The sequence below is a fragment of the Rattus rattus genome, chromosome 4 (genome assembly GCF_011064425.1).
Source record: "Rattus rattus isolate New Zealand chromosome 4, Rrattus_CSIRO_v1, whole genome shotgun sequence".
In the NCBI taxonomy this organism is placed as follows: Eukaryota; Metazoa; Chordata; class Mammalia; order Rodentia; family Muridae; genus Rattus; species Rattus rattus.
Genome location: NC_046157.1, coordinates 134,821,367 through 134,893,455, shown reverse-complemented (window position 1 = coordinate 134,893,455; position 72,089 = coordinate 134,821,367). Strand labels below are relative to the sequence as shown.

Here is a 72,089-nt window from a genome sequence, read left to right as displayed (position 1 = left end):
TTGCTCTGGTAAGGAGGAAGAGGAATTTAATAGAGGAAGGATCAATGCTACAAGTTAAAGTCTATTTCTTACATTAGGACAGGTACATACTGGTATACATGGAATTAATTTAGTTTGAGCCATGTATACACATACAAATTATGGATACATTATTTGTGGTAATTCATTGTATATTACACATTTATAAGAAAAAACACTTTGAGAGTAAATATAATAAAGGCTCTGACCCTTCAACTTCCTTCTGGAATACTTTTTTTTTCTTTTTTTCGGAGCTGAGGACCGAACCCAGGGCCTTGCGCTTGCTAGGCAAGCGCTCTAACACTGAGCTAAATTCCCAACCCCTGGAATACTTTTTATGTAGATATTATTCCTAGAAATTAAACATACTGCTGAGAATTATGGGGATGCTTGATTAAAGATAGAAAGACAAAGAGGCCTGGGTAGTCAGCCTAGGTGTCTGTTGTAATTTATTACTAAAATTGAACTATTTTACTCTTTGCTAAATAACATTTTAAGAGAATTGAGTATCAGTGAAGCTCTGGGGATTCCAGCTACTAGACTTCTGTTTGAAACATCTGAGCATGTTCATGGCAATAAGCTACTTGTCCATGTCCCCTCCTTGTATTAGATGATGATAGGAGACCACCCCAAAGCACATGAGAGTGTCTCTAATGTTAGGAGTCTGGTTTAAACAATACTTTCAAATTCAACCACATGCTTCATCTATTGTCCAACTCATTGCACCCGTATATATTGCCACCTGTATCTATGCACAGCCCCTAGATTTGTGCTTCCTGTATTTATGGTATTTTTGAAGATGCAGGAAACACTGAGGTCCTTTGGAGAAATACAGAATAGAATGGAGCCTGAAAATGTCTCTTACGAAATACTGCTATTTAAAAAGATATATCATGAAAAAAAATCTAAGATTGTCTTACTTGATGCAGGAAATAAGTATCATCACTTCTGGGTACACTGTGACCTAAACCTTTCCTCACTATTATTCATAAATCTCTTCCTTTTTACGGTTGTTTCTTTATTCACAGTACAAAAACATCTCTACTTGGGCTAAAATTATGTTTCTTGAGTTACCAAGATCTTTTAATCTAAATCAATCATGCTTCCTCTCTTTCTCTCTATCTCTCTCAGACTGTCTCTCTTATCTCTGTCTCTGTGCCTCTCTCTCTCTCTCTCTCTCTCTCTCTCTCTCTCTTCACCTTCCCCATGTTAAAAAAAAAGCCCTTTATTTTGGTGAAATGTTTAATTTGTATGCAAGACCACTCTATTTAAAGCTTCTGATCTTAACTATTTAGAAATCCTTGTCCTGTTTCTTTTGCCTGTGATGGAGTTAGCAGCCACAGGCCTGGAGCACTCTGCCTTTCTTCATCCCAAAGAAAAACGTGGTTTGTTTTTGTTTGGGGGGTTTTTGTTATTGTTTTTGCTGAACGATTAACATCAAGATAAAGATGGAATCATTATGGAATCCAAGTTAGTAAGCAAAATAAGCTATATTTTTCCAGGCTCAACTGCAGATACTGAAATTAGTCTCTGTTGTCTGAGCGCTGACCTTCCATAGTGCTCTAGCTTCCCATTTTAAGTCTAAAGAAAGCATAGTTCTCTGTACTAGACTCAGATGTAGAAAGAACAGGCAGCTTCTTTATCACACCCAAGTCCTTCCTTCTATCTTCCCCCTCCAAGCAGCATATGCATATCCACTCAAGCACAAAGAACTATACAGATCCTCTTCTGAGAGCATGCTTAACACAGGCTTTCCATTAGGAAGCAGAAGAGTAGGATTCGAATCTCTCTCCTCTGTGTTGTCATAACAACCATTTGAACTCTGCACCTCAGCAACCACATCTGTGAACTGGGACAAACATCTGCCTTTGAGCCCTGTCATGAAGATAGACTGAGAAAGCCCTTGTAATGGCATTTCATGACTAAAATGGTCCGCACAGTTTAAAGTTATTATTATTATTTGATCCATAGCTTCAGTTTGGACACAAGTGTTAGCAGCTGTGAGTAGAATGTTAATGGTGGAGCCAAGAGAGTTAGGACTAGCATTTCAAACTGTGTCATAGGACATCATCAGTTCCCTGAGTTCTTAATAAATGTTACCTAAAATTAAAAATCTGGGGGAACGTATTTTAGTTACTTTTCTGTTGCTGTGATAAAACACTCTATCCAAAAGCAACATGGGGGCTATTTATTTTAGCCTATATTTCCACGTCATAATCCATCATGGGGAAAGTTTGGGAAAGAACATTTAAGCAAGAACACAAAGCTAACCTTATAAATGCTGCTTGATGGCTTACTCTCTAGTTCATCGCCTACAGATACACATGTAGCTAGTACTGGGTCTTCAACAGGTCTTATGTGGGAGCTTTATTCAGAGATGGGGCCTGGGGTACAAAGGCTGCCTCTAGTAGAGGTAGAGGAGAAAGAGGATGGGGAGGAGGAATGGGACTTTTTATCAGAGGATGTTGTAATATTCACAGGAGGATATGGGATATAGCCTCTCTGCAGCTAGTAATGATGTATGCTGCTGTTGCTGGGAGCCCTTGGGCTGGCCATGATGCTGCCTGATTGCTAACAGCTAACTTTCTTAGAAAGTCCTAGACTATTTGCCTGGGGATAGTGGTACCCACAGTGATCTGGCTCTTCCTGCATCAATTACTAATCAAGACAAATCTGCCAGAAATGCCCGAAGCCAGGTTAAGCTAGGAAGTTCTTCAATTGAGCCTTCTCCACTCCAACAACTCTAGGCTACCTCAAGTTGACATTTATGAACAAGGATAGAGAGTATCATAGCAAATTGCTGAACACTGGGAGAACATTGGTCTCACAGAGTTAAATTATCTTTTTATTACCAGATTTCTTAGAAATATCAATATGTTAATGTGACAATATGACAGGAATGTTGCTGTCTTAGTTTGGGTTTTATTGCTGTGAAGAGACACAATAACCGAGAGAGCGGACTACCCAGGAGTGCAGACATCCCGAGGCCGCAGGACAGACTGCCACCTCTGCACACCTCGGCCCACATCCCTGGTCCAAGGGGAAACTGCACAGTGCCTCCAGACAGAGGGATATAGGAACAGACAGCCACCAGTACCCGTGGTTCTGGTCTGCACCTATGATGGAACTGATCCAGCAAAACAGCTCCCTGTACCCAAATCCTGTGGAGGAGAGAGCTGGAACCTCAGAAGTGTGGCTACTCCTGAGAAGTCAGATTAGAATACCCTCTGCCCACAGTCCAGGCCCAAGAGGGAATTGCATAGTGCCAACTGTGCCCGCTGGGTGCAAGGACCTACACTAGCAATCAGGGGCAGGACCCTTTGATTCCTGTCTGTGCCTAGAGCTGGAAGACAGTCTCCAGGAGTGCCGCCACAACTGAGAGCAGAGCACCTGTTCTCAGGAAAGGCTGGAAGAAAACAGGAAAACAGTTCTACAGGAGTGCTGACACAGAGGCCTACAGCAGGGCCAAGTCATTTCCAGAAACAGCAAGACAAGCAAGCACCAGAGACAACCCAATGGCTAGAGGCAAGTGCAGGAACCTAATCAACAGAAACCAAGACTACATGGCATCATCAGAGCCTAGTTCTCCCACCAAAGAAAATACTGGATATCCAAACACGCCGGAAAAGCAAGATTTAGATTGAAATCACATTTTTTGATAATGATGGAGTACTTTAAGAAAGACATAAAGAACTCCCTTAGAGAAATGCAGGAAAGCATAAGTAAACAAGTAGAAGCCCTTAGAGAGGAAACACAAAAATCACTGAAAGAATTACAGGAAAACACAACCAAACAGGTGGATGAATTGAAAATGGAAATGGAAACAATAAAGAAAGCACAAAGGGAGGCAACCCTGGATATAGAAAACCAAAGGAAAGGACAAGGAGCCATAGACACAAGCATCACCAACAGAATACAAGAGATAGAAGAGAGAATCTCAGGGGCAGAAGATACCACAGAAAACATCGACACAACTATCAAAGATAATGTAAAACGGAAAACGCTACTGGCCCAAAACATACAGGAAATCCAGGACACAATGAGAAGATCAAACCTAAGGATAATAGGTACAGAAGAAAGTGAAGACTCCCAACTTAGGGGCCAGTAAATATATTCAACAAAATTATAGAAACAAACTTCCCTAACCTAAAGAGAGGGATGCCCATAAACATACAAGAAGCCTATAGAACTTCAAATAGATTGGACCCGAAGGGAAATTCCTCCCGTCACATAATAATGCACAAAGCAAAGAAAGAATATTAAAAACAGTAGAGAAAAATGTCAAGTGACATATAAAGGCAGACCAATAAGAATTACACCAGACTTCTCACCAGAGACTATGAAAGCCAGGAGATCCTGGACAGATGTCATACAGACCCTAAGAGAACACAAATGCCAGCCCAAGTTATTGTATCCAGCGAAACTTTCAATTAACATAGATGGAGAAACCAAGATATTCCATGACAAAACCAAATTTACACACTATCTTTCTACAAATCCAGCCCTACAAAGGATAATAGTTGGAAAACTCCAATACAAGGAGAGAAATTGCACTGTACAGAAAGCAAGAGTATAATTTCCTTGCAATGAAACCAAAAGAGAGACAAAGAAACATAATTCCACCTCTAACAATGAAGATAACAGGAAGTTACAATCACTATTCCTTAATATCTCTCAATATCAACGGACTCAATTCCCCAATAAAAAGACATAGACTAAGAGACTGAATACATAAAGAGGACCCAGCATTTTGCTGCATGCAGGAAACACACCTCAGAGACAAAGACAGACACTACCTCAGAGAAAATGGCTGGAAAACAATTTTCCAAGCAAATGGCCTGAAGAAACAAGCTGGAGTTACCATTCTAATATCAAATAAAATTGACTTTCAAACAAGAGTCATTAAAAAAGATAAGGAAGGACACTTCATACTCATCAAAGGAAAAATCCACAAAGATGAACTCTCAATCCTAAATATCTATGCTCCAAATGCAAGGGCACCTACATTCACAAAAGAAACCTTACTAAAACTCAAAGCACACGTTGCACCTCATACGATAATAGTAGGAGATTTCAACACCCCACTCTCATCACTGGACAGATCATGGAAACAGAAATTAAACAGAGATGTAGAGAAACTAACAGAAGTTATGAACCAATTGGATTTAACAGATATTTACAGAACATTCCATCCTAAAACAAAAGGATATACCTTCTTCTCAGCACCTCATGGAACCTTCTCCAAAATTGACCATATAATCAGTCACAAAACAGGCCTCAACAGATACAGGAAGATAGAAATAATTCCATGCATCCTATCAGATCACCACGCACTAAGACTGGTCTTCAATAACAACAATAATGACAGAAAGACCACATATACATGGAAGTTGAACAATGCTCTACTCAATGACAACTTGGTCAAGGAAGAAATAAAGAAAGTAATTAAAGACTTCTTAGAATTTAATGAAAATGAAGAAACAATATTTCCAAACTTATGGGACACAATGAAAGTGGTACTAAGAGAAAAATTAATAGCTCTGAGTGCCTGCGAAAAGAAACAGGAGAGAGCATATGTCAGCAGCTTGACAGCACACCTTAAAGCTCTAGAACAAAAGGAAATAAATAAATCCAGGAGGAGTAGAAGGCAGGAAATAATAAAACTCAGAGCTGAAATCAACCAAGTAGAAACGAAAAGTACTATACAAAGAATCAACAAAAGCAGGAGCTGGTTCTTTGTGAAAATCAACAAGATAGATAAACCCTTAGCCAGACTAACCAGAGGTCACAGAGAGAGTATCCAAATTAAGAAAATCAGAAATGAAAAGGGAGACATAATAACAGAATCTGAAGAAATTAAAAAAATCATCAGATCCTACTACAAAAGCCTATATTCAACAAAACTGGAAAATCTGGAGGAAATGGACAATTTTCTAGACAGACACCAGGTACCAAAGTTAAATCAGGAACAAATAAATCATCTAAACAACCCCACAACTCCTAAAGAAATAGAAGCAGTTATTAAAAGACTCCCAACCAAAAAGAGCCCAGGTCCAGATGGGTTCAGTACAGAAGTCTATCAGACCTTCATAGAAGACCTCATACCAATACTGTCCAAACTATTCCACAAAATTGAAACAGAGCACTACCAAATTCCTTCTATGAAGCCACAATTACTCTTATACCTAAACCACACAAAGACCCAACAAAGAAAGAGAACTTCAGACCAATTTCCCTTATGAATATTGATGCAAAAATACTCAATAAACTTCTTGCAAACCGAATCCAAGAACACATCAAAACGATCATCCATCATGATCAAGTAGGCTTCATCCCAGGTATGCAGGGATGGTTTAATATATGAAAATCCATCAATGTAATCCACTATATAAACAAATTCAAAGATAAGTACCACATGGTCATTTCATTAGATGTTGAGAAAGTATTTGACAAAATTCAGCACCCCTTCATGATAAAAGTCCTGGAAAGATCAGGAATTCAAAGCCCATATCTAAACATAGTAAAAGCAATATACAGCAAACCAGTAGCTAACATCAAACTAAATGGAGAGAAACTTGAAGCAATCCCACTAAAATCAGGGACTAGACAAGGCTGCCCACTCTCTCCCTACTTATTCAATATAGTACTCGAAGTCCTAGCCAGAGCAATCAGACATCAAAAAGAGGACAAAGGGATACAAATTAGAAGGGAAGAAATCAAAATATCACTATTTGCAGATGATATGATAGTGTACTTAAGCAACCCCAAAAGTTCCACCAGAGAACTACTTAACCTGATAAACAACTTCAGCAAAGTGTCAGGGTATAAAATTAACTCAAACAAATCAGTAGCCTTCCTCTACTCAAAGGCTGAAAAAGAAATTAAGGAAATGACACCATTCACAATAGTCCCAAATAACATAAAATATCTTGGTGTGACTTTAACTGAGCAAGTGAAAGATCTGTATGACAAGAACTTCAAATCTCTGAAGAAAGAAATTGAGGAAGATCTCAGAAGATGGAAAGGTCTTCCATGCTCATGGATTGGCAGGATTAATAGAGTAAAAATGGCCATTTTGCCAAAAGCAACTTACAGGTTCAATGCAATCCCCATCAAAATTCCTACTCAATTCTTTATAGAGATAGAAAGAGCAATTTGCAAATTCATTTGGAATAATGAAAAACCCAGGAGAGCGAAAACTATACTCAACAAAAAAAGAACTTCTGGGGGAATCATCATCCCTGACTTCAAGCAGTACTACCGAGCAATAGTCATGAAAACTGTATGATATTGGTACAGAGACAGGCAGGTAGATCAGTGGAACAGACTTGAAGACCCAGAAATGAACCCACACACCTATAGTCACTTGATCTTTGACAAAGGAGCTAAAACCATCCAATGGAAGAAAGATAGCATTTTCAACAAATGGTGCTGTTTCAACTGGAGGTCCGTATGTAGAAGAATGCAAATCAATCCATTCTTATCTCCATGTACAAAGCTTAAGCCAAGTGGATCAAGGACCTCCACATCAAACCAGATATACTCAAACTAATAGAAGAAAAAGTGGGGAAGAGTCTCGAACACATGGGCACTGGGGAAAATTTCCTGAACAAAACATCAATGGCTTATGCTCTAAGATCAAGAATGGACAAATGGGACCTCATAAAATTTCAAAGCTTTTGTAAAGCAAAAGACATTTTTAGGACAAAATGGCAACCAACAGATTGGGAAAAGATCTTTACCAATCCTACAACTGGTAGAGGGCTTATATCCAAAATATACAGAGAACTCAAGAAGTTAGACTCCGGAGAGCCAAATCACCCTATTAAAAAATGGGGTACAGAACTAAACAAAACATTCTCAGCTGAGGATTATCGAATGGAAAAAAAGCACCTAAAGAAATGTTCAATATCCTTAGTCATCAGGGAAATGCAAATCAAAACAACCCTGAGATTCCACCTCACACCAGTCAGAATGGCTAAGATCAAAAACTCAAGTGACAGCAGATGCTGGTGAGGATGTGAAGAAAGAGGAACACTCCTCCATTGTTGGTGGGATTGCAAACTGGTATAACCACTCTGGAAATCAGTCTGGAGGTTCCTCAGAAAATTGGACATTACACTACCTGAGGACCCAGCTATACCCCTCTTGGGCATACATCCCAAAGATGCTTCAACATACAACAAAGACACATTCTCCACTATGTTCATAGCAGCCTTATTTATAATAGCCAGAAGCTAGAAAGAACCCAGATGCCCTTCAACAGAGGAATGGATTCAAAAAATGTGGTATATCTATACAATGGAATACTACTCAGCTATCAAAAACAATGACTTCATGAAATTCATAGGCAAATGGAATGAACTAGAAAATATCATCCTGTGTGAGGTAACCCAATCACAGAAAAACATACATGGTATGCACTCATTGATAAGTGAATATTAGCCAAAAAGCTAAAATTACCCAAGATGCAATCTACAGACCACAGGAAGCTCAAGAAGAAGGATGATCAAAATGCAGATGCTCCCGCTCCTTCTTAAAAGGGGGAAAATATTCATAGGATGGGATATGGAAGCAAAGTTTAGAGCAGTGACTCAAGAACATTCAGAGCCTGACATACATGTGGCCCATATATATATACAGCCACCAAACTAGATAAGATTGATGAAGCTAAAAAAATGCATGTGGAAAGGGACTGGATATAGCTCTCTCCTGAGAGACATATCCAGAGCACGTCCAATACAGAGGTCAATACTAGCAGCAAATCTCTGAACTGAGAATAGGACCCCCTTAGGGGGAATTAGAGGAAGTATTAAAAGAGTTGAAGAAGCTTGCAATCCCATAAAAACAACAATGCCAACCAACCAGAGCTTCTAGGAACTAAACCACTACCGAAAGACTATACATGGACCAACCCAGAGCTCCAACTGCATATGTAGCAAAGAGTAGCCTTGTTGGGGCACCAGTGGAAGGGAAAGCCCTTGGTCTTGCCAATTTTGGACTCCCAGTGCAGGGAATATGGGGGAGGACCATAAGGGAGATGTATAAGGGGATTACCCATATCGGGGAGGGGGAGGGGAGGGAATGGGGTCTTATGGACAGAAAACCAGGAAGGGGAATAACCTTTAAAATGTAAGTAAAAATATATAATAAAAAAAAGAGAGAGAGAGAGAGAGAGAGAGAGAGAGAGAGAGAGAGAGAATAACAACTCTTACAAAGGCAAACATTTAGTTGGGGCTGGCTTACAGTTTCAGAGGTTCAGTCCATTATCATCATGATAGAAAACATGGCATCATGCATATAGATCTGGTGCTGGAGGAGCCAAGAGTTGTACATCTTGATCTGAAGGCAGCCAGGAGGAGGATCTCATTTCACCTTGGGAAGAGGCTAAGCAAAGGAGACCTTAAAGCCTATCCCACAGTGATACATTTCTCCCACAAGACCACACCTACTCCAAACTGGCTACTCCTCCTATTAATGCCACTTCCTTTTTTTTTTTTTTTTGGTTCTTTTTTTCAGAGCTGGGGACCGAACCCAGGGCCTTGCGCTTCCTAGGTAAGCGCTCTACCACTGAGCTAAAACCCCAGCCACTTCCTGTGGCCAAGCCTCCCAACACATGAATCTATGGAAGCCAAACCTATTCAACTTCAAAAGTCCCCATAATCTATCACAGTCTCAAAAATGTTTAAAAGTCCAAAGTTCAAAGTCTCTTATGAGATTCATGTAATCTCTTAACTGTAATTCCATATAAAATCAAAATCAAAAAGCAGATCACATGCTTCCAACATCACAGGATATACATTACCATTCCAAAATGTCTTAGTGAGGAAATTCTGGACCAAAAGAAGACCAAAATCAGCTGGGCAAACTCCAGACTTTACATCTCCAGGTCCTTTCATCTTTGTTGACTGCAACACAGTTCTTTCTCTTGGTCTGGTTCTACTCCCCGTTAGCAGCCTTTCTCAGCAACTATCCCACAGCTCTGGCATCTCTAACATCTTAGGGTATCAAGGTAACTTCAACTTCACGGTATCTTGTTCTGACGTCTTGGATTCACATGATCTTCTGGGCTCCTCCAAAGGGCTTGGGTCACTCCTCCAGCTCTGCCTTCTGTACACACTCTAGCTCTGGTTAACTCCTCTCCACTGCTGCTGCTGTTCTCAGTAGTGCCCAAAGGTAGTTTTCTTAAGTCTAACCAATTTTTCTAATTTTCTACTCCTCCCCACCCCTTAAAAAATATATTCAGTGCCCCAATTCAGCAGAAAGAAGCTCTCTATGGAGAGTCACCATCCCAATTTCTTGGGTTTGGTGTCTGCTTATGGTTATTTTATAAATTATAGATAGCTTGTATCTTAAGGGATAATTTGGAAGTTGTCATAATTTTGAATAGGGAGGAAAGTAAATAGAGAGTTTAGACTCAGGGAATTCTATCTTATTTTTTCCTCTTCTCTATCCTTTCTTTCTTGCGTAAAAGGAAAGGAGTTGAAAGGGAAAAAGGAGGATAAAATAATGTTATAAGAAATTATATATATGGGAATGGATTACTGCATTTACTTCTAAACAAAGCATTTTATAGCCATAATCTTACATTGGTAGAAATCTTTACATTTTGATGCAGAGTTGAAGTTTTCTTTTCTTTTTTGTTTTTGAAGTTTTATTTTTTACATAAATTATATGTACAGAATTTATATGTTGATACAGGTTTGAGGTTTTCATTGATATAAATCTTTGTACATTGATACAAAATTTAAAATTAATATTCTTACTCTTAGATAGACATTGTGCCTAGGTAACTCATTTAAGACTACAAGGCTTAGACCCAGTCCTTCTAATAGCTGCTATTTAAACAGGATAATTAAATAATGTAAGTTAAAGGTCAGATAACAAATTCATGGTAATATTAGATTCTGATTTAATTACAATAAAATGTTTTCAATATTATTCAAATAGTAAATAGCTAAGAATAGTCAGCGTTTAACAGTTCAGATATACTATATATAGATAGTCTTCAAAAACATCAGAGATCCATAAAATATGACATTTAAATCATTTCGTTATTAATAGATCTTTTGACTAGGAGAAATGTCTGCTCCTGACAATACCCCCAATCTGCTTCAAGGAAGATATTGAACATTATTACCTCCGATTGGAGTTGCTTCAATTGTGGCAAGCTAGCCACTGGGTAAGAAATATCCTAATTTCATTCTACAGACAATTATTTTCTAAAAAGGACACCTGGATGTCGGGTACCCAATTACTAAGCTCTGCCAAGACAGGGTAGGCTAGTTCTTTATAATTCTTCCGTAAGACAACTTAAGGTCTGTCAGATGTTCCTGAGCCAAAAGGCTGAAGACAGATGCTGCAAAATTATGAGGTATACTCGGGACTGTCCAAGCAGTCAACTGTCTCTACAAATGATATAAGTTTTGAAAACTATGTTTTTATGTTTCTGACATATTCAGGTAATACTTAATTCCTTTTCAGATCTCTGACAGTTGAATATTCATTATAGTCTCTTAATTGAACTTAAATTATTTAACATTAAAGAAGATATTCTAGATTTTAAAAGATGGTTTTCAGATGATATTACAAATTAAAATCAAGCATAATTTAAATAGAGAGTTGTAAACTCTCTAAGTTAGGATAGATGATAAAATACTTCATCTAAATTAACAGATAAAATGGACTAGACATTATAAATGTTTATCTTTCCTTATAATTTACATAATTGTTATAATTGTGCTTAACTTATATCTGAGAGAAAAGAACCTTTTTAATTTGACTGGGTTCAGGGCAGTCAAGATCAAACATAGAGTTTAGTAAGTAATAATTTGGGATTATTGGTAGGAGGTAGTTTAACTGTGTAGAGGTTGGGCAGTGGCCTAGCTACTGAGCTGTTTAAGACATACCAAAATATAAAGGCTGTATGTGTCTTTCATTTAGAAACATAAACCATTGGGGCAGGTAGTGAACTCACCATTGAGTTTTATTAATTTATTAATTAACAATACTACACCACTCCCTATGGTCAAGCACTCAATCACATGAATCTATGGGAGCCATACCTATTCAAACAACCACAGTCACTGATAATGTTTCTTTAATTTTTTTTTACCCCATCTTCTTTTATGCTTCTTTTCTTCCATAATACCATCTTAAATACACCTTATCTCTTGCCCCTTCCCTCTTGGTTTCTATATTACTAAATCATGATACTTATGTGTATTCTGTAATTTTGGCTACATTGAATTTCTGTTAACAAACAGAATAATGAATGCTCCAAAAATGTTTTATTGAAGCAAAGGTCCACAATTGATCCAGCCGAATATAATAGAATATAGAATATGGAAACTGGGAAAGAAACGTGAAGGGCTCTAGCAGGTCAAAAGATGGCAAACGCAAGCCTGAGCACAGCAAACATGGCACTGACAGGTTTTAGCTTTTACCTCTATTTTCCTTGCTTAAAACCATTAGACTACATTCTTAAAGCTAGACACCAATGTTTATTCCCTTATTCGGTCATTTTCTTCTCCTGAGGCTGACCATCGAGGTCCAACTATCAAAGTATTGGAGTCCAGCAACCAAAAGCCCTCTTTTGGCTCACCTGATTAGCAAGACTAATCAAACAAAGCAGCTCATCCTAACACGGGGTTTCCCTTTTCCTTTTATAAACTGCATTTGCCTAGTGTCCATGTCTGTCCCCCCTCTATCCAGAGGAGCAAATATACCTTCCCCTTCTTTCCCCTTATCTTTGGTCCTCTGTCTCCTATCTCTGTTTCTCATCCTCTGTCCTTTGTTCCTCTGGGGCAAATAAATTTCCTTTGTGCTGAAAACTTGGTCTTGGAGTGTCCTGTGTCAACCCTGATCCTTTCAAAACTATTTTCAAGAATCTAAGCAAGTCACTAGAAATATGAACTATACTGCATGGACAGGCCACTTTACCAAACTATAGGTCAGACTTACATAAAAATAATTCAACAGTCAACTCTATTGGTGCCATGAAGTATCTTAATCACAATTCTCTTTACTGTAGATTGTTTTATGTCTTTTATCTGGGTTTGTTTGCTTGCTTGCTTTTTGGTGAGGAAGTTTAAATTCACAAATTCCTTGCCTCAACTTCCCAAGTGCTAAGATAATCTTTACAGGTGTGTGTCACCAATCCTGCTACTGCGGATTCTTTAAAAAAATAGTTTGTTCATAACATATTTTCAAGTTATACAAAAGTTTTAAGTGTAGGCAGTCTGTGTGATATAGGACTCAGCCATCACTGGTATGCATGGTAAGGCAGGAAAGTGGAGCACAGCCTTTCACTTGGCACACTCCAGGCCTACCTTTCAATCATTTTCTTGCTTAGGGTATGAAAAAGCTCCCAATACTCCCTCAAACTCACAGATCTGCTCTCTTTGTGCCTCATACCTTCCTAACACACACAGACACACACACCCTCTTCCCTTATGTCAAATGTTTTCTCACCTCTATGACTCAGATCATAAGTTCTTGAGCCAAATCGACTCCCTTGCCCTTATTTTTTCTTTTTGTATCATATTCAGCACCTACAATCTTTCTTGAACACCCAGAGGCTACCAGGGCACCTCCAACTACAACGGTTGTCTCTCTAAGTATCACCTATACCTTCCTCAGGGTGACCACCATACTCCCACAAAACTTCATGGCTCATCTGCTTCACTCCAGCCTCAGCGGCCAGGCACAAGCTTCCCCCAATTTGTAAAATGACTACCTTCTACAAAGGCCTGTCTAGAGTCAGAAAAACAACCTTGGGCTTGATTTGAATGTGAAAACCACTGTGTTCCTTTGTTTGCTAAAACAGTTACCTTGCATGTCTCTTTTCAGTTTCTAGACCCCTTTGCCCTAAAAAAACATGAAGAAAAGAAAAACAGGTGGAAAGAAATGCCTCATACACTTAATTCGTTAATTCATTCCCTTTGCTTCCATGCCTTGTTACAAAACCTCGAAGACTTAGAGAAGGTCTAAGTTAGGTTGTCAGGTTGGCTTAGCATCTGCACTGGTGGTTTTTTATCAACCTGACACAAGCTAGAGTCATCAGAGAGAAAGGAGCCTCATTTGAGACAATGCTTCCATGAGATCCAGCTGTAAAACCTTTTCTTAATTAGTGATCAATGTGGGAGGGTCTAGTCCATGGTGGTGGTGTTATCCCCGGGCTGGTGGTCCTGGGTTCTATAAGGAATCAGGTTGAGCAAGCCATGAGGAGCAAGCCAGTAAGCTGCACCCCTCCCTGGCTCTGCATCAGCTCCTGCCTCCAGGCTGCTCCTCCTTTGAGTTCCTTTTCTGACTTCCTTTTGTGATGGACAGTAGTGTGGAAGTCTAAGCCAAATAAACCCTTTCCTCCCCAACTTGCTTTTTAGTCATGATGTTTCACTGTAGGAGTAGAAGCCCTAAGACACCCTCTAACTCATAAAGAGAAATGTGTATTCCTGAAAAGAGAACGCACTTTGAATCAGGACAAACTAAGTTGTCTTTGCCATTTCCCATCCACATGGCCTTAACCAACTTTACTTGCATGGACCTCAATTTCCTCGTCTAAAAGGCAATGAAAGTAGACAGTATGCGGGTTATCTTGATGAGGTAACATAAGATGCTATGCCTAAGGCCAAGTAATGGGAAAAATGACGCTGTTTATTAGCTCAACTAATAGCCACATATTTGATAATGATTGTCCAGCAACTCTAAGCCTCCCCAGTTAGTTCTTGGGAAAGCCTCCAAGTGTGCATTTAATGTTATGCTTGCCAATTGTTAAGGAAGGAGAGGCTGGATGGAGCTGGGCTATAACAAGAGCTGTATTTGTGCCAACAGAGGAGGCCATAGAGTCAGATGAACAGTAAGGGGAAACAAAATTCCAAGCTCAGTCAGTTCGCCATTTGCTCCTTCCCCTTCTGCGTATGTAGACCATTCCTTTCATTCACTCTAGAACAGTGGTTCTCAACCTGTGGGTCGTGACCCCTTTTGGTGGGGGGAGGTTGAACAACCTTTTCACAGGATCATATATCAGATATCCTGAGTATTAGATATGTACATGAAACTTCACAGCAAAAGCAAAATTACAGCTATGAAATAGTAACAAAAATAATTTTATGGTTGAGGGAATCACCCCAACTTGAGGAACTATACTTAAGGGTTACAGCATTAGGAATGTTGAGAAACACTTCCATGAAAGCACCCAGAGATTAAAAAAAGAATGAGCTAATTTGACTACTGTCCAGTGGCTAGCAAAAGTGTGACAGATCAGAGACAATGAACACATTGAGACCTCCAGTGTCTGAACAATATATGTAGTAAACCTGTAGTCAATGAAAATTAGAAGAAAATGCAGAATGTCCTTGCTTGGGTTCCAGAGAGCAAAGTATAACACAAGGATTTCAATATGAATATCTTATTGGGAAGTGGAGTTCAAGGACCAATAACAGTGACCCGGAAATGCAAAACTAGGAAGAGGCAAACCAGTTCAAGGAAGGGTTATTAAGTCAGCCACCGATGTAGATGCTGAGTTGCTCAATGCCTCAGAACCATATTGAGATATGTGTGAAATCTAAGAATTAAAAGAGGGACTGAGTTAACCACCGTCTCCCATTCCCACAGGACACAAATACTTCACACTTACAGGCTGCACGAGCATGTTAGCCAACTATTGATTAAAACAATGTATAACTAGCTATAAGGTTTCCCTGATTTACAAACCACTCATTATTTTACTTAAGGGTCTTCCTAAGGGTCAGGTGGCCATCTGCTTCAGTCTCTGTGAGGGGTTTCGGTTTCTTTCTCGTCTACATGTCTATCTTTGGACTGAAATGCACCTGGCACAGGCTTCTCATGATGACTAGGGAAACAGGCAGATTCAAACCACAGAAACACATTTAAAGCCCCTCTCAGCATTGCATGCACTCAAATTCCACGGGACACAACAAGTTATAAAGCCAAAGTCAAGGAGAGACATAAAATGACCGTCTTATCTACTAGGAGGCACTAGATTTAAGACTACTTGATAGCGAGTACCACGGGAAGGGAGTGAGACCGAGAGCCTTAATCGAATCTAACCATGCAAGCATCAAGTGTGCTTGTGAGGGGTCTACCCAGAAGCCCTATGGGAGATGAGGGACCCTCAAGGGCCTTGAGAGGAGGACTTGTCAGGTTGAAACTCCATGTTCACCTCAACAAAGGCAAGAAAAAGTGATGGGCAGAGATGAGAAGATTTGAAGCAATATGGTAGAGATGTGTGGGGCATAGTTAACTATGATTCCAGCAAGAGTTTTACAGTGTGGAGAGGATAATTACTTCATCAAAGGATTTAAGAAAGAAACTCCTGAGAGACGTGCTTTTCCTGTGCAAATAATAGAAGTCATGTGACTCAAGGCAGGTGTGCAGAAGTCAGCAACAACTTTCAGAGGTCAGTTCCTTCCTTCTACACTGTGGATTCTAGGGTAGAACCCTGGTCATCAGGCTTCCATAGCAAGAACTTTTACCCATTGAGCCATCTATCTTACCAGCCCCACCTATATATACTGTTGTTGACATTTCTAATCCCAAAGCCAGGGTTTCTACCCCACCTTTGACCATTTAGTTCCCAGATAAAGGAAACACACAACCTTTTATTTACAATAAGCCTTAATGAGCACTATAACTGGGCAGATAAGTACCCCCTATGCTATTAGAATTTTCTTTCCTGTTGATATCTCTGAGTTATTACTTACTATGTCTTTCATCTGGGCTGCTCTTAACTCCAATTGGCCAGCCTTCAGGGCCACAGTTTCATGGTTCACCTAACCCTAGTGACTTCTCCATGAACCTTTTTCTCTTCCGTGAGTCCTCCTCCAACACTCCAAGCCTAGGAACCCTAAACCCTGCCTTCTTCTGCCTAGCTATTGGCAGTCGGAATCTTAATTTACCAATCAGAAATGATTTGGAAGCAAGGTCACATAGTGTCACTTGGGAATCAGATCTTGGGGGGCCGCACTTAGCCTTACAACACACAAAGACTGAACCTCAACATGGAACTGCTGTCTTTAGAAGTCTGGATGTGGAGGTGAGGAATCCTCAGTCCCTCGTAGAAGTAATGAGTTGTTAACCAAGGTGGTGGTGTCATACCCTTAGTCATGCACACCCTAAGACAGCAAGCCTCTCTTCCTCATACTGTCCGAGAGTGCAGGGAAAGCGAGACATCCTGGTTCCATAGTTTAAAGAAATCACTCTTTCTGAATGCAGCCAAAGCTCCCTTTTCTCTTAAATATACAACTGCTGCCATTCAGGAATGAAAGGAAGCAGACAGTCAGTAACCTTAAATTAGTTCTGGGACCCAAGTTTTTGTCCCACATGCTATCCTCTTCTATTTCAGTCTAAAACGAGACTCGTCTATCTTCTACTCAGAGAATTTCAAGGCCAAAACAAATATCCAAGTATTTTGTCCACAATATGTCTAACATAGAATAGCTGGGAATACAAAACTGTCGACTGAAAAGAAAATGTGAATGAAAGTGACTTAAAACTTGTATACCTTTCCATGGATTGATTCAATATGAAGATTGTTTTTTTTTGCCAGTTAATTTCCATTTTATTTTTTCCATCTTTATTAAATTGGGTATTTATTACTTACATTTCAAATGTTATTCCCTTTCCCGGTTTCCAGGCCAACATCCCCATAACCCCTCCCCCTCCCCTTCTATATGGGTGTTCCCCTTCCCATCCTCCCCCCATTACTGCCCTCCCCCCAACAATCACGTTCACTGGGGATCCAGTCTTGGCAGGACCAAGGGCTTCCCCTTCCACTGGTGCCCCTACTAGGCTATTCATTGCTACCTATGAACTTGGGGCCCAGGGTCAGTCCATGTATAGTCTTTGGGTAGTGGCTTAGGCCCTGGAAGCTCTGGTTGCTTGGCATTGTTGTTCATATGGGGTCTCAAGCCCCTTCAAGGTCTTTCAGTCCTTTCTCTGATTCCTTCAACGGGGGTCCCATTCTCAGTTCAGTGGTTTGCTGCTGGCATTCGCCTATATATTTGCCATATTCTGGCTGTGTCACTCAGGAGAGATATACATCCAGTTCCTGTCAGCCAGCACCTCTTTGCTTCATCCATCTTATCTAGTTTGGTGGCTGTATATGTATGGGCCACATGTGGGGCAGGCTCTAAATAGGTGTTCCTTCAGTCTCTAAACTTGGCCTCCCTATTCTTTCCTAAGGGTATTCTTGTTCCCCTTTTAAAGAAGGAGTGAAGCATCCCCATTTTCGTCATCCTTCTTGAGTTTCATGTGTTCTGTGTATCTAGGGTAATTCGAGCATTTGGGCTAATATCCACTTACCAATGAGTGCATACCATGTGTGTTTTTCTATGATTGGGTTACCTCACTCAGGATGATATTTTCCAATTCCATCCATTTGCCTATGAATTTCATGAAGTCATTGTTTTTGATAGCTGAGTAGTATTCCATTGTGTAGATATACCATATTTTCTGCATCCATTCCTCTGTTGAAGGGCATCTGGGTTCTTTCCAGCTTCTGGCTATTATAAATAAGGCTGCTATGAACATAGTGGAACATGTGTCTTTATTATATGTTGGAGCATCTTTTGGGTATATGCCCAAGAGGGGTATAGCTGGGTCCTCAGGTAGTGCAATGTCCAATTTTCTGAGGAACCTCCAGACTGATTTCCAGAATGGTTGTACCAGTCTGCAATCCCACCAACAGTGGAGGAGTGTTCCTCTTTCTCCACATCCTTGCCAGCATCTGCTGTCACCTGTGTTTTTGATCTTAGCCATTCTGACTGGTGTGAGGTAGAATCTCAGGGTTGTTTTGATTTGCATTTCCCTTATGACTAAAGATGTTGAACGTTGAAGATTGCTTTTTAAAACACTCATTCCTAGCCAAACATTGGGTGGAGCTTGGGGGAATTTTTCAGAAGAGGGGAAGGAAGGATTATAGGAGCTAGGACAGGATACAACAAGAAAACCCACAGAATCAACTAGCCAGGGCTCATAGAGACTCGTGGAGACTGAGCTGACAATCAGGAAGCCTGCCTGGGACTGACCTGGGCCCTCTACCATGTGCTATGGTTGTGCAGCTTGGTCTTCTTGTGGGACTCCTAATAGTGGTAGCAGGAGCTGTCTCTGACTCTTTTGCATGCTTTTGGGATCCCTTTCCTCTTACTGGGTCACCTTACCCAGCCTTAATATGAGGGGAAGTGCCTAGTCTTATTGCAACTTGATTTGATATATTTCACTGCTATCCCTGGGAGGCCTGCCCTTTTCTGAAGGGAAAAGGATAGGGCAGGGAGGCTGGGATGAGAGGAAGGAGGGCAAACTGTGGTCAGGATGTAATTGGTTAAAGGAGAAAAAACGCATTCCTATAGCAAGTAACAGAAGATCTCTTGACATGTTAATATGTCCAATTTCACACACACTAACATCTAATTTTCTTTCTTAAATTGAGTCTTCTATATTGGTTTACTTGAGGGTATGTATCCACAGGCCTGTGAACTACAGTAAATCAAATGAAGAAAGAGGAAAGAGTGTACATAAATGTGCTTTCTTCCTGGGAAGCAATTTCATGACTTTTAAGATTCCCAAAGGGGCAGGGCTCAAAAAGAATATGAAAACTTGAATCTGGTATTAAATATCTAGTATTAAAAAACTCACAGTATGTAAAGTGGCAATCTTAAAACTTTGCCAGTGAGTGAGGCAAAATTATAATCCAAATCTGCTTTCTTAAAATGAGAATTTCCTAGACTTTTGTTGGACAAGCAAAAGATGGCAGCCCAGCCAAGCTGGCATTTCCAGAAACCACGCTCATTCTTGGCTCTCCCTACAGCAAGCTTTCTTCCCACTGGCCAACCTAAGCAGCTCAGAATAATTCCTGATAGTCTTCAGGCTGAATCTAGGAGAATCACAAGCATATTCCTCTTTGATTATCCTCCCAAAAGGATGTGATCCCAACAGTTGTGAACCTTCCAAACATGATGAATCCTGTTGAGAAAGGGGAAGATGAGAACAGGGTAAGTTTCTAGAAGGAAGCAGATACCAAACAGAGTTGGAAATAGTCCTAAAGGCATTTGAGCCCTGGTTACACTGTCTTCTTCCTTTCCAAGCTGCTAGCCCCTTCCCTCTTGTTTTCAGTACTGTCTCTAATTAGTACCTTCATTTTTAGATTACTTCTCAATAAGAAACAAACATTTACTTTTTGTTTGTTTGTTTGTTTGTTTGTTTGTTTTCAATACAGAGAGTCTCACTATGTTCCTCTGGCTGTTCTGGAACTCACTTTGTAAACCAGGCTGGCCTTGAACTCACAGAGATCTGCCTGCCTCTGGGATTAAAGGCCTGTGCCACTCTGCTGTGTTCCTTAAAAATTACTGTAGAGGGGCTTTGGAGATGGCTCAGTTAATAAAGTGCTTGCTGCTCAAGCATAATGTGTGTGTGTGTGTGTGTGTGTGTGTGTGTGTGTGTGTGTGTGTGTGTGTGTGTGTGCCAGTATTCCTATAGCCCCAGCATGCCTATAGTCCTAGTGTGCCTGTAGTCCCTATATGCCTGTAATCCCAGTGCGCCTGCAATCCAGTGTGTCTGTAATCCCAGTGTGCCTGTAGTTCCAGCCAGCGATGAATATGTGGAAATAGGAGGATCCTTTGGCCAGCCAGTCTGAGTCAGCAAAGTGTAGCTTCAGTGAGAAATGCTGTCTCAAAATACAAGGTAGAAGGTGACAGAAGACAGCAGACATCAACTCGTGCTCCCCGAATATGCACAGACACAAAGAATCACTGCAGAAACTGCTTCCTCACAAGGAAGGCACGGTGACCTTTGTGGTCACATGACTTATCCTCTAAGCTAGCCCTCTCTGTAGTCAGACTTCATAGGAAGGAACACTGCGGATTTGTAGCTGTCTTTGTTTCTTTCCCTGTTGCTGGGATACAATACTCTGACAACAGTTTAAGAAGAACAGGGTTGCGGGGCACATAATACAAGGTGCGGTCCACCTCTGTGGATGTCGTGGTGTGGGAGCTCGCAGCGGAGCTGGCCACATCGCGTTCTCACTGAAAAGCAGCGCTGAGTGTGCGCGGCTCCTTTTCTCCTCTTATTCTAAAAATGCAATATTTTTATTATTTCCTTGAACACTTCGCACACAAACACAACGTAATTCAATCATATTCATTGCCCCTTACTACCTCTAACCCTTTCCAGATTCACTTCCCACCCTCAACCTCCTCCCAAATTCATGGCTTTTTCTTTTTTTTAAAATAGCTATCCATCCCAGTTTGTGCTGCCCATATTTTCATGAGCATGGGCCATCTGTTGGAGCATGATCAACCCACCACAGGCCATTTTATATATAAATATAATTATATATAAATATATAATATAAATATGTATAATCATATATAAATATATAATATAAATATATATAATTTTATATATAATATTTAAATAGCTTCAACAAACACAGGGAATTAGAACCAAAAAAAATGTTTGCATGTCATGATGGGGCAGATTTACCTTCAAACATATATGATTAAAAATTAAACAAATCTTTAAAAATAAAGAAAATCCCTGGAAGTTATGCATCAGGGATGGCTGGCACCTCCCTGGAGGCACCTCTAAACTAACCAGCCATCGGACAGACACCATTCCAGGAAGAAGGCATGACTTTCAGGGAGGCCCCTGCCTTCAGCAGAAGATCGTCCACACAGAGAACTCATGTATGGGCGTCAGAAGCAAATACTTTGGCAGCTGCAGGAACACTGCCTGGCTTTCTCTATAGGGGATCCGAAAGCCACATCTCAGTGTGACCACATCTAGATCAACACCTAACAGACAAAACAGTAGAATTGCAAGTATTTCTATTCTTATAAAACTAATAATACAATTTACTTCTCTTTTCAGAAGAGAAATGGAGGATAAATGGATCTGGGGAAGAGGGAAGGTTGGGGGAGGGACTAGGAGAAGAGGAGGGAGGGAAAACTGTAGTTGGGATGTAATATATGAGAGAAGAATAAATAAATTAATTTTAAAAATAAATAGCTTTAGTTTTATGTTAATTTTTTAAATTGTCAAAAAAAGGTCTGTGATAATGGCCCCTTCATAGTTGGAAAGAAATAAATATGATGAAATTTTGTCACCAAACACTGAAGTTATAGGTGACTTTGATTCTATTTGGTACTAGGAGGCAGAACGACAGATTTATAGGTAGTGATGCTATTATATGAAAATACGTAGTGATTACAAGCAATATTTTACAGGCCTACCAGAATGTAGAGCTGCCAATGGTTCCGTAAACTGCAACTTCTCTGATTGCATGGTTGGTGCTGCGTACTACGTCTTTGCATTTTGTCAAAAGTTCCTGCACTAAACCCTAGCCATCGATGTGATGAGCGGTGTTTTCTCTCTCTCTATCCTTTGGCACATGAGGACACAGCAAGGTGTCCAGAGAGCAAGCCCTTACCACACAGGTATCTTGGACTCTCCAGCTTGCAGGAGAGTGAGAAATAGGTATCTATTCACGGTCATTTGTCACGGCAGAGTGAACCAAAACCAGGTAAAAAAAAAACTACTAAATACCATTAAGGCCATTAGATGTAACTTAGACAGATGTGGGCTGCACTAAAGGGAGTAAATGGAAGACAAGGAGGTTCCAGAACAAACTGCAAACTTGCCAGAAAATAAAATGACCTCTATGTTAGTTTTGCCTCTAGCTGTTAAATATGAACTCACTTGTTATTGCAAAAGGAAGCTAATAGCGTGTTCTGTGTTTTAAAGCAAACAAACCAAAAACATAAGTACCTTTTTTAGTTAGAGTAAGCGTTCCACAGAAGGAAAGCACGTGTGGAAAAAACATATTATTAAAATGGTTTCAACAAACAGGAAATGAAAACAAACAATAATAATAATAATGTTAGCGTGGCATTACGGAGCAGATTTACCTTCAAATAATCTAAAACTCATTTCTCTAGAGACTATTTTCTGGCCTCCTGAGAGGAAGAAAAAAATCCCCATTGAGATGAAGAACTATGTTATAGTCATAGATACAAAAAATGTGTTTAAAGTTTTATTTTCAAGTTCTTCTGTCTACTTATGGACATCCTTTTTTTTCTAGTATACAAAGGAGTTTTATAATGACATTTCCATGCAAGGCAACATATTATTTATACTCGAATAAAAGCAATAAAAACAAAATGTATGGCATAAGTATACCTTAAGCCTTTTAAAACATTGTTAGTCAGGCAAAAAAGTACAAACCAAATGTATATAGCTCAGAAAATATGTAGGAACCAACCCCCAGTCCAAGAAGCAGGGCCCTGTACCTTCCTTAACTCTGTGGCCCCCATCAGCATTAACGTATGGCTGGATGCCTGTGATGTCATTGATATTGTGCCAGCCTTCTCACTCTGCATGAACATTTTATTGTTGATATAGGAGAATAGACATATTAAGAGTTTGTGGTCTTATGTCTTTGTCTATTTACTGGGTCTCCAGGGATTTTTCTTTACCCAGAGTATCCCAAAGATCGAGCCTGCCCACTCTCTTCCTTGCTGTCGCCCTCCGCTCACAGCCTCCCTGCCTCCTGTGCATTGGTAGGTCTGGGCATAGAGAAGCTGTTCTGTCCATATGTTTCCCACCCACCACCTTGGTCTAAATTTGGTTCATACTGTTACTCTCGCACATAAAGCTAACTTTTTTTGGTAACACCTACCACAGTCTATAATTACATATGCATCCATGAGTTTGTGCCTGCCTGCTGACATCTCCATCAGCTTAAAAGCTCCATGAGGTGAAGAAACTTATCACTCTCTTATCATTTCCTGCCCAGCATGAAGCTCATCCAAGGCAATCAGTGGTTGCTCGAGGGAAAAAGGAAGGGAACAAGGGATGGGAGGGGTAAATTAATAAGCTACACTGACTCACAGATCTACACCTCCCTAGTCCTTCTTTCTCTGTATACCCCAACTCAGTGTCCCACTGCCCCATAAGGCATGTGTAGATGAGTCCCATAAACATTATCAGTAACAAAGTGAAATTCATCATCCCTCTTCAGTCTAAACCAGCTCTCTCCTTGTGCATCCTGACCTTGCAGTGGGAAGCACCACCTATCAACACAGCAGTCAGGACTCAGGAGTGACTGCGTCCTTCTAACTTTGAGTGTGCTAGCCTTTCTCTCAACCAAGTACCTTCCCAATCACCCAGTCCTCCAACATGCATCCTTGCCTTGTTTCTGCAGTGCCTGCCAAACCTTTTTTCACATGCTAGCAAAGAGTCCTCCCAAAACACACTTCTGACCAGGTTCCTCTTGTGCTTAAAACCTTTCCAGAAACTAGAAGTGAGAGAGTTAGTAGACCTTCCATAGTAGAGAATCAATCCATTCTGTCAAGTTCAACAAATCAAGAAATAAGAATATAGACATATTAAGAATTACAGAGGTAAATAGGAGCTATTTTTAAAACAGTAACTTGTAAATAGTAAAATTGCAGACAAGAGGATATGGAAAAGGAAGGTATTTAGTTTTTACTTTATAGTTTTGGATACTGTTAGAATATTGATTATACTCTATAAATAAATTTAAATGCAGATTTTAAAATGTAGTTTTATTAGGTTTCTGGTTCTCGTGTTCTCTCTCTCTCTCTTTCTGTCTTGTGTTTATGTTGACAAGGAACTTATTATTTACATTATATTACAATATACACTTACATATAATACACAAAAAATATCCTTTAGGACAGTTATGCATAAGACATGCATAATGGATTTATACGCTGAAGCTGTGATTGGTATAATTAACTGGGAACTCATTGTCCTAGGAGTGTTTGGTGACAGTGTGCAGCACAAGGCTATTGTGCTGCACACAATTGGTAGAGTGTCCCAGAAACAAGGTACTGTCACATTAACAAGGCTACCGGTACACAAGTACCACTTGGCATCAGTGCATAGCTGAGGGGAATTGAGGTGTTCACCAGGCCTCCTTAACATAACTGGATTAATCACAGCTCAGATGAAAAGGACAGGGAGTGTGGTCTCCATAGAAACCCTGCAGCAGCCTGGATGGTAAAGTGCTAAGACATTGGAAGACTTTGGAAGTGCAGCTCTTCCTGAATTTCCAGAGCCTATCTACACTCTTCTTCAAGCTGTCCTCCCCCTCAGGTGTCAGAGTCACTCCACAACATGAGATTCCATTTTGGTTCCAGGCTGAAGCCGTAGAGACCCTTAATCATGCTGGAAATGGTACATACATCTAGATTTTTTCAGCATGCTCTTGACTAAATCTGTCAGGGTTTTCTAGAGTTATAGAACTTATTGAATGAATCTCTGAATCCATATATAAACATTTACGTATATAGCCCATTATACATCAATATAAAAAGGAAATTTATTGGAATGACTTACAGGCTGCAGTCTAATCCAACAATAACTAGCTGTGATGGGAAAGTCCAAGAATCTAGTAGTTGCTCAGTCCCACAAGGCCGGGTGTTTCAGCTGGTCTTCTGTATATTCTAGAATCCCGAAGAAACAGGTTCCAATGCCAGTGAAGGATTGGATGTGCTAACAAGGAAAGAGCAAGCAGACAAAGAGTAAGAGCTTCCTTCATCCATGTTTACATAGGCTTCCAGCAGAAGGTGTGGACCAGATTAAATGTATGTCTTCCCGAACCAAAATATTGATCAAAAATTTGTGTCTTCCTACCTCCAAGGTCAGGACTAGAAGTGTATTCACCTGCTTCAAACTAAGCAGAAATCTCAGGAGTGGGTGCCCTCCATTTCGGGGTTTTAGTTCATTCCAGATGTAGTTAAGTTGACAACCAAGACTAGCCATCACATCTATCTACCCTTTCTTTCTTTCTTTCTTTCTTTCTTTCTTTCTTTCTTTCTTTTTTTTTTTTTTTTCGGAGCTGGGGACCGAACCCAGGGCCTTGCGCTTGCTAGGCAAGCGCTCTACCACTGAGCTAAATCCCCAACCCCCTATCTACCCTTTCAATCTGACCACCTCACAGGTACTGTCAACCACCTGCTTGCAAACCTCTTTCCACTACTCCTTATTTGTGTCAATGCCAAATTCTGGGCTAAATTGTTCTGGGAGTGATATTTATGTCACTCCACACAAACACACTAAGGTGTTCATGCTCCATAAGTCCCACCCATGACAGTTTGGCGGGTGAACTCCCAGCCCTTTTCCCCATCAGGTGATGGAACTGAACTCAATTCACACTGCAACCGCTTCTATAACTTGGCTTTCGGATTGTCTTTCAAGCTGTGTAGGTCAAGATATCCAATGAGTTTGACCCAACAAGCAACTTTCAGTTCAGATGGTACTTCAGAACTCAAAGGAGCTCACATTGCGCTGGACCAAGTAGAGCCACTCCCTCTCTCTCGCTTGTTGCTGGTCCCCAGCTTACAGTTCTCAGTCACACTACAGTCTGTCAGGTGTTCTAAGAAAAAGGCTGCCATGTTAGTGGTCCATCATCTTGCCCTTCAGTTATCTTCCAAGATAACAAATTCATCTGCCAGGTCCTTCGTTGTGTATATCATCAGTATCTTCATCCTGCAGCTGAGAGCCAGGCACGCCCATTGTGCACTTGTGTCTTTTTGTTTCATGAGGCTGAGGGTTTGTGTTGTTGACATGGCTTGCATCATCAGTATCTTTTATTTCTTTATTCTTCCCTTATACAATACATCCCAACTGCAGCATACCTTCTGTCTTCTCCTCTCTGTTTTCCCCCATACACATCCCTTTGCCCCCAGAACCACTGTTCCTCCATTTCCCCTCAGAGAAGAGCAGGCCCCCCTGTGATATCAACTGTACACAGCATAACAAGATGCAATGATTATAGGTACACACGCACTAGAAGAGGCAGCCCAGGATGCTAAAAGCCACTCTTGCCATGAGCAGGCAAGAGTAAGAGACTCCACTTCCACTGTGAGTAGTCCCACAAGAACACCAAGCTACCCGACCATAGCATGATGCTGGCTCCCAGTTGTGATAATGACCAGCCAGAGACTAGTGTGACTGAGAACTCTAAGCTAGTCATTTAGCACAAATATCAAATAGGTACTTTTGAAGTGGAAACTTCTAGTTCTTTGGAAAGTCATGTCAAATGTTGTTTTGCTGAGGCACACAGGTGAAAGATGTCTTGCTAAAGCACACGCGTGAAAGACTGTTTTCCCAAAGCAGACACAGGTGAGAGCGTGTTTGGATATAGCAGACACGTGAAAGGACGCTTGCTGAAGGAGTATAAATACCTCCCTGCAGACAGTGGGAGGTGAGCGCTGAGCCTTGGTTTGTTCTGCCTTGTTATTCTTCGCTAAAGACATTCATATATTGGTTCAACTTACATAGCGCGGTTGAGCTCAACTTGTGATAATGCCGCCATTGAGAGAAACTTGCCCAAAAACTGCCCTCAGGGTTCTTGCAGCAGTTTGCCTCTTCTGCTGCCTCACCTCAAGACAGTTTGTGAGCCTGGCAGTTTCATCAACACTGAATACAGTAGCCAGGTTATACCTGACATTGCTTGAAAGGACTGGACTGTAGCTGCTGGTTCATGCCTGGTGTCTGCCTGCCTCGTGGACTGGTCTGTGGGTGCTGAATTGTATTTGGTGTTTGCTATGGGACTGAACTGCTGCCCAAGACCATGCTCACTCCAAAGAACTGTTGCTCCTGTAGGCATAAATTTTATGCAACCTATTTTAATAAGGGTTCAGCCTCTCCTCTAGTCCACCACCCAGCAGAGGTAGTAGAAAGGAAATGTTATTAGGATATGGGGGAAGTGGACCTGTTTAGTAATAGTCTTCTGATAAGATTTCATTAGAAGAAAAACAGGGCACAGAAGAGATGGATCAGTGGCTTAAAAGTGTTTGCCATGAAGTCTGATGACCTGAGTTCAAAACCTGAAGTCCACATAAAGGTGGAAAAGGAGAATCAACCCCACAAAGTTGTCCTCTGACATCTACGCATGTACCATGACACACACAAATCCCTCACACAACGATAATAAGTAAAACCTTAAAAAATGGCAAGACGAGGTACTATACATAGAGAAATAAGCCACTGATCTAAACGGGTAATAGCATTTTAAGTATGTTTTTAAATGTAAGTATATTTTGAATTTTTAAATTTACTTTATTAATTGTATTTTGAATTAAGGAGTGTGGCAGGAGAAAGAGACCATTGACATAGAAGACTCTTAGCCTGTTCTGTGCTTTGTGTTTTAAAAGGACTCTGGGAAGTAGTGTGATCGTTCTATTTTTTAAATCCCCTGTTGATATAAGAAAATAAAAACTCCAACTCTCCCAGATTCCTTCTAGAACATTCTCATCACCAATTCATACAAAAAGAGAAAGAGGAGAAAGTATTTTAATTGTTTTTTTTAATTTATAATATATTTACAGCATTTCCCCCTCCCTATCCTCTATCCAAATCCTCACATATATTCCTCCCTACTCTTTCAAATACATGGCCTCTTTCTTTGTTAATGTTTGTGTGTGTGTGTGTGTGTGTGTGTGTGTGTGTGTGTGTGTGTGTGTGTGTATGTGTTAATTAGGACGATTAAGCTTCTTCATGTAATAAGAAAGTCCAACCAAAATGTCTTAAATAATAAAGCTATTTGTTGTCAGCCATGTCAAGAAGCTGAAGAAAATACTTTCAGGGTTGCTCCAGCCTTCAGCTCAGTTTGCCTGCTTTCTCTGCCCTCCTCTTCTGGCCTCAACCAGCTCTTATTATCAGGCCAATTCTGTTCAGAGTCCAGAAGCCCCCTGAAAACAAAACAATCTAAGATAAAAAAGGATATTCCTTATTTCCAATTCTCTCTGTTAAGAACAAAGAGAAACTTTCCCAGAGGTCCTTGGTGCACACTTACTGCCTCATTGGTTAGAACTGTGTCACGTATCTATGCTAGTGTCAGCCAATCATGGATGACAGGGTTACCATCGCTCTAGCTTACACCTACCATTATCCACTCTTTGGATTTCCCGGAAAACATACAGTAGGAAAATAATGCAGTCAGAGTTCTGTTTGTTGCCAAGTTAGAGGACACAGTTTTTGAATTGAGTGTCTGGGTGATGTCCTATGAGGCATTGATAATAAACTACACTTTGACATTTTAAAAACTTGTGTATTTTATCAGTAGTTTTCAAATTTCCCAAGCCTTTTCATAATACCTAGTTCATCTAATTTATCAAAAGACAAAAACAGCTTTTGTGTATTTTTCAGATAAAAGGTTTTCCATTCATCTATCCACCTGTTTGTTCACTCAGAGAAGGGGTTTTGAGCACCTATGTATTACACTCAAGATATAATATAATCTGAAGAATTCAGTAATCGCTAGGTTTGTACTATCAAGTATTATTACTAAAGAAATGTTGAACTTTTAAAAACAATGAAATTGTTTTTCATGCTATTATGTAAAGGTGATTTTCAAATTAAATCCATACCAGAAAACCCACATAAATATTTCTAGGCTAAATCTGTAAGTAATTCACTATTTATTTAAGAAAAAGTGACTCATAATTTTTAACTAGTGAAGATAACCTGTACAAGAAATTATAGGCTTATTCAAACAATCCCAACAGATAAATCCCAAAGATATGCATGCATATATAAGAGCTATAATATGAAAAAAATAAAACAGTTGCAATGTGGGATAAAAAAGTACAAGGCATCTGCACAGAAGTCTCTTCATCTAATCCTTTCATATAGTACTGAGTAAAAACCAGAGACAATCTGCCATTGTCCCACCAGAAGGTTCAAGGGCCAAGCCAGGGGTCAGCCCCAAACTTAGTTTTCTACAGGGCACAATAACTCATAATTTCTCCCTGAGCTCCAAACTTGGAAGTTTATTCTTGCCTTACTCGCCTTACCACACGAGGCAAACAACCCACTGAAAGATGACAGAGTTGAGGCGCAGAGAAGATTAAAGCAAAGAAACAAAAACAAACAAAAAAACAACAACAACAAAAAACAAAAAACCAGGAGAGAGGTGCTTGTAGTCGTCAGGACCTCTCTTCCTGTTTTGTTCTCAGTGGTTTTCATCCTAGGTCACTTCCTTTAGAGAATGAGACTGTGCCTCTCCTTATAAAGCTCAGTAACCAAATGGCAGAAAGATCGCAGCAGGCCCCACATGAAGATAAGTTCTCTCCTGTCACAGCTTCCTAAGAGGAGGCTGAGCAGACTTCAGTCTTTCTTATCCCCTCTTTAGAAGCCCTTGGGAAGGGAACCGAGTGAATGACCTACATAGTAGCCCTACATGCTATATAAGGAAAGTCTTGGAGGTCCTGAGGCTGCTCACCCAGACTCTAACTTGAACGAATGTGCGAAGCCAGAATACGCCATCCTGAGAGAGGTGCGTCATTCCTGATATTATAGACCGTTGGCATATTAAACCTTAGGCATCTGACTTTTGGGTAGAAATGTCCTATTCTTGGCTGCACATAAGAAGCTAAATCTTACATTTGACCCTATTTTTAAAATGCCCAGATGGTACACATGGGTGTGGGGCTCAGAGTGCCCCTATAGGCTGTGCTGTTTCCAGAAAGAACTATTTGTACCTTGGGTGTAACCAGCGGTTGTAGATAAATAGGGCGGAGCATCAGTAAGGGACGACAAAGGTTGGGTCAATGTCTTTTTGATCTGTGTAAAACTGACTTTAACACCTACCTGTGAAACACTAAGCTTTAGTTTTCTCTTCCAGTGGGCATCAGCAGGGGTGGAGGTGAGGGCGGGTTCTCCCGGTCACCTATAAATAGTAGCTAAATTTAGAGAGGAAAACTCATGGAAAGTGGAAGGAGGCCAGTCCCGAGACAGCTGCTTCTAGTCTCTGCTCCACCCACTCCACACTGGAGTGGAGTGTGTTATATGTGGAAGGATTTGCAGGGCAATCAATCTTTTTCATTACCTTGGACACAGGCCATAAACCCCCCTTCCGCCTACTGTGAATAAAAATTTATTTTGTCTCCTTGGAGATTGCAAGGATTTGATGGTTGGATGAGAGGGAAAAGAGCAAAGAAAATGTAACGGTAATCATTGGGCTTTTAGTACTAATTTCCAGAGAATTCTGTCATCTTGCTTTTAGTTTCTTCTCCCCAGGCTGGCTCTTTCTTGGGCAAAGTCTCTCCCTCATTCTCTGCTGATCCATGTCCTTTTCCCTAAAGTTACTTGGACACTCACTACTCCCGAGAGGTCTTTACACACACCCACACTGATCCCTTCTAGATAGTGGCTGGCATTCAAAGACAAGCTCAAAGCTTAAAAATGGTGGCTTGGTTCTATCTCAGAGGTCACAAACTGCAGCCTATAGGCCATGTCTAGCCACTGTCTGACATTGTACAGCCGTGAGCTTAAGAATGGATTTTACGTGTGCATATGGCTAGGGTGAAGGTGCAACAATCAGAGGAATCATAAATCACTTGTTTATGTCTACAGTGACAAACTGAAACAGCTACAGGAAACTATACAGTCACCAACACTGATATATGTACTACACGTCCCTTTACAAAAAATAATAAATTCAATTTCTGGTCTAAGAACATAAAGATGTTAGAGAAATTAAGCAAGAGCATCTCAGAGAAATAAATTTTAGGTAAAGCAGGAAATCAAAGGCTAACAGTAGATACACAATGTCTAAGTCCTACACTCAAGACAAAGTAAGTATCTGCCCTAAGATAAGGGGATGGAGGTAAAGGGTTGTAAAATATACTCTGATTGGCCCATGCAGAGATAAGAACAACAGTGTTGCTTTATGATTTCTCCTATACCCAGTCCACTTTTCAGAGCTGGGAAGATGGTCATCAAAATGTTGTTGGATGATGAGGAAGACAGGAGAGAGAAATAAAACACAAATTGCACCCCGTCTAGGATGAGATTGTCCCTATGACAACCTCCAGACAGTCTGGCTTCATATAATCTATATCTCTGGTTTCCAGATGCTAACAAAACCCTCACTTTGGAATCCAACGTATCAAATGCTCAGTGTGTGCACAAGAAATTGAAAAAAAATATGTCTCCAAAAATCTGGTTAACTTTGCTGATACTAATTCAAACCCACCTTTCTGACCCTCTTCCTCAGTCACCAAATGTACGTCAATTTAGTCTAGGCACTAAACTCAGATGTAAGAATTATCAAGGGAAAGGGTATCAAATATGAATTTCATAAATAAACCTCACTTGTTCATCTCCCTCTCTCTCTCTCCCTCCCTCCCTACCCCCTCCTTCCCTCCCCCTCCCCCTCTGCTTGCAGGTGACACCCACACATATCCTTCAGCGTTGGCAGAGATGCTCACTCAGATAATGACTGGAGTTCATGCTGCACATCCTCATCTTCATGTGTCACCGTCACCATGTAAAACCACAACTATAGGAAAACAGAGCTGTTTGCCCCTCTTCTGTCTCAACTGACATTTCCACCCAGCTCACACTTGCCCTTTGGAGACAAAGGGGATTGTCTGTTACTGAGATACCTTTGCATAATGAAGTGTAAGTGAGACCCAAGCTACCCTTTACAACTTTATATCCCCCTTGAGTTTGTAGCCCTTTCAAGCCTTTCAGGGAGTTTAAGTGGGTAAGTGAAATAGGCCATGGCCGTTGGGAAGCACATATTCTGATCCTTGATTTTGCCCCAAGAATGAAGTCAGTTCAGAAAGTCTGACATATTCTTGGATACACAGACTCTCAATGCAAGTGGTTTCAAGCACTGTGTCCAATGTCAACCCTGAAATAAGCAAAAAGCATTTAAGCTAGTGTTACATATTCACTCTGGACAGGAGTCTACAGTTTTAAAAACCATAAACCTATGATTATAACCCCCCACACACACACACACACCCTACTTTCAGGATGTCAGATGGGGAAAAGTGAGGAGGTCCAGTCCCTCAGATATGTTCCTGAAGAACCGAGATCCTGAGTACCACTGCCAGCACATCAACGAAGCCTCAGTTGTGGAGAACACAGAACATACAAACAGCAAGTTTCTGAGGTGGTTCCCAAACCCTCTGTAGCTGCCTTTTACTGTGTTGGTCAGATCTCTGTTGCAATGAACCCAGGCATTTCTTTGATTTGTCTCAACTATCTATCATCTCTGTTCCAGATACAATGAGAGAAGACAAAGATACTGCTTAAATAGGAATGTGGGTCTCGGGAGGTGGCTCAGTAAGGGACTTGCCACACAAGCACAAGGATCGAAGTTTAGATCCAACCCAACCACTCACATAAAGAGACAAGCTTTGTGGGGCTAGCCTGATATACTAGGGCTGGGATGACGGTGGAGGCAGGAGCTTAGTGCAGCTCACTGGCATGAGTTCCACATTCAGTGAGAAAGTCTGTCTCAAAAGTGCAGTGCAGAAAGATGGAGGAAAATACCCAACATCAGCAGGTACATGCACACACATGTGCTTATGCACGCACACACACATACACCAAGATAGATACACACATCTCTCTCCTCACTGAAAAGGAAACTACCCTGGACTGGGGATGCAGCTCAGTTGTTTGTGTACTTGTCTACACGAAACCCTGGGCTGAGTCCCCAACAAAGTGTTGTTGATTGTAGAGTCACATATTTGTGTGGTTAAGGCATGAGAGAGGGGTCTGTCCGGCGATATCATAAAATTTGCCTTGTGCTTCACCTTGAGGTTGAGCTTGAAGGTACTTGAACTTTTTAACAGAAATGGGTTATGCAATTTTCCATTAGTATAACAAACACATACTTACTGAGATCTGTGTAGAGGTTTTCACATCACTCATTCTGGTACGTTTCCAGTTGATCAGATTTCCTTGTCGAGGCATCCATGAAACTAGCTGATTCCAGACTTTCTTGAGTAGTAGCCTGGATGTGAGCTCATCTTTTTCAAGTTTTCATTACATCTACTAAACTTAATGAGTCTCATTTCAACAAAACAAAGAGTTGGTTTAGAAATGAATTCACTGTGCACCTTTTATATCCCAGGTCATCTTCAAAGGAAAACTTGAGGTCAAATAGAAACAGCTACTGGATTATCAAATATCAGACAAGCTCTCGTGTCTGTGGTTCAAGGGCCTACGCCACATACAGGACTCTCTTGCTCTCCCACCCCCTCTCTCTGTTGATGTGTTTGTTCTTCTCTTATTCTGAAGTTGCTGCAAGCTTTTCAAGCACCCACTTAGGCCACAAGCAAGACAGGTAAAGATACTGACATTTTCTATCCCAACCATTGTTTGAGATCTTTCCAGATCACAGCCAATAAGGTACTTCTAGACTTCATTGAGACAAAAGTCACTCCATAGAAAAGAGCAGCAATTCAGCTGTAGGGTGAGGTTCTAACTACAAAAGCCATATTTTCAGAAACCAGAAGCTAAAGATAGATTTAAAGCATTGACAAAATACTTCTCTCAGAAAACATGGGTTCTAAACAAAAAATCTCAGTGCCGAGCATGGAATATGACCCTACAAGTTATTAGACAGGGAGACTGCTGAGGTCCACACAGCAACTACGCTGTTGTTGTTGTTCCTGGTTACCCACCTCAACTACATGGTAAAGCCCTACAGCTGAAGATACAACAGACTTTGATTAAGGAGCAGAGAAGTCAAGGTAGAACTGACCTGAGGATTTATCTCTGGCTGGTTAACTTTCAGAGTGCTGAGAGGTGCTATTTGGGCCACTGAGGGGTGGGCTGGGGATATAAAGTCTCACCTAGAACTGGACCCTGAAGGCTATAATATCAACCTGACAGAGAAGATACATCCAGAGATGCAATAGTGACAGGAAGGTTATGGGGTAACCAGCCACTTTCTGATTAGATTTGACCCATACTCCATAGGAGGGAGTTGATGCCTGATGCTGTGAACCTGGTCAAAAGTCTGTGGCTCATAGGTCATAGTGGGGAACCCACTACTATTTTTTACTGAATGGACAGGTAAGACTTCATTCTAAATATTTCTATTAATATCCATAGGTAAGTGCTGTTCTCAACCTTGGTTAAATAAGTCTCTTTTCTGCACTGGGCAGAAACTGTTCAAATTGGTGAGAATGACTTGTGTATGTTCAACCCCAAATAGGGGCGGTCTATAGCAAGCCACCTTCCCACAAAGTTCAGGAGACATCATGGAAGAGGGGACTGAAAGAATATAAGAGCCAGAGAGTGTGGCACACTGTGAAGTGCTGTCTTCTAGACATGACACAGTCACTGCACAGCCACTGTACTACAGGAGCCGTGGATACCTGTACAAGACCTGTACAAGGTCAAGTCACCAAGACTTGCACATTCCAGCAAGTGGCACTAACTGGATTCCTCAGATTACTGAAAAGAAAAGAAGAAAAGAAAAGGAAAGAGAAGAGAAGAAAAGAAAAGAAAGGAAAAGAAAAGAAAAGAAGAGAAAAGGGGGAGGGCATGAAAAATGAAAGAGGGATGTTGGGGACTATCCAGGGGACCTGGTGACCAGGAACTGGGTATTGGTATTATCAAGATACATTGAACATATACATGAAATTGTCAACAAATACATTGCTTTTATTTATTTATTTATTTATTTATTTATGTGTATATGCTTTACCTAAATGTATGTCTGTTGAACCACATGAGTTTCTGGTGTCCATGGAAACCCAAAGAGAGCATCGAATGTGGGTGCTGGGAAACAAACCTGGGACCTCTAAAAGAATAACCTGTGTCATGCTCTTAACCACTGAGCCATCTCTCCAGCCCCAATAACAATTTTTTTAAAAAGTATCCAAAAATAAAAACAATAAGGGTGTCACCAATCTATTAAGAGAGAATTTGAAAACTTTAAATGGAAAAATCAACTTATTCCTAATTGATTGTTTTTAGAATAACATTTTAAGATGATTCTAACTATATTTACCTTTCAGGATGCACAAAAATTTCTAAACAGTAAATGAACTTGTATAAATTAGATGTCTCGCCACCAGATTTCTCTGTGTCTGCTTTACCTCCTTTGTCTCTACTAAGAAGTGGAAAATAGAAATGATTCTTCTTTTCTTCTCAGAGTGTGATCATTTAGATTTGTGATTAACTCATAAACACATGTGAAATCCATCTATTCAGTGAATAAATATTTATTGCATGCTAAGCATTATTCCAGGCACTGGGGAGACAGCAATAAAATCAAAGCAAATCGAGTTCTATCCCTGTGGAGATCCAGTGTAGATTAGGAAAAAAAAAGACAATAAACCGATAAATAAGAAAAACATCTAGTTATAGAATGATAGAGAAAATAAAACAATTAATAGAGACAGGTTGTAGAGGTAATTAACTACAGTTGAAGGTGACATTTGAACAAATATGTCAAGGAAGTAAGAATAAACCAAGTAGATATATAGGGAATAACATCATAGACAGAGAAAATAGTATATGTTAAGTCCCAGATACAGAAACAAGCTTTTGATATTTGCATAAACATAACAGTGCAAGAGAGATTGAAGCTTCATAAACTCACTGACAAGTCCTGAAAGAACCCATACCACTGTGTTTTACTTGGGTTAATGGTGGCTATGTGGACATGAACGTGGTGGTCTCTGGTCCATCTCATGTAGTTGAATTTAACATACTCAGATGAGTATACAAGTCACATATAGTTCCCATATGGCAGTACAGAAAACTAGGTGAGACACCAGACATCCATTTGACCATCAATGTGACTATTAAAATATCCATGCAGAATAGTGGCTCACTTAGTTGACTAAATGATTGAAGACCTACATGATTGAAGGCTCAATCAAGTTATATTTGTTCCCCGAAGTCATATCACAGAGAACACATTGGATAAACCCAGACTGAAATCTCCAAGAAATAAAACATTGCTACTGAAGCCTAGCAAACCAATCACAGCTCGTATTTCTTCCAAGGAATAACAATGTTTGAAAATCTGCAGAAAGAGAGACAGAGACACAGAGACACAGAGAGGGAGAGAGGGAGAGACAGAGACAGAGAGTTGGGGGAGGAGGAGACACACACACACACACTTGAGACAGACAGAGAGAGTCTGAGAGAGAGAGAGAGAGAGAGAGAGAGAGAGAGAGAGAGAGAGGAACCCAAAGGTGTATAAATGTTTGTCATACACTCTTTCAAATAGCAAAATCTCTCCTGATTCACTGCAAAGGGGGTGCACACCCGTCCTAAGGAAAATGTTAAAGCATGAGTTTAAAAACAGGCGCATGCTAGTGTGGTAATTTTATCATTGGATGTAGCTATAAGGCACACCAGCTCTCTTCAAAATTGGCATGCTCAGTCCCAAATAGGTGAGCTCACAATTAAAAGTTACAGGTACACCTTAAATTCTAAGGCTCTTAGAATAATAGCAGCAAATGACATAGTTTTCTTCATACACACTACATCTGAAACTGCAAATGCTCTACTCCAAACCAGTGTTCTTAAACTATCTGTTGGTTCATACCGATAGTGAAAGGCTTCTGACACCTATACCTTGGTTCTGTTCAGAGGAGGCAAGAAAAATCTCAGGTATGAGTCATCGCCAGTAAACCTCCTTTTCCAGTTAGAAAACAAAGTTATCGATTGCCAAAGATCAAATCTTTCCATTTGAAAAAGGGTTTGCTATCTGCTATTGCCCTTTCTATAAATTCTCCAGCTTTGTCATTTTCAAATATAATTTTATAACTTAGATTCAAGAACTCTACGTGTCAAGAGGCTGACTGCAATCACAAGTGCCAATATTTTATCACACCAGTAGGGCTGATCTTGGCCTTTTCTGGTTTAATTAAAGGCACAGAATAGAAGCCAATGTTTTGTTTTGTTTTTTTTAATCTACCAGAGCACAATATCTTCTGTCTAGAATTAAAAGATTCCTATCTCTTCCTACCCCTCATATTAAAAAAATAGTTTAAAGACCTCTTTATACACAAAACAGTGAGGGGAGTGGAAATGCCTCATGTTTGATTACAAGATAAACTATTCCAATGAGCTGGAAAATTATTGAAGCTGAGAGATTCTCGTGAGCTTGGTTTAGATTTATGTTACAAGCTGGTCATGATTGTGCAGTCCTATAATCCCCACACTTAGGAGGCAGAGACTGGAGGATCACAGCAAGTTTCATTATGTCCATTTTACAGTCGAGGAATCCTAGTCTTGGATGAACAGTGACTTGCCCAAGGCCATTTAACTTGTAATGAGAATTTTTTTAACCAGGTTTTTCTGCCTTTAAAATCTCAGAATAATTCAAAGCACTATACAAATGATGGAGACAGCTGTACAGTCATTCTTCAAGGTCCCCATATACATTCCAGTTGACCCAAACTGGAAGGAAAACAAAGTATCAGGTCGGGCAGGATCTTGAGAACTTTGATGTTGTCCCTAAAGACACACTTCAAAATAATTGTTCATGTCAATGAATCCCCATGAAGCAGCTGAGCCCACAAAGTTCTGGAGTCCTGAGCCCTAGGACATACAAAATCCCTCTAAACTTTAGAGTCTAAAGGAACTTGTACTGAGGCTCTCTATGGTGCCTTCTGGAAAATATCTACCTCTTTCATACATGGCAAGAACGACTTCGTTCCCTTCCTCAGAGGAAGCTGCCTGGAACGCATCCTTGCCACCCTAACAAATACTAACACTAGCCTTTGTGTTCACAGTATCATGACTACAGCTATATAGACACAATTTCAGATATCCACAAAAACAACAAGTGGCCCAACTGTGGAAAGTTGAAACTTAAATGGTTTGACTATAACAGGCTACTAAACAGATAATTCTTCATAGCATTCATATATGTAGATATGAATGTATGTATATATATGTGTATATATATGTATACATACATATGTGTGTGTGAGTGTTTTACCTAAAGTGACCTTACTTGCTCTCACATTTTTCTTGGTGTGAGAGGGCTATTTAGTTCTGAAATTATGTTGTGACTATTAATAATACTGAATTCCCATGACAGGAAGTGAGGAAACAAGCCCTGGGGGGTGCTTTGGGGCCATTCCATGGGTCAATGTGATTTAAATGGTCAGAATTCATTAAAAATGTGGCCACATCCTTCTAAACTAAAAAACACTATTTAGGAGCTAAATGGCTCATTTCATGAGTAAAAAAAAAAAGTGTTTTAATTATTTTTCAAATAGTTAAGTACTATACTCTAACCTACCTCCACCCCAAACACCAACTTAGCCAAAGAGAAGGTTTTTCTATCCTTTCTTCTCCACCCAAAACGTCTTTGGCTATCACAGGCCACATGACTGAAAGGTGCCGGTAAATAAGAAAGGGGCGGGGCTCATCCAGGAGCCTGCAAATTGACTTTCCAAGGCTGAATGAATTCTTTCACTTTTTGATTTCTCTACTCTAACTTCCCCAGTCAAGTCAATAAATATATTAAGCTTGCGTCCGGGTCAAGCCACACAGAATTTATCCTGCCATAGAAGCTTCTTTCATTCATTGCAGAGTCTCGAGATGATCGTGATGTTAGATCTAGACACTCTTAAAATAGTGGGCATTGGTGGCCCAGTAGACGTCCAAGGTGGCCGGCTGAAGATGAGGCTGTCCTTTCCTATCCAGAGCAGTGATGGTGAGCAGGTAGACGGGTACCAGCCGGCGGGCTTCTGGATAGAGGTCCCTGTCAGGGGCGGTACGCTGCAAAGTCTCTCGCTGGGGCATAGGGTTGGTAATGCTTGCGCGTGGGCCCGAGTCTCCGGGGTGTCATGTTCATGTAGTCACTTTGAAGGAGCCTGTTCCTTCTGCTATTTGTCTGCGGGGAAAAAGAGAAAAGAGAACAAGGTCAATATGGAAGGACTTAGAGGAGATGTCACTGGAGAGCTTCTAAGACTGTGCGAGTAATTTTTCAGATCACCAGCTCTCAAACTTGTCATCTAATCCAAAGCCCAAGAGCATATTTTAGATCACATTGATATCTAAACACAACGGAAAGCCCTTCATCTTTGGGTAGGTTAAACATTCCCACTTAAATCATTCATTAAGTAAAGCTGTTTTTCTGTAATTAAACAACAAAAACCAAACCAACTACAACAACAACAAAAACCCTTTCAGATCCTTCAGGATCTGAAAAAAAAGTAATTATAAATTTAGGTTAGCAATCATTTCTCAGCCTTTTGGCTAAGATCAAGTATAAGTTTTGGTTATCAGAATCCAAATGAATGACAGTATTTATAGTTCTGCACACCTGTATTCCTATTTTCTATATGCATATATTTCTGCTAAAACAATAGCATCACCCACCACTGTTTTCCAAGAGTGAGCAACCTCTGGAAGAAACCCTACCAGGAGCAGAGAAAAAGGAGTGACACTAATCCTGGAACTAGAGTAAAACTCACTTTGCATCTTGACCACATTTTGACTGTGGTTTAGGGGCATCATTGCCAGATCAGTGTGATGGTAAAGTTTGTATAATTGTCAAAGGCAGACAGTCATGTGGAGTGTAGACTCAGGATTCTTTGTTATGAAAACCAACATCTACTTGTATGCAGAAAAGCCTGATGTGCTAAGTATGTACAATAGGTGTGAGTGACAGGGGATCCTGAATACATAATGAGTGGATGATGACAGGTTTGGCCTCCTTTCCACACCCACACGCCCGAGGCCTCGAAGTAAGCAAAGATGGCTGGGGATGCTACCCAGGCAAGCATTGTCAGTACTGATGCTAACCTTTAGGGTCTCCTTTGCCAACCCCCAAATGCTAACCTTGCCTGTGGATACTCCAACGGCTTAAAGAAAAGCCTCAATAAGAAGGGTGTTGTGACTCCGGGGTTCTGCAGGTTACAGGCAAAGATAATAAAGAAAGTCTGTTACAATCAGCTCCTGTGCTTACCCCAACACCGTTATCAGATAGTGGATTTAACTAGCATCACCCTGACTCTTAACCCATAGGATGGTAATAGCTGGGGGTCCAGCCCAGAACCCACAGTGCTCATGTGCACTCACAATGTGTATGTATAGAGCACCCACCTCCTGGGTCTGTGCCTCTGTGACTCTTACCAGCCAATGCCTGTCAAAGATGAGTGACTTCAAGGCCACTCTACCCTTTGCCCTTCCTTCTACCTCTGCCTTGTTTCTTAGACAAAACAGCAACACACAGGGCACACATAAGCAATGTACTAAAATGGTCAAGAATGTAGATTTAAAGGCAGATGCTACCTAAATATACATTATCTACGCATTGTGGTACACACTGGCAAAGAGCACATCAAGAACAAAACAAAACAAAACAAAACAACCCTCCTGTAAGCTAGAAAAGGAAGCCAGTGTCACAGCTCAGCTGAGTGAACAGAGACTGGAGAATGAGAGCAACCTGACCAAAAGAAGCTTATCTTTACTCAAATGCCAACATCAGGCCAAGCCCAGAGACACAAACCCACACAGCCTGGAACTACCTACAGTAGCACACATGGATTCTCAGGAGGCTCTGGAAACTAGGTAACTTTCACCAAGGGCACACTGCTAACCAGCCAAAGATAGGATCCCAGAAAGCGGTTAAGCCCTAGGGATCCCTAAATGCCTAGCTCACCAAGATGCTTCTTGACCAAATAGCAGAAAGAGGAAAAAATGAGCCCACGGTAAAGGTGCTACATTGTTCTGTGAGGTATATATTATTTTAATACCCCTGTTCGGTCAGAGAGTACAAAGATCTGGATTGGAGGGTCCAAATAACTGGCATTCTTGTTAGATAACCTGGTTTGACTCCCCAAGCCACAGATGTACAGCGCTAAGGTCTATAGTCACAGTGAGCATGTGAGATAAGTCAAAGACAGTTTTCCCAAGGCACAGAGTACAAATCTTACCAGAAATTGTGGGGCTGCCAAAGAAAAGCACAAAACATCTCTGGTGCATGACTTAAAAGGTGAATTGTTTTAACTCATTGAAAGTGAGAAGCTGCTTTTGGGGTGATTTCAGTCACTCAGCACATTGGGGCCTCATTTTGGAAGCTGTCTTCCTTGATATAAATTTACCATAAGTTTTAAAGTGGTGGCTTCCGAATCAGAGAAAGAACTGGAAGAGCTTGAAGGGGCTCGAGACCCCATATGTATAACAATGCCAAGCAACCAGAGCTTCCAGGGACTAAGCCACTACCTAAAGACTATACATGGACTGACCCTGGACTCTGACCTCATAGGTAGCAATGAATATCCTAGTAAGATCACCAGTGGAAGGGGAAGCCCTGGGTCCTGCTAAGACTGAACCCCCAGTGAACGTGATTGTTGGGGGAGGGCAGCAATGGGGGAGGATGGGAGGGAACACCCAGGGGAGGGTAGGAGTTAGGGGATGTTGGTCCATAAACCGGGAAAGGGAATAACACTCAAAATGTAAATAAGAAATACTCAAGTTAATAAAAAAAAAAGTGGTGGCTTCCTAGATATATATTTACCATAAGTTTTAAAGTGGTGCCTGTGGGACCACTGAAAGCCAAGGCAGTTTCCAAGAGTACTTCCCATGAAGCTAGTAAATTCCTTTGACCCAGGTCAATATATGACAAGGGAGCCCCTTCCTGGAAGGGTACCTAGAGGGCTATTGCACCTGGTCTGTAGATTAGGACACCCACGTTCTCTCTCAGAGATCTGGAAAGCAAGAAAGTCAGTGGTTGAGGATTAGAAAAACCAAGCCAAACCTGAGGATTCTAAAATCATTGGCAACCCCTGCACAGTCAAAGGATAGCAAGAATGCTGACTCCAAAATCCAGAAGGATGAAAGTTCTCAACTAATACCAGAGCCAGGACTCGGGCAATAGTTTCTGTACCCATACCCCTGTCACCATGCCCTGACTGGACAACTTTCAGAATTCCCAAGATGAAACAAAGAATTCCCGTGAACAAGCTAACACCGTGTTCCCCACTGTGTAAAGGTCATAGATTATTCAATAGGTAGCCTGACCAATGTCCACCTGCCCCCAAGGCCTGTGAAATACAAGAATGTGTGAGGAATAATAGAGGAAATTTGCATAAGAAAATAAACAATTTAAATCTACAACTAGATGATACAACTCATGACTTAGAGCTAGAGCTGTCCGGTCCCCTCACCGACGCTATGGTAAATACGTTGGCATCACATGGCATGGCTTTCGGAAATCCCTGACTATATGTTGTTCCTTTAAATATATGCCTTCAAATAAGTATCATATTTCAAACAGGCTTAGTTAGGTCCTTATTTGGTTTGTATGGTGGTTACCGGTTTAGCAACACAATAAGCACTAAATCCTAAGTGTCCTGAGTAGTAGATGAGAGGAGAATAGAAAGAAAAGGGGTCTTTTCTTCTTATGCAACATACATTTCTCATAAAAAAAATTACTTGTATATTCACCCAGCTTCTGGTGAACAATCTGAGGTATGCGGAATCAATGCATAAGGCGTTCTGCTCCTCATACGCAAATTGGTTTCTAAGAAAAGGATCCTTGCTATGGTGGTACCATCTTAACAGTGAATGTGTTCATCAAAATGTGTTCAAGAGCGCATAGGAAAGATAGCTCAGTGGTCAACAGCACTGCTCTCTTCCAGGGAGCCTGGTTCAATTCCCAGCATCCACAAGGTGGCTTACAAGTATCTGTAACTCCAATTTCAGGAAATCCGATGCCCTCTTCTGGCTTCGAATGGGTACCAGACACACAAATGGTGCAGACATCCATGCAGGCAAAACACTTACCTGAATAAAATACAATTAAAACTTTTTAAAATAGGTTCAAAAGCCAGACATGGTGGTACACACCTATAATTTCAGCCCTCAAGAGGCTGAAGTGGGAGGATCTCTATGAGTCGAGGTTAGTTTGGATTGCATAATAGGTTCCAGGCCAATCTGGTCCACATTGGTAAGACATTGTCTCAGAAAAATCAAACAAAAAGTGTTCAAGCTTGAATCAAAATTTCAACATTGAGAAATGTGAAGAAAAAAAATAAACTTTTTGCTGAGACATCTGCAGAGGCTAGTAGGCTCTGAACAGTCTCTCTCCCCTTACGCTTTCATAATGACAGCATCCAAGCTGGCCTCACACAATGCAACTGCTTCGGAAGAGACAGGAAATAGGACTGACACAAACAGACCTGCTTTCTTCTGGTCTGAATGCACAATTCCTGCAGACTACTCTCTCCTGGTTTTTGACCCCGAGACAAAGCATTGGCTTCCGTTGCCTAGTCCTGACGAGGCTTAGACTTTATACTTTATGTATGCACTAAGCTGCTTTATATGCAATTGTTATGTTGCAAAATTAAGAATAAGGAAGGTAGTTCTGTATAATTGCCCACCTTAATCTTCCCATTTAGTCCTAATTCTGACTGGCCACTGGGTGGAAAACAGAACTCATATCAGGTCACTACCATAGAAGTTGCACAGACTGAAAAACTTCACCTGCTTTCATTGCAGTAGAAAAGACACAGGCCAGACTCTCAACATAGTCAAGAGTGCAGGGGCAGAGAAGTCACGTGAAAGCAATGTTGTTCCTCTTACCCAGATAATACAAAGAGTCACTGTCACTAGCAAGCCATAACACAGCAGGACTCCAGCAACCACGACCAGTGCCCAAAACAGCTTAGGAGACGTCTGAGCATGACAAAGATGTTTCTCTGAAAAACACAACAGAGTGGGTTAAAGGACACAGAAACAGCAGTTGAGAACATTTCTGCCCTGAACGTCAGAGAAGAATTTGAAAATACTAAAACATGCAAAATGCTACCAGCTTAGGTGAGCGAGTCTTGCTCTTTGGGACTTATTCAACCCCACCACTGGTCATACTCTGTCGTTATACGAGACGAAGGTCAAAAAACACTGCTTTACAGTGCTGCACTGGTGGCCGTCACTGGACCTTGCTAGCATCTCATGATGCTAAGGGCCACTTTCAGTGACTTTAACCTGACGCCTTGCCCCTTACCCCCATCAGAAGTTAGTTTATACCCTAAACTCTATCTTTGAAATAAGTAAAATGATAAAAGTGGAGAATCACCATCAGCTTAATCTGCCAGTCAGAAAACTAGCCTGGAAAAAAATAAAATATAAATATCTGGCTTCGACTCCAACAGATTATTCTGTGCAGTTCTACTGAAACTCATGGGAAATTATAACTAGGAAGAATACTTCATAATTCATTGAGATGACAGACTTTGGGTCTGATTAGTTTGGATACGTGAATTTTTCATTTCCAGGGTCCTTATAATAAAGTTGTAATAAGTTACCTAAATAAAAAGAATATCAACAGCTCTCTAGTCCATGAAATTTTAATCCTGGCTACACATTAGATTTATCTGACAAAGTGTAAAAACATTATCCAGCTCTTCTTCCTCAAGCCATATCTTTAAGTCAGAAGCTCAAAGTTGAGCACAGGCAGTTTCCAATTTACCTACTTAGGTTTATGATACAAATTCAAACAGGGCTGAAAGCTGCCAAGGACAGAGTCCCTGACACCTTTTTCCAGCTCTCCTAACTGTATTTATATGCATGTTGTATGCACACACACAAAGTACTAACTAAAGTAATGTATCATTTATGTGAAGAAATGTCTTACTCTTGGCTTCCAAAATAGTCTACCTCTTTTTATCCTTTGACTTACTCCAATCAAAATATTTTGCCTGATATTAGAAATCTTAATTTGTGTATTAATTTCCTCTGTTTTTCTTGCTGGAACATAAAAGCGACTCTGCCATGTTAATATAATAATTCTTTTCTTGTTTGTTGTTTGAGTTTTCTCAAGTATACCTTTGTTATGGCATTAGAGAAAATGCATTTATTGTAATTGTGCTTAAATTGAATATAAAATGGAGCATATATTTTCTTATCTATCCTTCTCACATACACAAAAATCTATTCCACTTCCCTCAGTATTTATGTTAATGCCAATAGCTATATTTGAGTTTGATAATCCTATTATTTTTCTTCCCAATGTTTACACAGAGCGTAAACATAATGTACTGACTGCTGCTGATTCATGAGTACTGCTTAATTATATTGAGTTTGGAGCTATTAAAAAGTTGGATAACTTACTGCGGATCACAGATTGCACATCCCCTAAATTTCTAGTTCAGCATTCTTTTTATGTTTTAGAAAATGGAAAGAAACTTAGTAGTGGAAGAACACGGATAAAAAAAAAAAAAAAAAAAAAAAAAAAAGAGAGAGAGAGCTAATTTGGTATCCAACCCATTCTTCCCGAATCCTGATCTGTCAGACTATGTTTCACTGTAGAACACTCTATGCTCAATTTTATACTTGATCTTAACCGAAGGGTCCAAAAACTAGGTCAAATTTTAGTGGCACACTTATTCTGGGCATGATGTACTTGGATCCAGAATAATCTCATAGGTTCTATTCCCATAGACTCTTCCCTCATCCTTCCATAGCATGTCAGCGAGGAAAGGTAAAGGCATTCCTAATAAGCTGGAATCGTTGCTGGAGTCAAAGGATCACGAGATCTCAGGGTTACGAGAGTCTCGGATCACGTGTGGGTGCTCTGGCTTCACTTGTCCCAACCTTGCTTTCGGCATTGCACAGCCATCCTTCAGGTTACAGGAGTGCAGTGGCGCGTTACCTTTTATGTGAATAATAGTTCCGTTGCTCTTCTCGTTGTCTAGGTATGGCGGAGGATACATGACCTCGATTTTGCAGAAGTAAATATCTGTGTGATTAACATGCAGATTCCAGAGACGGAACGTCACTGTTTCATTGTCGAAATTCCCATCACAGTTGAACCCCACGTTTGGGCGGAACTGGGGCTGATAGGTAAAATTCCCATTCCCGACACAGACTTCCACGTCACTGTTCACGCCCTTGTAAAGGGATGCCCGGAACTCCTTTGCAAGAAGGTTGTAGGAATACCTGCAGCTGAGGCTGACCTCATTGTTATCTACCACAAGCAGCGGGGACTGCTTCACCAAAATCTTGTTTTCTGAGGGGGAAAAACACTTAGTTAGGAGCATAAGAATAATAATTCCATTGCCCTGAAATCAAAGTGAATTAATTAGCCAACTGAACAGATCTCCAACAAAGTTAGTCCCTTGGCAGATAAAGATAGATTAATAGTTCTTCTTGGAATGATGACTGCATCTACGTCGAAAGTTTTCAAGCCTATATTTCAATAATATTGGCATCCTTTTCTGAATGGGAAGACGGTGGCCTGCTTCCACCTGGAAGGCAAACTGTGACCTTCCGTGAGCGTTGAGTACAGCAGCTAGGCGCTAGGAACTTTTTGAATCAAGTTGAGATTCCTATGATGTTAATCAGGCCTTGGATTGACTTCCTGAATCAGCTTGGAGGCAGCTTGAAAGCCTGACACAGATGTCCAAATGATATTTTTCAACTCTGCAACAGATTTTTTGTAAAAGTATTTTTGAAGTTTCAAAACTTTCTGGCTTTGCTTATTGACCAAAACCAAGAGCGGGATAAAGGGGTAAGGAAAGAGGAAACGACATTGGTAGCTCCAAGCTCCAAGTGCTGGCTTAAATTCCTCTTCCACAGCAAATCCAGATGAGAGCATCCCAAGAAGCTTGCATGCTTATTCTCTCAAATCACACAGAGTTGTATCTTTATGCAACAAACGATCAAGGCTCTGGGTACCATCTAATTCAATTCCTCACCTTAAAGGCAAAGAAAATGAAACCATTCTCTCACTTCCATTGAGGGAGGGGAGACCAGGCTAATACTGCTCCCCCACCCTTTCCAGAACATAGAAATGTATTCCTTTTTAAAAAAGAAAGTATCACATTTTAAGTGTCTGTGTGTGTGTGTGTGTGTGTGTGTGTGTGTGTGTGTGTGTGTGTGCGCGCGCGCGCGTGCAAGTGGAGGTCAGAGGTCAAGTTTCAGGAGTTGGTTCTCTCCCTCCACCCATACATAGATCAGGCTTGGCAACAGGTGCCTACCATGTCTTTGGCTGTATATTTTTTCTAAACAAACAAAACAAAATGAACAAAAACAGGGATTCACTCTATAGCCCTGGCTGTCTTGGAATTCACTACACAGACCAGGCTGGCCTAAAACTCACTAATTTACCTGCCTTTGCCTCCTAAGTGCTGGGATTAAACATGTGGGACACCATTCCTACATATTTGCTTAAAGAGAAAGAAAAATGACTGAACGAGGTCTAGAAACATGAATAGTTCATCTACAGTCATTGAGCAAATGATGAACAAAATCAGAACTGAAACCAAAGGCCACACCACCTAAGTAGCTGACCGCTTAGGCAGGGAGAGTCAACTTCAGAGTTCAAAGACATGTAGGATGTAGGAATCCCCTTTCTGAGACAGGACCTTAAGTTTTCAGAAGTAAATAAATTGCTGTCTGTGAAGAAATTTTAAAATAATAAAATCAATTTTGTTGGGGGAACACGCTAATAGTTATCTATTTATAGTTTTTGTTGTTGTTGTGAGGTTATCCTTTAACTGTGGAGCAATCACTTTCATCCACTATTTCTAATTTTTAAAGGATTATTTGCACTCACACCCAGGAGCCAGTCAGACCCAGAAGTTGTTAAAAATGAAATTTTTCGTTTAACCTGGGATTGAATCCAAGTACACAGGTGTTTTGTTTTGGTTTTTGGTTTTTGTTTGTGTCTGTTTGATGTTTTTTTTCTTTTTTCTTCTTCTGTTTTTTTTGTTTGTTTGTTTGTTTGTTGGCTTTGTGTAGAAGGTAAGTACACATAATTGAATCTCTAATAGCTTTTGTCATCTATATTTATTTCTATACATGTAGAACCTAAAAAGAAAACACATATCCACAGCCTCTTCCTCCCAGAAATTCTGATATATCTGTTAAGATGTGGTTAATGTTGATATTTGGGTTGAACTAACTTTACTGAAATGTAATTCACATACCATAGAGTTATTCTTTTAAAAATGCAATTAAGGGACTTTTTAATACAATGGGAGTTGCAAATGGACCACAACCATCTGTTTGTAAAATATTTTTGTTACACGAGAAGGAAACTTCATGCTCATTAGCCATCATTTCCCATCATTCTCTCCCTCCAGCCCCTGGCAACCACTCCTCTACTTCTTGTCTCTATTTGCCCACTCAGGACATTTCACACCCTTGGAGTCACAGCATGTGTATCATTTGTATCTGGCAACTTTCAAGTACCATCCGTGTTACGATAAAGTATGAGAACGTTAGTTTATGACTATTTACGGTGTAGCTACAGTGCATTTTGTTTCTACACTCAACATCGTTTGCCTGTTATGAGCAACACTACTGTGAACATCTGGGTAGAGAGGGAGGAGCTAGAGGGGAAAGGACAAGCTCCAGCATCCAAACTCCAATGTTCATTTACTCATCCTTGTCTGATTCAGCAGACGACATCTTCCCAACACTCACACATGAGAGATAAGACTGATTCCCTAAACATGAATTCCTTGGGCAGTTCACAGCTAATTAGGAAGAAAAATATATAAATAGCTAGTTTTGATCCAGTACACAACAGTTTGCAGGTTCTGGGACCAGTTGATTTCCTAGACATGAAGACTGTGAAAATACAGGATGATGCCTACGTTGATTGACAGCTGCTTACCAAGATCTCCTGCCAGTGATACAAACCTAGTGAAGGCTTTTAAGCCAAAAAGCAGATGTACCCAACTTTTTCATTTATGCAGATCACTCTAACCAAAGTGGAAGCGGTACTTTGGAGATACAAGAATGAAGGCAAGATGCATTCTTCTGGGTCAGAGGTAAGAAGACTAAACTAGTTTACAAGGAGTGGATGAGGTGAGAAGTGTTTACGGGCTAATGCTTTCCCAACTTGACAGAGATTGAGGTGTGGTTAAAGAGAAAAGGAAGCGTTTAGAATGACTTCCTCAGCCAACAGAGTAAGAAACAAGTAGCTATTTTTCTTTTTTACTCATTTCTACTTCACTACCAGAATAAACAGATCCAAAACCTAAGTCAAGTTTGGACATCTGGGTATAAAAAAGACATGTTTTCAGCATCAGGGTCATGACACGGGATGGAAACTTTCAGAGGAAGAGGCTGCAGTCATTCTCTGAAACGGTTTTTTTTCTTCACAAGGAGAAATAGAATAACTCAGAGGTAGCTTTTCTTCTTCCTATCACAGGGCCTCTGAGTTCAAGCCTCAGCAGGGTTGAGGTTGTCTGATTTCTCCTGAGTCCATCTGACCTCAGCATTACAAACCGGGCATGTTCTCAAGAGAACTCCATAGCCCCTGTGTCAAGGCTGTCTGTTAGCTGTCATTGTGCTAGACACTCAGAGCAAGGAAAGGGGAAATACTTCATTTTGTGACTGTGCCAAATTTTTTTTGGGAAGAGTTTGAAAACTCTGATAAAGAGATGGGCAATTTATCTGTTGATGTTCACATTTCTCTCTTCTGAGTCAACGGATAATTCTTAGATTAGCTAATGCCTAAAGAGAGATAGTGAGGTTGAAGTAATTTCTTATTTGTGCTCAAATGTGGCTAACAGCTTTCTAGCTTAGGATTCAAGTAGATAGAACCTCTTTTTAAATGTTAATACATTTTCTAGATTTCAGTCCCACCTATTTATTGCATGTGAGCTCGGAATCTACAGCTCCTCTGCAGACACACTAAGTAAAATAGGTTTATTTGTGCTATGAAAGAAAGATTACAGTTATCCTAACTGATATTGACCATTTGGGTTCACTGTGGTTTCTAGTACAGAGGATACGTCAGCTCCTTTTAATTTCCCTTAAAAAATGGAGCATGTGTGAGGAGACACACTTCCACCCTACAGCACTACAGTAAGAAGATACAGCTGAACCAAAGCCCATGACAATGGTCAGCTCGGCTGTGTATTTTGGTTTTTTGTTTGTTTGTTTGTTCATTTGTTTGCTTGTTTTTTGTTGGTTTTTTTTTTTTTTTTTTTTTTTTTTTTTTTTTAGTTTCTGGGAATCTCTGTCATTTCAAATAATTAAAGCAAATACTATAAAATTTAAGAAGATACCTGGACTTAGAACAGTGGTTCTCAGCCTGTGGGTTATGACCACCTTGAGGGTCAACTATAACATATCCTGCATCTCAGATATTTACATTACAATTCATAACTAGGAAAATTACAGTTACGAAGTAGCAACAAAATAATTTGATAGTTGGGGGTCAGCACAACGTGAGGAACTATATGAAAGGGTCACAACATTAGCAAGGTTGAGAACCACTGGCTTGGAAGGAATTAGAGATACATTTAGCTTTCCTATGCAGGTGTCTGTTTGAAGATATGTTGTTTTCTAAATCATGCTAGGAGTTACTTTTCTTTCCCTCTGCAAATATTTGATTCTATTTGCCTTCTTGTGAGTGGTTTACCTAGGTTACACCCACAAGAAACAGCGTTACTCTCCCACATGCATTCGCCCAGCACAATGAGAGCCTGCCTTGGCTGGCATGCGTCTACTGACCGGCAGGTTGTTTTGGTGATGAATTTGTGCTTTGCTTTTCAAAGCCTTTCCTAGCAGCTAAACAAGACAAAGCTGTGGAGACAGGAAGCAGTAACCTCAAGACTCTTTCCCTCACAGATCTGCTCTACAACCGGCAAGGTGAAGACTAAGATCAGAGGTGAGAAGGCACTTATCTGCAGTCCATACCAAGGCTGTGAGAGCCGGATTTCCCACCGATAATCTGTGAAACTTGGGGCAGAATTGGCTTCTGGAAGGTTGGAAACTCATTGTGTTTCCAAGGGAATGGAATACTTACAAAAACAACTTCTTTCCTTCTTATCAACTCTAAGTGGGTCAATTACTACACTTAGGAGCCAGACCAACCTCTGTACAGGTTCCATGGAAAGCCATCTTGGAGGTGTAGCTCCTAACATCAAAGAGCTTTGGCCTTTAAAGGATGTATGCATACACCCCTCCCAGTTAAGCTAAAATCGTGTATTTACAAGGAATATGAAGCATAAAATACAATATAGGGGACATAGTGGCTTAGAGTCACGAGGCTGTAAAAATGATTTTAAAGAGTCCAAGTTCAGGATAAATAAGCGACCTTTGAGACTTGAACTCAAGCCTTCCAACAGATCTTGGTCTATTGTTCCTTTCCCTCTTGACATACTGCATCAACATTCTAACACAATTTCAGTGGTTGGTTTAGGTCCTCTAGAGCTGGAATTGATGAAAGAGCTGGTACTAGGAGTTTCAAGTGAGGTCCAGGAAACTACTGTTTAGCAGTAGGTAAGTTAATGGTAAGAGGACTGGTCCAAAGCAAACTTCATTTTCTCCACCATTTTAGTGGAGTACTATATGAAGAAAAAGAAAATTACTAAAGAGCTAAAGTGTAATTTATTTGTGTAGGTGTAAAGAATGAATGAACAGAAGAACAAAAAGGAACAACTTTGTTCGTTCTACTAGACTAAGTTGGTTTCGTGCTCATGTTTAAGGGAAGTTTGTTTCCAACTAGCTTTTCTTTGCCTGTGATTTTCCTTTCTGTAGTCTCTGTTCCTATAGTCAACTGCAAACCCAAACCATTAAATGAGAAATTTCAGACATAAGCAATCCATAAATTTTGAATTGGTGTCACTCTGAGTGGGGTGATGATGTCTAACGTTACTCGCCTAAGATGGGAATTGTCCCTTTATTCTATGATGCCTGTGCTTCCACCACAATCACAGGTTAGTCATGGACCTGCTCCCTGAGCTATCGGATCAACCACTGAGGTATCTCACTGGTTTTGTTCAATCGACCTTTATTTTACTTCATAATGGCCTGCAGTGTACAAATAGTGATTCTGGCGAAACTTCTCCTCTTACCAAAGAAAGGAAAAGCAAAGGCTGAGGTACGTAGGATGCAGGCTAAGGAGGAAAGTCACACTCGTTTGCTGCTACACCTCCGACAGCAAAAGTTGCAGCCACAGTGCATGGTGGGCTCGGCAAAGATGGAGGGGTTTCACTATCATTTGCAGAGTTTCACTATCCAGGGTTTCAAGTGTCTACAGAGGGTCTTGGAACATGTTCCCCATGGATAACATGAGAGAACTATACACAAAGAGTTTGCTCACAAGTTGAGAGACCTACAGGTCACAGATGAATCTCTTGAGAGACCTACCGACAATATTATGCAAACTGTCTCTCACAAGGAATTTCTATTTCACAAGTAGTGGTTATCCACTGTAGCTCTTCTATTTCGGTTTAGCCCCGTGTATAAAACAGATGTCTGTCAGCTCATAAAGTTGCTTTTGTCCAACTTTTAATGGGTGTATCCTTAACTTAAAAAAATTACATTTTAATCATGTTTAAATTTATAATATTCTATCTTTCCTGCTTTATTTCATAAGCATCATAGTGAAATAAAATGGCCCACTAAGGTTTGACTATACTGGCATGCTAAAGAAGATATTAGAAAGATATAATACATGCTTAATTAGAAATTGATTTTTCTTCTAGAAATTCTAATGGATTCCATTTATTCCCATCACAACATTTCTATTACATTTGAAAAAATGAAGTTATAGCTTCCTAATTCTGGTCTTCTCCTTTGAAAATTCTAACTGAACAGAGTTTGATGTTTTAGTAACATGTTGGGTAGGGGGCAGGGGTTCATTTGGCTGTATTGCACTCTCGTGTTTATAGCCAGTTATGGAGGTGTCATTGGTTGCCTTGGTAAAGAATGCCTGTGTCTAGACCACAGATCTGATTAAGTTATTATAACTTTCCTCTGAGCATATTTCCTGTTTGGGACTAGGATATCCTTCACTCTCTACCCCCTTGACCACTTGCTTCCTTTCAGACTATAAGGTACAGGCTCTCTGATAAGCCAACCTAGTGCTTGGTTCTGCAGCCTGTAAGTCAAACTAGGGACTCAACCTCCTCTGACTCTGACTAGTTTCAAAGTAACTATGGTCATTTTCTCTCATTTTCCATGGACTGTTTTCTTGGCATTCTCCTCATTTTTAAAAGAAAGAATGGTATAAGTAAAGTCTTTTTTAAAAAAAAGTGAATTTGAATAATATGATATATAGGTGTGTATGCTGTCTCTTTCGGGATTCCAACCGAGAATACATGGCCTATTCCATCACTGGCACCAGTAGGCGGGCTTGTTTATGAAAGATGCACCATTCAAGTTGTGAGAGAGCAGAACCCAACAGAAGCAGGGGACACCTGTGGCATATAGCAGCACAGATGTGATCACTGTTAGATCTGAAGACAGTAGTTGCCAGAGCCAGAAGGGGACAGAAGTGTAGCAGAGGGCTGTGTGACAAACTGACTACTGATACAAATGACTACTGTTGGTTAGTGACAACCGGCTAACCTTGTTCAAGGCTTCACATCATAGCTATCAACTATACCAACAAAACTCAAATATCATTCAACTCAAACAATTACAAATTGATTATAGGTGCCAATGAAAACAGAAATAGAAGCCTGATGAATAAATTTACTTTGGACCATTATGGGTCTAAGCCATACCTTTACCTCTGACCTCTATTGTGACCTACAGTGCTTTGGATGACCACAGACTCTGAAAATCATATTAAAAATTTTAAATGAAAGTTAAAACTTTCAAAAAAAACTATGGTCATTTTCTCTCATTTTTCATGAACTGTTTTTGTGAAATTTTCATTTTTATAAGAAATCATAGCAAAAATAGTTTCTCCCCCCTCAAAAAATGGCTTTGTACAATAATACATAATAATTACATAGAGGACAATAATATAGAGGACACTTACCTTTGTCTCTTTAAATATTATTGTCCTATATACAACTATCAGAAAGTAACTCAGAGATCAAACAGTTTGATGGCAAAAAACAAAACAAAACAAAACCCATCTGAGCACTGAGACATAAAGCATTCCTTTCTAGGAGAGAAAAATTATCAGAATAATTAATGTATACACTCTGAAAGCAAAATTTGATTAGTCAGAAAATTGTTCTCTGATATTCTGAATTCCCCTATGACAAAGTCATTAATTCAGCAAGTAAATAATTAATTCTAAAGTATTTTGTTATTCGGAGATGGAAAGATGTGAAAGAAACCGTGCTAGGTACACAGTTATATGCCAAAGCGGTGCATGAACTCTATAGAGAGGCAGTGACAGCTGCAAGAGAAAGGTCACAGGTGACTCTGGAGGCTTCAATACAGAACAGCCTTTAGCTGGACCATGAAGTCTACAGCAAACCGAGATAGGGTAAGACTAAGGAAATGATCTTACTGCAAGGGTTTATCAGAAAGTAGCAAGGAAGAAACAGGTAAGATGATTACACCAATCACGCAGGCATCTTTGATGCCAAGAAAAGGCTCGTGCATTTTTCCAGGACTCTTTACATCTAAGGTAAGAATGGAGTCCCACCCCCACCCCTGAGGGGAGAATTAGCACATTAGGAGTGCGAACGAAGGTTAAGGAAAACTCAGAGCAGTAAGACTGTTGTGAGCAGGTAAGGCCTGCGCTGCAAAGGGATGAGCAAGCATCACAGACAGTATGCATGAGTTCCAGTGCCGGCTGAGAGCGAGAATAGAGGCCCGGTTGACAATGTAAGTTAATAAATGATACTGTTTGGAGAAAAGAAATGGATGCACTGTTTCAGAAATGTTAGACTTAAGGGGTGGATAAGGCCTCCCTACAGGGAAGATTAGAAAGGAGACAAAAGGTTTAGGAAGCCAGCCGAGACTGAAATATACTTACGTCACCTGTGTTGAGGGTGGATGGTAATTTTAGGATGTGTAGAAAGCCATTGCCTACTCCTGTGTAATCCAGCCCCACCTCTCAGAGAGACCACCATGGAACTGAAACTTCTAAAACACAACCTCAGAGGCCTGAGAACAATGCCACCTACCAGTCATGGGACAACAACTGTCCTCCTGTTTTCTAGAGCTAGAAGGACATCATAGTGGAGCAGTTTGAAGTAAATGGAAGCTGTACCGTAGCAAATACCACTGAGCCATTCAAAAAAAATCAAACTGTATTATTCTAGGACCCAGTTGTTAACTTTCAACATAAATGTAGTGACCACAATTCAATTCTCGAATATTGAAGAACACAGTTGTAAAAGAATTGTTTACATGAATATAATATTTTAATCACTTCATTGTATAAACTCGCAAATAAGATTACACAAATAAATTAAGTTACAGTGACTCCCTCAATCTGGCAACCTTGATATATTGCTTTCTACACGTGCTTTTTAATCTAATGACCACGTCTTGGGACTCCTGAGCCTTCATCATCTGAGCTTTCATTCAAAACGCATAAATAAGACAGCAGAACACTTCTCTTATCTGTTCTGCTCTCTGTAAATATTAAACATTTGAAGAGGCTGCTCAGGGTTCCTGCGACATACACAGGCTCTTCTGGGTAGGTGTTAGAGCCTGGAATTTTGGAAATAATGACTGTTTTAGACCTGAACTCTACAGTGGAAACTAAGAGTCAACAAAGCAACATTGCTTCCCCAGACCCTGCAGTCACTTAGAAGCACATAAGCATCTAAGATTCTAAACAACAGATCTAAGAGATTTCAGAGATAACTGGCTTGTAATTCTATACATATACATATATATATACATATATATGTGTATATATATATGTGTGTGTGTATGAGTATGTATGTGTGTATGTATGTATGTATGTATGTATGTATGTATGTATAAAACATGTTCTCAAATCCAATCCTTTCATCCACCAGATGAGTGAATTGATACCCAGATAACATATGTCATGATGTGACAAACTAAAACCCCTAATCACATCTCCCCATCTTGAGAAATCCTTAGATTTACATTTTGAGTTGGGGGTGAAATAGAAAGTTAAAAAGAAAAAAGAAAGCAAACCAGTCTTGGTCTTTCAAAGATCAAGCAGCTACATCCTTATTCCAAAAACAAAACAAAACAAACAAACCAAAACCCACAGAGAGATGCTAAGATTAACATCCCTGACTGGAAACTGGAAGCTTCCAGTTGGTTTGACCCTTGTGGCCCTGTTATCTCAGCCAGGAGCCAAGATCAAGTCCCCACACACTGTGCACTTAGAGATTTGTCCTCTCTCTAATTTTCACGTTGAGAAGACTTCCCAACCTCCCTTTTCCTTCTTCTCCCTCCTCCTTTGTTTCCTAGGAGTCACACATCCAGCTCTTAACTCCCTTCACATTTCAGACATGGCTAAGTCATGAATCGCACCATTTATCGCATTGTTGCTTTGTACAAAACACCATGGGAGACATTTCAGGAGATCCAAGTTCCTGATCAGCTTGCCATTGTCTATCCACTTCTCTTCTTTGCACTACAGTTTTGTCCCACTCAGCTTTCTCTTCATCTTGTGACATTTTCTTTTCCTTCCCCAAAGCTCTGTGTAAACTCAGAAGTCTGACTGGCCCTCCTTGTCAGCATCACCCATTTCTCCTCCCTTCTCCAGTCTCCTCTGGAAGCCCTTTGATTTCAATAATGTTCCTTTGGCTGTCTCCGGTCCTTCCTCGGAAGTCTGTACTCTGTCTCCAGTGCTCACTCCAGCTGCCTCCTAACCAGGGGAATTTCCCAGATTCTATTCAACTCGGTTTCCCTGATCCTTTTAACTAGCCTGCCATTCCCATGCCTTCTGCTTCATTTCACAGATAAGCATTTCTAAGTGCTTTCTTCTGAATCACTTCAACTGCTTCATGAGACCCTAAAAATCAAACTCCATCATTTTTATCAGTATTCAGCCCTTTGTTTTAACCTGGTCCTATCCTACCTCCCTAGACTTCCAAGTCTGACTGCCAAGAACATGGAACCATATTTCTGATTTTGTTTCCTTACTAATGTCCTTCCTTCTCAGGTAACATAGTCTTGGTCAGAACATGAACCCTGAAGCAACACACTGGATTTTACATATTTCCTAGCTGTGGGATGCTAGGAAATATGTAAAAAATATGTAATTAGTTGGACCTGCTTGGTATATCCATTTTCCCATTTATGAATTATGATACAATTATGATAATTTCTTAATGGGCTTTAGGAGGAGATTGAATGCCTTCAACAATGGAGAAACAAGTAGAACAATGTCTATGGGGTACGTGCAAACTAAATGTTAGCTAGCAATTTTCACCAGTGGCATCCTCCATTAACATCCTACCTACCAACAGCTTCCATTTCCAACATCCTACCTATCAACAGCTTTCCAACTCTTCATAAAGGCTTACCATCCTACAATAATTTGTGGTTGGGAGTGGGGAGTTGAGGCAAGGTGTCACAGTATAGCCAGGCTGGCATAAAATTTACTGTGTAACCCAGACTAGTCCAAAGCTCCTGGTAATCCTCCTGCCTCCAATTCCTGAGTACTGGGATTTGGGACTACAACATGAACTTCATGTCCAGCTCCCACATTAATTTTGACAGAGTGCTTGTTTAATGCTTCTCCCTTTCTGACACATTGCAAGTTCATTTTCTTTTTCAACAAATATTTGGTTAACCCCTACATGCTTCCAGCATTTATGCCCAACCCCAAGTTTAAATGAGCAAATGAGACAAGAACCTCTTCCTGGGGAGCTAATAATAGTCTAGTATGCAAAACAGATGTTGTCAATTCTCAATAACAATTTTGGGAACTCTAAAGAGAACAGAAGTCCCTTGTTTTGTTATTCGGGTTCTCAAAGAAGACCTTCAAAAGGTAGGTAGAAGGGGTATCCCAGTTGAAATGTAAATTAAAAAATTCAATAAAAGAAAAATGCAAATAAGAAAAGGATAGTACATGCAAAGCCATTAAAGCATCATATAGCACCATGAGGTAAGGTAGGGGAATGCCCAACTCTCATCATGTAGCTGCCTCTCAACTAAATTGCTGAGCCCATGAAAACAAGAAGACTCGGCTAATGATACAAGCAGGTCTTGTGTGCTGTGCCCATGTGCTTTTGTCCTTTCCCTCTGTTTCCTCAGTGCCATGAAGGATTAAACTATGAGGAGTTTAATAAATGTTTCCTAAAGTGAGCTACATTCTCATAGGACCGCCTCCAACAATAAAGGCAGACTTTTCCTCAAGGAGGTGAATCGTTCACACACACACCCAAAAAAAACTAGTGTGAAAGACAGTAGATCAGGAACAGCAGAGATGGACAGGAGGAACCGCAAGATGAAACCAGCCTCCATGAGGTCAAGAAGAGTGGGTGCCAGTGTGTGAGACCGTGGAGGATGTTGGAGTTAAGAGCTTTTTATTAGGGTACAGAAGAAATTAGCTTGGATAAACTAGGATGAGAGCAGCCCAAAGGCATCCAACAATCCCAAGAAAGCTATGAATGTAACCTTTCTCTCAACATCTTCTGGTGACCGTCAACACAACTTTCTTCCCTGCAAACTGAGAAATACCTGTTTCCTCCCATCTCGAAACACCGGTGTTTTTTAATTGCTTTCCACAATAATAAATTAGTGTGGATAGAAGGCTATTCATAATTAACCTAAGACTGAAAAAAAAAACTAAGACTTTTATAATTCTCCTCTTTATCACATCTTAAAGAGTTTTGTTTTTTTTTTAAATCTGTCACAGGAACCAGACCAGTATCTTGCACATAGAAGATTTTCAATAAGTGTCTGCTGCAGGAGTGCATGAATGAGAACTTACCTCACCAAAGCACATGGAGGAGCCAGCACATTATAAAACAGACATTGGCACTCTGCTCTGGGGTCCCTGGAGCGTCGCAATAGAGGAGAACATTCACCTCCTCTGTGCCCTCTCATGCTTACTCCCTGAGGATAGATTCAGTGTATTTCAGGTAGCTCCCTTTTGATCTCCAATCCTGTATTAGTATCACTCAATATCAAAGACAGTTACCAGGTTCCAAACAAGCTGCAAATACACCTACATGACTCTCCCTCCTCTGCAAAGTACCCCTAAGCAAGAAAAACCTCAACCTTCTACTTGCTAGCTGATTTAAAAATTAAAATGTTGACTCTGGAGAGATAGGTCAGTTGGTAAAGCATTTGCCTGGCAAGCATGAGGAGCCAAGTCCAATGACCAGAAGTCATATTAAAAAGCTAGGTGTAATGGAATACACTTGGAATCACAGGGCCAGGGAGGCAGAGACAAGCACAGCCCTAGTGCTTACTGGGCTGTCAATGAAGTCTACTTGGCAAGATCTGGGCCAGTGAGAGAACCAAAACAGAGAGAGTCCAAAAAAACAAAACCAAACAAGAAAGAAATGGTGGTGGGTACAAGAAGAGTGGAATCTGAGGCTGCCCCCTGCTTCCACACTCATGCTTACATGCACCTGTAAATACACAAACACGGAACAAAACACAAAAATGAAAGGCGGAAATTCCAACACCCACCTAAGCTCTCAGTAAAAGAACCAGTGTCACTGTTGGAGTGAAGGACATGTCAATAACTCAGATGTCTAAAGGAGCTGCTGGACGATGAAGAGACTTATATGGTCGATTACGAGCCAACAAGTCTTATCTTGATTATGATTCAGAGGCTGTGGAAAGGATTTTGTGATTAGATTAGAGACTAATGTGAACTGTAAGTAATTTTGAATGACATCGTTAACCTGGTTACCTTGCCAACCAGCATCTGAGAGATAACAATGGTGGTGGCAAGGAGATGACGGTAACCATGATGTGGAGATAAAGGAGCTCGAAGTTAAGCAAAAAACTCTCCACCACCTTGGGGGATCTCTTACTCATGAAGAACACAAATACAATTTGCATAATGATACAAAGACAAAACCATGGTACCAATGACATTAGCAATGAATCACTAAAAGCAGAGAAAACACACCCTTCCTGAGTCTCTGCCAAGAAACTGGGGACTTCTTGATCCCACCCAGCAAACCTCTCTTCTACAGCTAAAGCCCATCAAACCTAGAGTCACAAGCACAGAGAGAGAGAGAGAGAGAGAGAGAGAGAGAGAGAGAGAGGAGAAAGCCTACTTTGTGAATGCTTTCCCCCACCCTTAAAGCCTGAATCCCCCTCCTCCGAAGCCTGCTCCCCAAGTTTCAGAGACTAATTGCAACGCACCAAGCCTCCTGCTGAAAGCTCGGGGTATGTTGAGCATTTGTTGTTTTAGTCCTCTTCTTTGGTTGGTTAATTAGTTGACTAGGTGGGTGGGTGGCAACAGTGCTATAACCGCATCACTGCCCAGAGAGTCCAAAGAAAGCCTCACCTGACTTAGAGAAACGGACACCCCTCTAGTGAGTCAACAAAAGCACCCAGGTGTCATTTCTCTGCAAGTTTGATTAAACCCTCAACAGGAAAGTTCCAAAATCTGTTAATTTCTTAAGGAAAAAGACAAACTATAATTTAGCTGAGAGGAGAGGAGAAAAGGATTTATCCCTGTCAACCGCCTGCTGTGAGGTAGCTTTCTGGGAGTTCCGAGCCTTCTAGTCTCAGACAAGTGAACCCCTGGTCCCCGCCAATGTCTGGACAGGTGAACAAAAAGAACAATGGCCTTAGATGACAAACCACAAATGAAACTTGTTTCTGGGATCTTAGTGGCATAATCTTTTTTTCATTTTGTCAAGGTCAGCACACTGCCAACAAGAAATACGTGAAGGAAGATATCCATCTATGACAATCACGGCGACTACAGGAAACCCTTCACTCATGCAGATAGGAGGGGGCACTTAAAAGAAGAGTCCACATCTAAGGAAGGGAGGCAGCAAGAGCCCTTCCCCCACAGCAGAAGTTTGCATGCCTGCTCTTCTCAGTAACGATCACAGATTCGGTTCTTCTGATCTGCCTGTGGCGATGACTCATTCTACTTCTTGGAATTGATAAATCAATATCAATTTTAAAAGTCCTTGCTATTAAAGTCTCTGCTAGACGGGTTGCCTTTAAAAGAGGGTGGTTGAGAGGGGGCTGAAAAGACAGTGTATTAATTAAGAGCATGGTAGCCAACCAAATTCTTCGCAAATTCCATATTTTGGAAGTAGCTATCAAATGCACTTCGAATGACAGAATGCCTGGTTAGCTTTTAGCAGTCACAAGAGCTGTCTGCAGTGCATCAGAACTGGTGCAAGTGTGGCAGTCTCTGATTCCATTACATCCTCAGTACTCATCGTTTTTAATCTTACCTTTGCAAGCCCAGCCTCAGAGCGATACTTACCGTGAGAATTATCTCTATGTGTCTACCACAGAGGAAATCATTTGCCAAAGACTGAACAAGAGTAAAGATTTTAATTACTCTGCTTTGTAGATATGACTTTTCATTAAATGCCAATTATTTTTCTTTACCTCTCTATGGAAAAGGAGTTGTGAAGGGAATACAGAATCATTGGAGAAATCATTCATGTTCAACCTGGCCATTTTGACATGCTTTATCCACTAAGATTTGGGGAGAAATGAAAAGCAGTGCTCTCATGGAGAAAGTAAACATATATATATATATATATATATATATATATATATATATATATATATATATATATATATGGTTATATGTATATAACCAATAATATATGTTATCTACACACACCTACTATCAGCCACAAATGATTATGCCCTCAGGAACCTGCAGCTATGAGCTGGATTCACACTCGAAACCCAACAGAATCCTGTCTTTTCAGATCTCAGAAGCACTATTACCCCATATACATACAAAACACATAACTTTAGCAGAGGAATTATCTGAGGTACAGCCTTCTAACCTTTCCTGTACCCAACTTCTTTAACTGAGCCATAATGATCTTTCTGCTGTATCACTCAAACCATGAGAATCAGGTTACACTTAGGCACCATCAGGTAAGTATGTTAATGCATTCTGTGAGCCAGAGAGTCGAAATTATTTAATTCATGAATATGAAGACCTGCCCCTAACCCACCGACACATTTTAATGCAGTTACATGTCTCAGGTAGCCCAGGTTAGCCTCATACTTGTTATGTAGCCAAGGATGACTTTGATCATTTTGATCCTCCTGCCTCCACTGGATTATAGGAATGCACTACCACGCCTGGTTGATGCTGTGCTGGGATCAAACCCAAGGGTTTCATGTATACTCTGCCAATCGTACTACATCCCCAGCCCAAACAGTAACATTTCCTTGTGCGAGGTGGTGGACATGGGGAGAGAAATGAAAAGCACACAAAAGGCTTTACATCCTTTTCCATGGGTCACTCATCTTTGCATGTTGCAATTATCTTCCTTTCCTTTTAACTTCCTTTCTTTTTTTTTTTTTTTTTTTTTTTTTTTTTTTGGAGCTGGGGATCAACCCAGGGCCTTGAGCTTCAGGCAAGTGCTCTACCACTGAGCTAAATCCCAACCCCATCCTTTTTAACTTCCTTCTCTTCAGCTTTCTACCTCTGCCCCATCCTACTTCACCAATGACCACCTGGCATCAAATCCTAAGAGTTAGTAGGAAAATGAATTGGCGTCTGTGAAGCAAAGCCTATCTCAAGGTAAATATAAACCAATGATCTGAGTGCACGTAAACTTGCCAACTTCTCTTTTAGCTGTCCCCCTAGTAAAGGTTCTAAAGGGGGAAAGTACAAAGCTTTGAGTCCAACCCAAAAAGTTTGCAAAGAAAATACGTGAGTTTATGACAAATGGTTGTCTACAGAGGGGATCAGAAAAGCATTCTGTGTAATATCACTAATGTTGAATGACTTTCAATAATGGTAAGGCCTTACTATCTAGTGCATTAAGATGTCTTAAGTATTCCTTTAAGAGAAAGTTAAGATCCCTGAAACATGATGTGCAGAAACCTTTTAAAAATAACTTTTAAAGATTCTCCAGCTGTAAACGTGTGTTGCCAGTTACTGGGGACTTGCATCCTCTGGAGAAATTATTGAACGTTCTCTTCAGGAGATGGCCTCCTTCCAATGGTCTCTTCATTCAGAATGAAGTTTATGACAGTAAACAGCTCTTACTTGCGAGAACCAAAGACTGTTCAGAGTAAGAGCTTTCAAATTGATAAATATATAGCCTCCTTGCCGTTGCTATTGGGAATTTGAAGGATTTAACCTAAGTAAACATATTTCCACCAATGGTAAACGGAAACTTACTAGTAGCTTCTGTGCTTACTACAGGATTCTTCTTGGCCCTCGCTGAATTCAGGAAGATGTAATACTTGCATGAACACCACGCTCACTGGTCAAGCATGAACTAAGACCGTCACAGCGATCATTGCCTTTTATCGCACAATGAAATTGAGGGGATACTCGTTTAGGGTCCCATTTTACACAGCTTTATATCGTTTAAATACTGTCCCAAACTCCATGAGGAAGAATTGAGATATGAGCCCAGGCAAGCTAATCCAAAACCTTCAGAATTTACCTACTTACTTTTTTATCACAAGTTTCTAGGATGTAAAAAGTAAAATCCTGACCTGGGCGGTAGTGTCACTCGCCTTTAATCCTGGTGCTCAGGAGGCAGAAGCAGGTGAAACTCTGAATTTGAGGACAGCCTGGTCTACAGAGTGAGTTTCAGGACATCGGAGGCTACAAAGAGAAACCCTATCTCAAAAAAACCCAAGACAATAAATAAATAAAATTCAAATATAAAAGTTCTTGGGACTAGTTGTTAAATAAAATGTTATTTCTTCCCAAAAGGCTCTTGTTAAACTTCTATTTACGGTATTATGAGAATTAGCTAGTTTCTAAATAGTAGCTTGTCATATTAGTGCAACATTTTAAATGTTTTCAAGTTCCACAGGTCACTACAGTTTTAAAGCAAACCAGGCTGGGCACAAGAACACAAATAAAAAAAAATACTTAAGGAAGAAACGATATCAAAATTGTTTACCTGTTACTTGAACTGAGAAGAAGTTGAGAGCCAAGAATAGCAGTTTGAGTGTCATTGTCCTGATGAGGGTCAGGGCTGCAGCTCCTCCTGTGAGCAAGGCAGAGTGTGGTGTGAACTGAAGTCGCACCTGCCAAGGTCTGTGACTCTCTGCCATCCAGGGCCACCTTACGGGGCACATGATCAAGGGATTCAAACCACAAGGCTTCGTGACTTTCACACAGGATATTACATTCTGTTTTTGATGACTTGACTTTTACTTCTTTTAGCGACTGCCCCCCGCCCCAGGCACTGAAAAGAGTGTCAGCCACCAGATAATATGCTCGGGAGAGCTATTTGCTGATGAGTAACAGAACCGTGAAATGTGAGTGCTGAGGGTCCAGCAATGACGAGAGCAGACAAACAAGGTATTCTAAAGAAAAGAGAAAACCCTCTCATGGAAAACAAACTCTTACAGACAAGCCCAAAACATAAGGCTGTGTGGGAAGTTGGGAGATTTCTATATAAGTGGTTAAATTCTACATAAATGTTATGAAATTGATGCTTGTAACAATCTTAACATAATCCTATGGAATGTATGTACAGCTCACTTCTACCAATTTTGAAAACTGCCTCCAAGTACACACTTTTCCAAGTACACACTTGGCAAGCACCCAGGGAGCTGAGCAGCTGCAGAAATTTCCAGAGCAAAGAGGAAGTCATAAAAACGCCATATTTTTTTTAGGGAAACAGGAGGCAAACAAAACAGGTTCCCTATGTCCCTCAAAGAACCATTCAAAACCCAGACCATTGGAAGGTGCACCACAGAGACATCCTGGGGTATCTGTAACCAGCCCTCCACACCTCTCAACTCCTGGCCTATAGACAGGACTAGTACACCAGCATGGTCAGCCCCATATTCCTCTTCTGGAGCCTTCCTTGATCCTCCTGGCCAGCATCTGTACTCAACAGCTTCCCTGATAGTCCGGCTTTTATACAAGCTATATGAGGTGTCAGCACTGCATGGTTATACGAATCTCACACACGTTAGCTTTTTCAAAACTTTCTCCATGATTATTTTTTTCTTTCCTGATAATCTAAGCTTTGTGAAACCAGCCTCGTTTGTGGTTTTGTATACATTTTAAAGGACAATTTGTATTGTTTTTTTCATATGTAGAAAATTTAGAAAAAGAAATATAAGCATAAAAATCAAGGTTTACCTGCATTCTTCCCAAATTGTAAAAGCACTTAATATTTGAGCCATTACTTTCCATGTTGTTTTGTTTGTGGTTTTTGATAGATATGTTATCATTTGTTAATTTCAAAGGCATCCCCATGTGATGTAGATATTTTATTAAGTTTTAGCTGGTATATAAAACAAATATTAAACGTATTAATGAAAAAAACATATGAAATTTTATAGGCATATATTTTTAAATATTTAAATCAGATTAATAATTAGTTTTTGCATATTTATTATCACTCTGTGTGTGTGCGTGTGTGTGTGTGTGTGTGCGTGTGTGTGTGTGTGTGTGTGTGTGTGTGTTCCAACTCTATCCTGTAATAGCACACTAAATTTCTTGCTTTTATCTATCTGCGGCTTAGTACCCATGAGTCAACCTTCCTCTCCTCTTCCTTTCCCAGCCGTTGTTTGGTAACCACTGTTCTACACTCTATTATTTTTAAACAGGGTCTCCATATGTAGCCCAGGCTGGCCTTAAACTTGTAATCCTCTTGACACAACCTCTTAAATGCTAGTATTATAGAAGTCAACCACAATACCTGATTCTATTCTCCTGTTCTAGGCAATCAATATTTTGTTTTGTTTTGTTTTATCTTCAATTGGATGAAATTATGTGGTACTTGTCTTTCTGTAGCCAACTTCTCTCTCAATGACAGTATACAGAATAGAAAAAGATTTTCACAAAATCCACATTTGACAGAGGGCTAATATCTAAAGTATTTAAAGAACTCAAGAAACTAGACATCAACAAACTAAATAATCTAATTTTAAAATGGGATACATATCTAAACAGATATTTCTCAGCAGAGGAATTTCAAATGGGTGAGAAACACTTCAACATTCTTTGCCATGCAGGAAATGCAAATCAAAACAACTTTGAGATTCCATGCTGCACCTGTCAGGATGGCTAAGATCAAAAACACAAGTAACAGCTCATGCTGGTGAGGATGTAGAACAAGGGGAACTCTCCTCCATTGCTGGTGGGAGTGCAAACTTACATAACCACCTTGAAAATCAATATGGCAGTTTCTCAGAAAATTGGGAATCTCTCTACCTCAAGACTCAGCCATACCACTCCTGGGCATATAACTAAAGGACACTCCATTCTCCCACAAGGGCACTTGCCCAACTATGTCCGTAGCAACTATATTAGTAATAACTAGAAACTGGAAAAAACCTAGATGTCCCTCAACAAAGAACGGATTTTTTTTTTTTAGAAAATGTGATACATTAACACAATGGGGTATACTTAGCTGGTAGAAAATGGCATCACAAAATTTTCAGGCAAATTAAAGAACTAGAAAAAAATCATCCTGTGTAAGGTAACTCACACCCAGAGAGACAAACGTGGTCTGTACTTACTTCTAAGTAGGTATTAGCTAAAAGTAAAAGACAATCATGCTACAATCCACAGACCCAGAGAGGCTAAGTAACAAGGAGTACTTTAAAGGGGCATTGTGAGGGGACACAAGATATCCCCAGGCAGGGGAAATAGAATACATTTCCCAGGTGGAGATGAGAAAAGGAAGGATTGGGTGGGTGAGGGTGGATGGAGTGAGAGAATACTGGGAGAAACAACTAGAATTGGGGCAAGGAGCATTTGAGGAATGAGTTAGAAACCTAGTACAGTGGAAACTCCATGGAATCTATGAACAAAGACTCTTAGTAATGGGAAACGAGAAGCTACAGCCATCCTCTGTAACGAGGCAAGGCCTCCAGTGGAGGGATTGGGACATCAACCCAGCCACATAACCTCCAACCTACCATGTCATGCCTGCACGGTGTGCTGGCACTGGAGCCCAGCATACTCACCATCAGAGAGGCCAGAAAGAATTCATCCAATAACTAATGGGAGAGGACACAGAGTCCCACGACCAAACATTAGGAGGAGCTCAGGGAGTTCTGCAGAGGAGGGGGAGGGGGAAGGAATAGAGGAGCAGAGGCGAGAAGGGCACCACAAGAACACAGCCCACAAAATCAACCAACTGAGACTCAAGTGGACTCACAAAGATCAGCGATCCTGTGTGGGTCTGACCCAGGTCCTCTGCATATACGTTATGGTTGTGTAGCTTAATGCTCTTGTGGGATTCCTAACAGTGGGTTCCAGGATATTACTGAGTCTCTTGCTTGCTTTTGGGACATTTTTCTTCCTCCTGGGTTGCCCTGTCCAGCCTTAATGTGATGGCATGTGCCTGGCCTTATCGTAGCTTGTTATACCGTATTGGGTTGATGTATCTGGAAGACCTGCTCTTTTCTGAGGGGTGGGGATGGGGGGATCCAGGAGAAAGGGGGAGTGTAGCTGTACATGTGACTACTTTACGGGTTCTTTTTTCTTCCACTCTTCTCCACACCTTTCCTACTCTTTCAACTCACTAACACTAGGTAGGGGTAGAAAAAAGGATAGAGGTGAAAGGGGTTGATGTTATCATTATACTACTTCCTGTTGATTGGGGCACTGAGTTTGGCAAGTTTAATATTTCAGTCAAGATATCTAATTATTTCTTCTTCTTCTTCTTCTTCTTCTTCTTCTTCTTCTTCTTCTTCTTCTTCTTCTTCTTCTCCTTCTCCTCCTCCTCCTCCTCCTCCTCCTCCTCCTCCTCCTTCTTCTTCTTTGCACATAACTACTTAAAAAAAAAAACACAACCCACCATAAACAACAACCTTACCTCTTGGGTCACTAGCATTTATATATCTTCTGAAAAGTCCTCAGAATTTCTAATATCACAGTCACAGAAACTGTTTTCAGCGGCAAAGTCATGCCCCTGCTAGAGCACAAGGCAAATCATAGTCAGCAACCGTGGACAATCAGAAGCCTAGACCTGGGATTAAAGTGAATATATATTCCTATAATATTTTTGTCTTTTTAAGAAACCAAAACTCTCACTATAGGAGAGAGACTGAGAGGAGGGGACAGAGGGAAAACTCCAATTGGGATGTAACATATAAGAGAAGAATAAATAAAAAGGAAACGGTCTAAAACAGTAAGTTTATGTTTTAAATTATGTACACGCATACATGTGAGTGCAAATGCCCGAGGAACTGAGAAAAGGATGCAGAGCCTTTGGGGCCCAAGCCGCTGCAGGGAATTGAACCTGAAGCAGCAAGCATTCCTAACCACTGAGCCATCTCTCCAGCCCCTTGACCTACTTCTCCGAATGCAATGACCTCCATTTCTGTCCACACAGTAGCATTTCCTTCTTTTTCCTTGCAGAGTTTATTGGTACCACATGCTCCTGGTTCATTCATAATGAACAGACTCTTAGGTTGCTCCATGTCCTCTGCTGTGAGTAGTGGTACGGTGTACTCCCACGTGTACTCCCGCGTCCTCTGCTGTGAGTGGTGCTACGGTGTACTCCCGCGTGTACTCCAGTGTCCTCTGCTGTGGGTAGGGGTGTGGCATACTCCTGTGTCCTCTGCTGTGAATGGTGGTGCGGCGTACTCCCGTGTCCTCTGCTGTGAGTGGTGCTGCGGTGTACTCCCGTGTCCCCTGCTCTGAGTGGTGGTGCAGCATAATTTGGAATGGGATAGCTCCTCTACTTCTGACTGAATTTCCCTTGGATGCCCTCCCTCAGCAGGATAGCAAATCACATGGTGGCTCCCTTCCCCCACATCTTCCCCAATATTTACCTCTCTTCCCTGTAATATCTGTTCTCACTGTACTGATAAGGTACCTCACTATGGCTTCGATTTGGGTTCTCCTCATAATTAACGATGTTAAGCCTTTTTCCTGTATCCATTGCCCTTTTGTGATGGCGTCTTTTGAGAAATGTCTATCCAAGTTTAAAACTCATTTTGATTGAGTTATTTACAGTTTATCCATTGGGTTTTGGAGTTCTTTATATATTCTAAATATCAACCCTTTATCAGACACATACTTTGCAAACATTTTCCTTTTTTAATGTATTTTTGTCCTTTAATGATTTGTTACACTGGAATATTAGATCTATTATAAACAACTTATAACTTCTCATTCTTTTTTAAATATAACTTTTTTACTTTTAAATTTTTCTTTACTTATTCACTTATATCCTGCTCACTGCCCCCTCCCAGTCACCCCCTTCCCTTCTCTTCTGAGAGGGTGGGGGCTCCCAGGTGTCCCCCCCACCCCACACCCGCCACCCTGGCACCTCAAGTCTCTGCGAGGCCCTTCCTCTTCCACTGAGGTCAGACAATGCCGAGCAGGTAGAACACATCCCACGTACAGGCAACAGCTTTTGGGGCAGCCCTGCTCCAGTTGTCCAGGACCCACATAGAGGGCAAGCTGCAGATCTGCTACATGTAAGCAGGGAGTCATAGGTCCAGCCATGTTCTTTGGTTGGTGGTTCAGACTCTGAGAGTCCCAAGTGTCCAGGTTAGTTGACTCTGTTGGTCTTCCTGTGCAGTTCCTATCCCCTTGGGGAACACAAACATTTTCTTGCATCCAGTAGATCATTTCTTTGCTTTTTTATTTTCTTAATGACTTTTAAGTTTACTATAGTGACATTCACCTGTTTTTGCTTTATTTTTATACTTTTGAAGTCTTCTCCAAAATGTGGTGTGTGTGTGTGTGTGTGTGTGTGTGTGTGTGTGTGTGTGTTCTGTCACAGTTTTCTATGGCTTATTTTAAAAAGGTAAAAGTCAGTTAATGTTCTCAAGCATATTAAAGACAGTAAAATAGCATCCAGTTCATGTTACACATATGATAATGCTTAACCGAACCGAGCTTACATGGAAATGAATCAGGACAACTGATCTGATTTGACTCCTTTATTGAAAATGAAGGAAGATGAATCTCTGGGTAAAGTAACACAGATTTAAAAGACAGCAATTAAGCATACTCAAGTTTTTGAAAAGAGATTTAATTTTACTTATGTATGTATATGACTGTGTGAGAGTACATGTATGTCACATGGATGCAGGTACCTTTAGAGGCCAGGAGGGGGCGCCATGTTCCTCTGGAGCTGGAGTTACAGACCTAAGCTACCCAGTATGGATGATGGAACCAAATTCTGATCCTCTGAAAGAGCAGCAAGAGCTCTTAATCACTGAGCCATCCCTCCAGGCCCCAGTGCACTTAATGTTTATCAATGGACCAGTAAAATTTGGCTTTCTTTCTTTAGAATAAAAAGAAACACAAGCTGCCATTTGTTCCCCCACACCTTTCAAAATACATGTTCAATTATGTGTGTGTGTGTATATATATATACATATACATATATGTAAATATATATTGAACTCACAGGATATCCTCTTATTTAAATAATTAATTTAAAATAAAAAGACCCACACTTTATTTGCAATTTCACGTTTGTTCTTGAGATTCAATGGCATTCCTGTAATCCTAAGAAATAGAAATGAAAGAAGGAATCTTAAACCCGACAGTGCACAAAGGTACCCTGATACATGTCTGTAGCATCAATAGTTTAATAAATCCCGGCTTGGAGTTACTACCCACCTCAATGGCTTGTGTTCCCAAATGAAAGACACCCACACAGCCTTTATGTTTTAATAAGCCTTAAGCAGCACAATAGCTGGGCAACTATCTAACCTCCATGCTGTTACCTCCTGCCGCTAACTCTGAGTTCCTACTTACTAATTTCCAGGTTCCATCTTGGCCGCTCTTGACTCAGTTGAGCAGAGCCCTCGGCCCCTTTACATGGAGGCTCCACTTCTCCCTGCTACATGTTCTTAAGGCGTGGCCTCTCTTCTCTCCTCTCCTCCACACTGTCCTTAGGCATGGCTAAGCTATCCCCCCTCTCTCTCTCCTTGTGGTCCCAATCTCCATAACCCTAAACCTTGCCCCCCCCCCTCTCTTTCTCTCTCTCGAGAAGAAGCTCTGAGAGAGCTATAGCCTCAATTCATCTTATATAAAACAGAGATGAAAATATCTCACTCAATATGTTGTTCATATTTCACACAGTATGAATCTTCTCCATCCTTAATCTAGAGACATATTTGATCTCTATTTCACACTGCTTGTAAAGGCTGAATAAATGTTTGTTGACTCCATCAGAACAGATCATAAAATGTACCTGTGGTCTATTTAGATGGATCCATTTTACTACACAGAGTGGTTTCCTCCAGCATGTGTCTTTGGAAATTAGCATTGTGTTTCCCCTTATTGGACACTCTTGAAGTTTGAACACACATAGGTATTGACTACAAAGTATCATTGAAAGCTTCCAAGAGTTACAGTGTTGAGCTGCGAGTTATCAGTAAGAAGGCTTGTAGCTACTGTCACACAGAACAAGCCAAACAGCATAAAGCATATTGATCTGGATTCCAGTTAGATACTTGCTATTCATTTATGTTCCTAATTCTTCCACAGCTCCTTCTTACACAGGTTCAAATGCTCCCAGGATGGTTGTAGGAAAATAGTGAAACAAATGATT

The 72,089-nt window shown here is 40.6% G+C and overlaps 1 protein-coding gene across 1 annotated transcript; it reads right to left on the bottom strand.

Annotated features, from left to right (window-relative positions):
• Positions 1-38,797: 38,797 nt before the first annotated feature.
• Positions 38,798-64,572, bottom strand: Cd28 (CD28 molecule). The gene is made up of 4 exons (XM_032899554.1): positions 64,500-64,572; positions 46,451-46,807; positions 44,383-44,498; positions 38,798-39,685 (listed from the first exon to the last, which is right to left on the bottom strand). Exons 1-4 carry the CDS (start codon positions 64,552-64,554, stop codon positions 39,557-39,559), a joined length of 657 nt encoding a protein of 218 aa, XP_032755445.1. The 5' UTR covers positions 64,555-64,572; the 3' UTR covers positions 38,798-39,556.
• Between the last annotated feature and the right edge of the window lie 7,517 nt (positions 64,573-72,089).

Excerpts from the sequence above, each read along its gene's own strand:
- Cd28 (XM_032899554.1), bottom strand. The coding sequence starts at position 64,554 with ATGACACTCAAACTGCTATTCTTGGCTCTCAACTTCTTCTCAGTTCAA. Across the intron at positions 46,808-64,499 it reads CTTCTCAGTTCAAGTAACAG|AAAACAAGATTTTGGTGAAG; the intron begins GTAAACAATTTT and ends TTTCCCCCTCAG. Across the intron at positions 39,686-44,382 it reads TGACTCTTTGTATTATCTGG|ACAAATAGCAGAAGGAACAG; the intron begins GTAAGAGGAACA and ends TTTTCCCCGCAG.